Genomic DNA, 72,089 nt, shown 5'->3' with positions numbered 1-72,089 from the left:
GATGAAGCAGGGGCAACAAGGACAAGTGGGGGTCACTGATGGATCACTAGCCAACCTATACTAAGCAGTTTAGGATAAGCAGGTAGGTAACAATAGCAGATACAAAAGCAGGCTATGCATCAGAATAACAGCAAACAATAACAGTAGCAAAATCTAATGCAAGCATGAGAGTATAGAATGGGACATATCGGGATGATCAAGGGGGGGGGGGCTTGCCTGGTTGCTCAGACAAGAAGGAGGGTCGTCGTCGACGTAGTCGATCACCGTGGCATCAACAGCGGTCTCAGGGTCTACCGGAGAGAAGAGGGAGAAGAAACAGTAAATACACGCAAACATATGCACAACATGATTATAAGCGGGGCTAGAGGTGCTCTAACGCGGGGTTACACGATACCAGTAAAGGGGGACAACATCCGGGAAAGTTTTCCCGATTCCGGATGTATGTCAGACAGATGAACCAGAAGAGAAAGGTTGCATGTTCGCTATGCTAGGGACGTGTGGCGGACGAACGGACCGCGTGTTCGGACTCATCTCGTTGTTCTGAGCAACTTTCATGTAGAAAAATTTTCATCCGAGTTACGGATTATTTTCTATGATTTATCAAAGTTTGTTAACTTTTCTAATTTTCTGGAATTTATTTAATTCGAAAATAACAGTAAATCCTTTTGCCACCTAGGGCAGTGCCAACCAGAGTGCATGGCAAGTGGGGTCAGTGAGCAGAGTTGACCCAGTCAAAAATTGACTAGTCAATAGATGAACAGTGCAAGTGGTCCCATGTGTCATTGACTTGCACATTATTTTTAAATATCCTTTTTTTAAAACAAACAGTGGTCCACATGTCATCTGCTATTAGACTAACTTAGTACTCCCTCCGTCCGGAAATACTCGTCGGAGAGATAGATGTATCTAGACGTATTTTTGTTAGATGCATCCATTTTCATCCATTTCTATGACAGGTTTTTCATGACGGAGGGAGTACTAATTTTAATCCTAATAATCTAACAAGGGCCGGCCACACACGGCCGTGGCCAAACCGGACACACACACACACCAAACACAGCACGCAACACAATATGCTATGAGGTTAATTATGTTCTCTCTTAACAGAAGATAGCAATTTGTGATTTTCATATGATTTAATTCAAGCATCAAATGGATTTGTTCCAATGGGATAAAATGAAGTTTGTTATGTATACTTTCTACTCATATTATTTTTACTAATGTTAATAACCGTTTAGACGATATTTACGGGCTGTATAGAGGGTTAGTCATTGTAAAAAGAGAAAAGCTAGCTAGTAGCATCTTCAGTAGCTAGCAATACAGAGTACAGTTAGCGGCGGCAGTAGTAGATGCGGCAGCAGCGCCGTGGAAGCAAGCAGCAGCAGGCGAGCACGAGTGGGGTGGAGGCAAGGCGCGGCGAGGGTAGCAGCCGGCGCGGTCGGGCGCGGCCGGGCGCGCGCCCGCGGACGGAGTGGGTCGCGGTCGTCGCGTGGCTAGGTGGCAGCGGGGTCGCAGTGGTCGGCCAGGGTCCGGAAGGGCGTGCTCACGGGCTAGCAGGGATGGGGAGCAGGGCGTGTGCTCGCGGACGCGGAGCGTGAGCCGACGCGGACGGTTGCAGGCGCAGGGCTGCGGACGTGCGATGCAGCACAGTTGGCGGTCGCGGGGGAGGCAAGGAGCACGAGGCCGTGCTCGTGGACGAGCCTGGCCGGCTATGGGTGCGGTGCCGAGGGGAAGCAACGACGGCGAGCTCGGCTACAATGGTTACGGTGATCTAGGCGACGAACCGAAGGGGGAAACAGGGGAATCGAGGGAGAGCTCACAGCGGCGGCCGATGGGGAGCTCAGGTGAGGTCGAGGAGATGCTGGGGTAGTTGGACGCGGCGAGGCGGTGGCGGTGGTCGACGTGGTTGCCAGTGCGGGCGACGCCCGATCCAGCGGCAGGGAACTCCGAAGCCTGCGCTGGTGGTGTGGACGGTGACTACGGGGCGCGGCGAGGCCCCCGGCCAACCTCCCATGGCCCGGGAAGAAGCCAGAGCAGGCGAACGACGATGGCACGGCGGTGGTAGTGCTCGGGCGGCTCGGGACCGAGAGGGAGAGGGCTAGAGGAAAGGGGGTCTGGCGAGGGGCGAGGCGGAGGGACAGAGAGGAGTGGGGCGAGTGGGTAGCTAGGGTTCGGGAAGGGGTGCTCTTATCCAACCCCTCGTCGTCGACGAGGTGGTGCGGTGCCGACCACGGGCGGGAGCGCTCTCTGTAGCGGTCTGAGACCGAGGAACAGGAGAAGGGAGGACCTGTCGCGGGGAGAGATGGGCCGGCTGCTAGGCCGACCTGGTGGGTCTGGTGGCCAAGCGGCCCAGGGTGAGGGGTGAGGCCTTTTGTTTTCTCTTTTTCTTCTACCTTTTTTATAGTTTCTGTTTATTTGATTTCCATTTAAGTTTCCCATTATTTTAGTTTTATAAAAAGGTAAGAATAGCACCTAAATTAGATCTACTAGATATGCTACTGCCATAAAAAGTTTAGTGCAATAATAAAATAATTCACACATTTTCAATACTTAAAAGGCATTTAAATAATTACTTTAGCTGCTATTTTAATATTTTAGTGCATTAAAACCTTTTATAAAAATGTGGTTTCTTTACCAATATTACTTATAAATTATTTTCCACAACTTGTACTATTTAGTTTGGACATATAAAAACTTCTATATTTTAACTTTGTTTTAAATTTGAATTTGAACCGTTTTGAATCTAAACGAGATTAGCAACAGTAACAGTGGTGACGTGACCTAATTAGCAGAGAATTGTGTAGCTTAATTATCCAGGCGTCACACCCACGCATGCACACGAACTGCATGCACGCAACACTCACACAAACACATGCACCCACGCACGCACGCAACACTCACGTGTACACACGTAGCCACACACGCACGCAACACTCACACGCACACACGCACGCATGCATGCACACACCAGTACACCACACGACCAACACACACTCTCACGCTCAAGTGCTCAACCTACACGTGCATGCGCACACATCAGGCCCTGACAGACACATACACAACCAGGTGATTCCCGCGCACGGGTTGGAGTCTTGTCGCGCCTGCGTAAATTTGTGTTTATCTGACCTTTTCCCTCTGCAAACTGGCAGGTGGAACCCACAAGGAACATGGTCAATTTAACTAGTCAACATGGCGCCACGCAGACTATTTGGCCGGTCAACAGAGTGCAATCCGATGCTGAACCGTGAGTAAGTGATCGTATAATAAAACATATATAGTGACCGTAATCAACTTATTCTGAAGTTCGGTGACCGTATTACGCTTTTCTCTCTGTAGGCCCTCCAAAACTACATCTCTACACGTTCTCGCATGTTACATCTAACAACTATGCAATACAGCACTACTACTACACTCTAACACAATAAATCATATGTGTTTTTAGTTTTACTAGAAATCATATTGTTACTTAGACCTCTCCCAATGCATTGGTGCTAAAGTGGGGTGCTAAGTGCATTAAAATGCTTAGCAACTAATGTCCCCAATGCATCGGTGCTTAGGTTTTGTAGCTAAGCCTTCTCTATTTAATTGTTTAGTAATAAAACTCCTTCATGTATTGGTTGGTAGTCTTTTTGTCTAGGTTCACGTGCTTAGCATTGGTTCTTGTTGGGGTCACCATAATCCTCTCTCTCCTCTTTAATTGCTTTGCCACCTCATTTTTCTGCCTATGTGGCATCCTTAGAACATGTACACCGTGGAGCACTGGGAAAGGCCTTAATTATTCAGTTTGCATACATAAATTGCCTTTGAAATGTATGGCCAGTATCATCTACCGCGCGGGAAAAATCCCGCCCTTTCCTGTTTAATCGGGTTTGTATCGATGGATCGTGCGAAACAGCAAAACTATAGTACTATACAGTACAAGTGACAGTTCACTGGGCCGTCGTGTCGTGTACTCCTCTGTCGTAAGAGTGGAGCGCTCGCTTTCATAAATCTTCTAGTCTCTTTCGCCGACATGTGGGACATCAAGCTACCGGGTCCACATGCCATATCGGAATACAGTGCAGAGCAGCCGGGGTGAAGCACCCCAGTCATGGCACCGGCGTAGTAATGAGCAATGAGGCATCAAATCACAAAGCTGCACCTTTCCCGCAGTTAAGTTGGAGGGACGAAGTAATAATGCAAAAAAAAGAAGCTGGAGGGACGAAGCAACCATCATTTCACTCGTTGCTGAATCCGCTTCTTCCTCATCTTCTTCAACTTAACCACGTGTTGCTTCTGCCGTTGTTCTGCCTCATGTGGGACGCGGATCGGCTTGGTAAAGCACTGACACGTGGGACCGCATGTTAGCAAACCGCCAGGACAACATCCTCTGAAAATAAGAAACCTCCCCCGCCATCCGCGCGGCAAAATCACCTCCTTTTTACTAATCTTGATTCTATAATTTTTTAGATCAATATAATTGAGATTTGTATAGATAGCACACAAGAGCAAAACCAAGTGGTACGGTTAAGGGCATTTACAATGTGTAGCCAAATGTGAAAATAGCTTTTGTCATTGTGGGAACCATTGTGGACGGTGTTGCCAAAGCCAAAAGGATGGAACCAAAGCTCCCTGATTGATTGATTGAAGGAATAGAAAAATGCAACGTCTCTTCTCTTTCTCCCATGCTTGGACGCATGTAGTACAGTATAGAGCACAGAATCTACTCCCCTGTCCCTTCTATCACAAATCACAAAGCAGTGAGGCATCAAATCACAAAAGCACGGACGAAGCAACCATCATTTCACTCTTCGCTGACTCCGCTTCTCCATCGTCTTCTTCGAGAAACCATCTCACCGCACTAAGATGGACGGGCGACACTATTGTGTACTCCTAGTAGTACTAGTCCTTTGGTTCAACGGACTTCCTGGATGCAAATAAGGCGGTTGTCTCGGCTTGCAGGCGGCACTTGCGAACGACTTATCGTGGTCTCCCTCAATGGTGTTCTCCGTCGAACGCACTTCGCCAAACCACAAAAAAAAAGATATCGTCGACATCACCACAATGGGGAAGGAAGTCAAATATAGTTACTGCCTCCATTTTTTTGTACACAAGGCCAGTATATCAAAATTACAATTTGCAAAAGGCCACTAACACTAATCGAGGCAAAATTGATGGGGTTTGCCTCGTACTAGCAACCAAGGACATTAATATCCCCGTCGGTGGGAAACGACACCTATGGGATCAAAAAAAATCCCTACTACGGTTGCGGGGCGCGGGGTTGTGAGAAGAGCAGGATTAGTAGCCAGCACAAGGATCGTTTACCCAGGTTCAGGCCGCGAGGATGCGTAAAACTCTAGTCCTGCTTTGGGAGCGAGGCCCATCCCGTCCATCGCCACTCCTCCTCGCTTTGACACGCGCCCTGGACAGCGATGCGTGCGGTGCCATGTAGGCAGGCAAGCAGCTGAGGTGGCGCGGTGGTGGAGCCTCCACGAAGATCTGCATGCCGCCACGCAGTTGTGTGCTGAGTTGGCCTGGAAGCTGCATGTTGCCACACAGGTGCCTGCCTAGCTGGTTGGGCTGGCAGCTGCATGCGAACAGCGGTGGGGACTTGGTTGTTGTGGCCCTGGCAGCGGCCCTGCTGTCGCCTCTGGCAAGGGTCTTGCCATGGCGCGCTGTCGTCCCCGGCAAGGGTCTTGCCGGGGGTCTTGTGGGTTTTGATGTCTACTACACAACCTTCTTCTTGTAGACGTTGTTGGGCCTGCAAGTGCACAAGTTTATAGGACAGTAGCAAATTTCCCTCAAGTGGATGACCTAAGGTTTATCAATCCGTAGGAGGCGTAGGATGAAGATGGTCTCTCTGAAACAACCCTGCAACCAAATAACAAAGAGTCTCTTGTGTCCCCAACACACCCAATACAATGGTAAATTGTATAGGTGCACTAGTTCGGCGAAGAGATGAAGATACAAGTGCAAAATAGATAGTAGATATAGGTTTTTGTAATCTGAAATAATAAAAACAGCAAGGTAACAAGTGGTAAAAGTGAGCGTAAACGGTATTGCAATGGTAGGAAACAAGGCCTAGGGTTCATACTTTCACTAGTGCAAGTTCTCTCAACAATAATAACATAGATAGATCATATAACAAGCCCTCAACATGCAACAAAGAGTCACTCCAGAGCCACTAATAGCGGAGAACAAACATAGAGATTATGGTAGGGTATGAAACCACCTCAAAGTTATCCTTTCTGTTCTATCTATTCAAGAGTTCATAGTAAAATAACATAAAGCTATTCTTTCCGCTCAATCCATCATAAAGTTCATACTAGAATAACACCTTAAGACACAAATCAACCAAAACCCTAATGTCACCTAGATACTCCATTGTCACCTCAAGTATCCGTGGGCATGATTATACGATATGCGTCACACAATCTCAGATTCCTCCAACCAACATAAAAGTACTTCAAAGAGTGCCCCGAAGCTACTACCGGAGAGTCAAGAACGTGTGTCAACCCCTATGCATAGGTTCCCTGTGTCACGAAACCCGCAAGTTGATCACCAAAACATACATCAAGTGGCACATGATATCCCATTGTCACCACAGATAATCACGGCAATACATACATCAAGTGTTATCATAAAGACTCAATCCGATAAGATAACTTCAAAGGGGAAACTCAATTCATCACAAGAGAGTAGAGGGGGAGAAACATCATAAGATCCAACTATAATAGCAAAGCTCGGGATACATCAAGATCGTGCCATATAGGGAACACGAGAGAGAACATGAGAGAGAGAGAGAGAGAGATCAAACACATAGCTACTGGTACATACCCTCAGCCCCGAGGGTGAACTACTCCCTCCTCGTCATGGAAAGTGCCGGGATGATGAAGATGGCCTCCGGTGATGGGATCCCCCTCCGGCAGGGTGTCGGAACAGGGTCCCGATTGGGTTTTGGTGGCTACAGAGGCTTGCGGCGGCGGAACTCCAGATCTATCTTCTGTTCTGGAAGTTTTATGATACGTAGTTATATATGGGTGCAGGGGGTACGTCGGAGGAGCTACAAGGGCCCCACGAGGCAGGGGGCGCGCCCCCACCCTCGTGGGCAGCCCGTATCTCCCCTGACGTGCACTCCAAGTTCCCTGGGTTGCTTTCCTTCCAAAAATAACTTCTCCAGTTGATTTTGTTCCGTTTTGACTCCGTCTGATATTCCTTTTCCTCGAAACATTGAAATAGGCATAAAATAGCAAATCTGGGCTGGGCCTCCGGTTAATAGGTTAGTCCCAAAAATAATATAAAAGTGGATAATAAAGCCCAATATTGCCTAAAACAGTAGATAAAGTAGCATGGAGCAATCAAAAATTATAGATACCTTGGAGACGTATCAAGCATCCCCAAGCTTAATTCCTGCTCGTCCTCAAGTAGGTAAATGATAAAAAAGAATTTTTGATGCGGAGTGATACTTTGGCATAATTTCAATGTAAATCTTCTTAATTGTGGCATGAATATTTAGATCCGAAAGATTCAAGAAAAAAATTCATATTGACATAAAAATAATAATACTTCAAGCATACTAATCAAAGCAATCATGTCTTCTCAAAATAGCATGGCAAAAGAAAGTTCATCCCTACAAAATCATATAGTTAGGCTATGCTTCATTTTTGTCACACAAAGATGTTCTCGACTTCTATACCCCCGATGATAAGCCAAGCAATTGTTTCATACTTAAATAATCTCAAACTTTTTCAACCTTCACGCAATACATGAGCGTGAGCCATGGATATAGCTCTATGGGTGGAATAGAATATGATGATGCGGATTGTGTGGAGAAGACAAAAATGAGAAGATAGTCTCACATCAACTAGGCGTATCAACGGGCTATGGAGATGCCCATCAATAGATATCAATGTGAGTGAGTAGGGATTGCCATGCAACAGATGCACTAGAACTATAAGTATGTGAAAGCTCAACAAAAGAAACTAAGTGAGTGTGCATCCAACTTGCTTGCTCACGAAGACCTAGGACACTTTTGAGGAAGCCCATCATTGGAATATACAAGCCAAGTTCTATAATGAAGAATTCCCACTAGTATATGAAAGTGACAACATATGAGACTCTCTTATTATGAAGATCATGGTGCTACTTTGAAGCACAAGTGTGGTAAAAGGACAGTAGCATTGTCCCTTCTCTCTTTTTCTCTCATTTTTTTTATATTTTTTATTTTGGTGGGCTTCTTTGGCCTCATTTATTTTTCATAAATTCCAGAGTCTCATCCCGACTTATGGGGGAATCATAGTCTCCATCATCCTTTCCTCACTGGGACAATGCTCTAATAATGATGATCATCACACTTTAATTTTTCTTACAACTCAACAATTACAACTCGATACTAGAACAAAGTATGATTCTATATGAATGCCTCCGGCGGTGTACCGGGATATGCTATGAATCAAGAGCGACATGTATGAAAATTATGAAGGTGGCCTTGCCACAAATACAATGTCAACTACATGTTCATGCAAAAAGCAATATGACAATGATGGAGTGTGTCATAATAAACGGAACGGTGGAAAGTTGCATGGCAATATATCTCGGAATGGCTATGGAAATGCCATAATAGGTAGGTATGGTGGCTGTTTTGAGGAAGGTATATGGTGGGTGTATGATACCGGTGAAAAAGTGCGCGGTATTAGAAAGGCTAGCAAAGGCGGAAAGGTGAGAGTGCGTATAATCCATGGACTCAACATTAGTCAAAAGAACTCATATACTTATTGCAAAAGTTTAGAAGTCATCCAAACTCAAGTACTATGCGCATGCTCCTAGGGGGATAGATTGGTAGGAAAATACCATCGCTCGTCCCCGACCGCCACTCATAAGGATGCACAAGCCAGGTACATTTCATGTTTCAAATTTGTTACAATTTAACCATACGTGCATGCTACAGGACTTGCTAACTTCAACACAAGCATTCTTTAAATTCATAATCACCCAACTAGCATGACTTTAATATCACTACCTCCATATCTCACAATTATCTAGCATCAAACTTATCTTAGTATTCAACGCACTCAAAAGAAAGTTTCACATATCTTGAATACCAAGTATATTAACATTAAGCAAATTACCATGCTATTAACGACTCTCAAAATAATCTAAGTGAAGCATGAGAGTTCAATAGTTTCTTTAAAACAAATCCATCATCGTGCTCTAAAAGATATAAGTGAAGCACTAGAGCAAAAATTATCAAGCTCAAAAGATATAAGTGAAGCACATAGAGTATTCTAGCAAATTCCAATTTGTGTATGGCTCTCTCTCTCATTAAAGAATTTCAGATCTTGATACTTATTCAAACAGCAAGCAAATCTAAAGAAAACTACAATGCAAGGATAGCACAACTCATGTGAAGAAGCAAAAACTTAGGCTCAACCGAGACTAACCGATAGTTGTCTAAGAAGAAAGGTGGGATGCCTACCGGGGCATCCCCAAGCTTAGATGCTTGAGACTTCTTGAAATATTATCTTGGGGTTCCTTGGGCATCCCCAAGCTTGAACTTTTATGTCTCCTTAATTCCTCTCATATCATGGTTCCTCTTTTTATCAAAAGCTTCATTCACAACAAACTCAACAAGAACTCGTGAGATAGGTTAGTATAAACCAATGCAAAACCATATCATCCTCTACTGTAACAAAACACTAAAATTATTATTCAACATTGAATACTAAATTTTTCTGCATATTTAATACTTCTATCCTCAAATAGAATCATTAAACAAGCAAGCATATGCAAACAATGCAACCATAACAGCAATCTGCCAAAACAGTACAGTCTGTAAAGAATGCAAGAGTAACAATACTTACCTGACTGCAAAAATTATGAACTAAAATTCCCACTGTAATACATTTATCATATCTTAATATGCAAAAAGATTCAACATTATACCATTCTATTACTTTTCTAGGGAATTTTTTCAACAGCGGTAAACTTTCTGTTTTCAAACAGCAACATGCAAACTAGCAAAATAAGCATGGCAAAGGCTATCCTTGACTTTTTTATTGAAACTAAAGATGCAAAACATTATTCTAACTAACAGCAAGCAAAAAATAACAAAATAAAATGACGCTCCAAGCAAAACACATATCATGTGGTGAATAAAAATATAGCTCCAAGTAAAGTTACCGATGAACGAAGACGAAAGAGGGGATGCCATCGGGGGCATCCCCAAGCTTAGGCTCTTGGTTGTCCTTGGATATTACCTTGGGGTGCCTTGGGAATCCCCAAGCTTAGGCTATTGCCACTCCTTATTCCATAGTCCATCGAATCTTTTTTACCCAAAACTTGAAAACTTCAACCACACAAAACTCAAAAACAAAACTCGTAAGCTCTGTTAGTATAAGAAAATAAGACCACCACTTAGGTACTGTAATGAACTCATTCTAAATTCATATTGGTGTAAAACCTACTGTATTCTAACTTCTCTATGGTTCATACCACTTAATACTAGCCATAGATGCATCAAAATAAGCAAACAACACATAGAAAACAGAATCTGTCAAAACAGAACAGTCTGTAGTAATTTGTATCAAACGTATACTTCTGGAACCCCAAAAATTCTGAAATAAATTTCTGGACCTGAGTAATTTGTCTATTAACCATATACAAAAAGAATCAACCTAAAATCACTCTCCAGTAAAGAATGGCAGCTAATCTCGTGAGCGCTAAAGTTTTTGTTTTTCACAGCAAGATCACATAAACTTCATCCAAGTCTTCCCAAAGGTTCTACTTGGCACTTTATTGAAACAAAAGCTATAAAAAATGATTACTACAGTAGCATAATCATGTGGACACACAAAAACAGTAAGGATAAATATTGGGTTGTCTCCCAACAAGCGCTTTTCTTTAATGCCTTTCTAGCTAGGCATGATGATGGCAATGATGCTCACATAAAAGATAAAAATTGAAACATAACGGGAGCATCATGAAGAATATGACTAGCACATTTAAGTATAACCCACTTGGGATTTTGTGAGCAAACAACTTATTGGAACAATAATCAACTAGCATAGGAAGGTAACACAAGCATAGCTTCAAGAATTTCAACACATAGAGAGGAAACTTGATATTATTGCAATTCCTACAAGTATATGTTCCTCATAATAATTTTCAGTAGCATCATGAATGAATTAAACAATATAACCAGCACCTAAAGCATTCTTTTCATGATCTACTTGCATAGAAAATTTACTACTCTCAATATAAGCAAATTTCTTCTCATGAATAGTAGTGGGAGCAAACTCAACAAAATAACTATCATGTGATTGAAAATTAAGATCAAGATGACACGTTTCATGGTTATCATTATTCTTTAAAGCATACGTGTCATCACAATTAATAATCATCATAGATAGGAGGCATGCTTTCATCATAGTAAATTTGCTCATCAAAGCTTGGGGGACAAAAAATATCATCTTCATCAAACATAGCTTCCCCAAGCTTGTGGCTTTGCATATCATTAGCATCATGATATTCAAGGAATTCATACTAACAACATTGCAATCATACTCATCATTCAAATATTTAGTTCCAAACATTCTATAGATTTCTTCTTCTAGCACTTGAGCACAATTATCCTTTCCATCATACTCACGAAAGATATTAAAAAGGTGAAGCGTATGAGACAAACTCAACTCCATTTTTTTGTAATTTTCTTTTATAAACTAGACAAGTGCTAAAACAAGAAACAAAAAGATTCGATTGCAAGATCTAAAGATATACTTTCAAGTGCTAACCTCCCCGGCAACAACGCCAGAAAAGAGCTTGATGTCTAGTACACAACCTTCTTCTTGTAGACGTTGTTGGGCCTGCAAGTGCACAGGTTTGTAGGACAGTAGCAAATTTCCCTCAAGTGGATGACCTAAGGTTTATCAATCCGTAGGAGGCGTAGGATGAAGATGGTCTCTCTCAAACAACCCTGCAACCAAATAACAAAGAGTCTCTTGTGTCCCCAACACACCCAATACAATGGTAAATTCTATAGGTGCACTAGTTCGGCGAAGAGATGAAGATACAAGTGCAAAATAGATAGTAGATATAGGTTTTTGTAATCTGAAATAATAAAAACAGCAAGGTAACAAGTGGTAAAAGTGAGCGTAAACGGTATTGCAATGGTAGGAAACAAGGCCTAGGGTTCATACTTTCACTAGTGCAAGTTCTCTCAACAATAATAACATAGATAGATCATATAACAAGCCCTCAGCATGCAACAATGAGTCACTCCAAAGCCAATAATAGCGGAGAACAAACGTAGATATTATGGTAGGGTACGAAACCACCTCAAAGTTATCCTTTCTGTTCTATCTATTCAAGAGTTCGTAGTAAAATAACATAAAGCTATTCTTTCCGCTCAATCCATCATAGAGTTCATACTAGAATAACACCTTAAGACACAAATCAACCAAAACCCTAATGTCACCTAGATACTCCATTGTCATATCAAGTATCCGTGGGCATGATTATACGATATGCGTCACACAATCTCAGATTCATCCAACCAACATAAAAGTACTTCAAAGAGTGCCCCGAAGCTACTACCGGAGAGTCAAGAACGTGTGCCAACCCCTATGCATAGGTTCCCAATGTCACGAAACCCGCAAGTTGATCACCAAAACATACATCAAGTTGCACATGATATCCCATTGTCACCACAGATAATCACGGCAAGACATACATCAAGTGTTCTCATAAAGGCTCAATCCGATAAGATAACTTCAAAGGGGAAACTCAATTCATCACAAGAGAGTAGAGGGGGAGAAACATCATAAGATCCAACTACAATAGCAAAGCTCGGGATAAATCAGGAGCGTGCCATAGAGGGAACACGAGAGAGAATATAGAGAGAGAGAGATCAAACACATAGCTACTGGTACATACCCTCAGCCCCGAGGGTGAACTACTCCCTCCTCGTCATGGAAAGCGCCGGGATGATGAAGATGACCTCCGCTGATGGGATCCCCCTCCGACAGGGTGCCAGAACAGGGCCCCGATTGGTTTCTGGTGGCTACAGAGGCTTGCGGCGGCGGAACTCCCGATCTATCTTCTGTTCTGGAAGTTTTAGGGTACGTAGGTATATATGGGTGCAAGGGGCATGTCGGTGGACCTACGGGGTGCTCACGAGGTAGGGGCGCGCCCAGGGGGGTGTCCCCACCCTCGTGGGCAGCCCGGGACTCCCCTGACGTGCACTCCAAGTCCAGCAGGTTGCTTTCCTTCCAAAAATAACTTCTCCAGTTGATTTCGTTCCGTTTTGACTCCGTCTGATATCCTTTTCCTCGAAACACTGAAATAGGCATAAAACAACAAATCTGGGCTGGGCCTCCGGTTAATAGGTTAGTCCCAAAAATAATATAAAAGTGGATAATAAAGCCCAATATTGCCTAAAACAGTAGATAAAGTAGCATGGAGCAATCAAAAATTATATATACGTTGGAGACGTATCAGGTTTTCCTTGGTAAGAATCTTGACGAGGATTGTTGCCCTCCAATCCTTATCTGATCTTGAGTATTCTTTGTCTTCACAAAGATCTGCATGCCACCATGAAGGTGCCTCCCGAGCCCTGGCCCAACGTGGTCATTGACATTGGAGACCGTGGGCTCGAGGGTGGCATGCTCCGCTGGTGTGGGCGAGCTGTCCCGGCTAGGGGCTTGCTGGGGCTGCAGAGGCTGCCCCGGCAAGGGCCTTGCCAGGGAAACCTGCTTCGCCCGTCTGCACTTTGTGGCCTTGGTACTTGATGTTGCCTTGTTTGTCTCGTGCCTTCGGCCTTTCTCCAGCTTCCCTCGTTTTCCCTGCTATGTGTGGCCATGGTGCATGGCTCTGACTGCCCGTGCACAAGTAAAGGGGTCAAAAGGAGAGCCCTACTTTTGTACACCGACAGGAGCCCCCGGGCCTGGGTCATACATAAGCGTGACACGTTGTTGGGCCAGGCCCAGAATGGTGCGCGGGCAGGCGGGGCGGATTTTACCGCGGTAACCGTCCCACGCATGCCTCCCATGTGACACACGCTCCACCATGACACATGTTCAACGCAGGTCGTGGGAAGCGCAACTCTTGACCAAGGAGCTGGAGACCGAGATGCAGCGGCGGATGAACGAGACCGCCAACCTCAACGAGCACGTGGCGAGCGAGAAGCGTTGGCTTGAACGTCTGGCCACCATTGCGAACTCGGCTGCCACGCAGCTGGGCACCATGGGGATGCCGGACATGAGGTACGCCCCGGAGACGAGCCTGAGCCCCAGTGCCAACCTAACCCTGTACTTTGAAAGGGTCGTCGGCACCCTGGAGCAGCTTCACTCCAACCGGGCGGCCTCCCTGACCGAGGAGTCCCGGATTCTCTACCGGGGTGTCATGAACAAGGTGCTTGCCAAGATTGCGCACTGGCATCCTGACCTCGACTTCGAAGTTGCGCTAACGAGCTTGCCGGAGGATGCGGACATCGCGGTGCTCAATGAGCGTATCAAGCCCATCCTCAGCCGCATCGACAAAATCAAGAGGTTGGAGGGCCAGCGCCGGGACTAGGCACCCCGTTCCTTATTGCCGCTACAGGTTCATGACCAAGACAATTGCTATCTTTAGTTAGAACCGCGGCGGCAATTTATGTAATATAACTCTGCAATACTCTCGACATTATCCATGTTTTTTTCCTGTTTGATTTTACTTTGCATGTCCACCCTACGTTAACTGGGTAGGCTTGCCGGCGCGTAAACCCAGGGCGGCGTCTTGAGGATGGATCCCCATTAGCCTGCCGGGTGCGCTTGCTGCCGGGAAAACCACCTTACCGCCCTCAACGCGGCTGCTCGATCTATCGAGCTTGACTCAAGTCAGAGTCGAGAGCGTTGTTGACGGTGGAAGGCTACCCCGCCGCTCTCGACGCGGCCGCTTGAACTGTTGAGTGGACTCGAAACAGAACAAGGGCGTTGCCAATCGCGGGGGGGGGGGGGGCTCTGCGTTCATGTTTTCCATACATAGGCAGAATCTTCGAGGATGATAACTGAGGGAGTTCCGGAGTAGGGGGTGTCCGGATAGCCGAACTATCATCATCAGCCGGACTCCAAGACTATGAAGATACAAGATTGAAGACTTCGTCCCGTGTCCGTATGGGACTTTCCTTGGCGTGGAAGGCAAGCTTGGCGATACGGATATGTAGATCTCCTACCTTTGTGACCGACTCTGTGTAACCCTAGCCCTATCCGGTGTCTATATAAACCGGTTGGCTGTAGTCCATAGGACGAACAACAATCATACCATAGGCTAGCTTCTAGGGTTTAGCCTCCTTGATCTCGTGGTAGATCCACTCTTGTAACACACATCATCAATATTAATCAAGCAGGACGTAGGGTTTTACCTCCATCAAGAGGGCCCAAACCTGGGTAAAACATCGTGTCCCTTGTCTCCTGTTACCATCCGCCTAGACGCACAGTTCGGGACCCCCTAACCGAGATCCGCCGGTTTTGACACCGACATTGGTGCTTTCATTGAGAGTTCCTCTGTGTCGTCACCGATAGGCTCGATGGCTCCTTCAATCATCATCAACGACGCAGTCCAGGGTGAGATCTTCCTTCCCGGACAAATCTTCGTATTCGGCGGCTTTGCACTGCGGGCCAATTCGCTTGGCCAACTGGAGCAGATCGAAAGCTACGCCCCTGGCCGTCAGGTCATATTCGGAAGTTTGAACTTCACGGCTGACATCCGCGGGGACTTGATCCTCGATGGATTCGAGCCAAAGCCGAGCGTGCCGCACTGTCGCGGCGAGCATGATTTAGCTCTGCAGCCGGACAGTACCCTGGAGGCTCCACTCGAAACCGCTCCGATCTTCAATTCGGAGCCAGCTGCGCAGATCGAGGATGGATGCCTAGACACCGCCTCGGGGGCTGCAACCTCTACGACGATAGAGCCGAACACTGACTTTGTCCCTCATAAAGCTCGTGATTCCGAGGTGCCGGACTCCTCGCCGGACTCCGAACCTCCCGCCCCCCCCCCCGATCGAATCTGATTGGGCGCCGATCATGGAGTTCACCGCGGCGGACATCTTTCAACACTCACCTTTTGGCGACATCTTGAGTTTGCTAAGATATCTCTTGTTATCAGGAGAGCCCTGGCCGGACTGCGGTCAGGACGGTTGGGATGCGGACGACAAAGAAATTCAAAACCCACCCACCACCCACTTGGTAGCCGCTGTCGATGATTTAACCGACATGCTAGACCACGACTTCGAAGACATCGACGGTATGGATGATGACGCCGGAGACGACCAAGAACCAGCGCCTACCGGGCACGGGAAAGCCACCCCAACTCATGACGTATACATGGTGGATACACCAAAAGGAAGCGATAATGAGGAAAAACGGGACGTGGCGAAGGAAAACTCCCCCAACAAACAACCAAAGCGGCGACGCAAGCGCCGCCCGAAGACCGGCATCGACAAAAACGGCACCCATACGGACCCGGCCCTAGAGCAGGGCGAAGCAGTGGACGATGCACATGTCAACAAGCAGCCAGCCGGACATGAACTGGACAAGCAACCCATCCCCGGCGAAGATGACCTCACATCACCAGAGCATATGAATCTTCATAAAAGGCTCGTCGCCACTGCAAGAAGTTTGAAGAAGCAAAAGCGGAAGCTCAAAACAGCGGAGGACGCACTCAGAATGAGATGGAGCAAAGTACTCAACACCGCAGATAAATATGGCACTAGTCACCAGACAAAGAGCTACCCGAAGCGCAAGCTGTTGCCCGAATTTGATGAGGAGGCCTTAGAGCCCCTGCAGTCAAAAAAAAGAAGCCGCCTGGCCGGATAGACGACCAGATGACAGGCCAAAAGCAACAAGGGGCGCCGCACACAAGCCGGCACACGATCAGCATAAAGATCCTCGGAAAAAGGATAACCCGGCCAGGTCTATCTATGGGCCAAAAAAGAAGACTCCAGGAAGTAACACAACCAGCCGAGCATTTGAAGACAATGGCACACCCAAATACAGGGGCGCCGCACACCCACTATGTTTTACCGACGAGGTACTGGATCATGGATTTCCAACGGGATTCAAACTCGTAAACATAGAGGCATACGACGGAACAACAGACCCCGGAGTCTGGATTGAGGATTATATCCTACACATACATATGGCAAGAGGGGACGATCTCCATGCCATAAAATACCTACCCCTCAAGCTCAAAGGGCCGGCTCGGCATTGGCTTAAAAGCCTCCCAGAAAATACGATTGGAAGTTGGGAAGAGCTTGAGGATGCGTTTTTAGCAAATTTTCAGGGGACTTATGTCCGGCCTCCGGATGCAGACGATTTAAGTCACATAACTCAACAGCCCGGGGAGTCAGCACGCAAATTCTGGAACAGGTTCCTCACTAAAAAGAACCAAATAGTTGACTGTCCAGACGCTGAAGCCTTAGCAGCCTTTAAACACAACGTCTGAGACGAATGGCTCGCCAGACACCTCGGCCAGGAAAAACCAAGAACAATGGCCGCACTAACAAGCCTCATGACACGCTTTTGCGCAGGGAAGACAGCTGGCTGGCTAGATGCAGCACCAGCGACTCGAGTACATCCGAAATTAGGGATGGAAATGGGAAATCATGACGCAGAAAAGATCAGCACCGGAATAAGGAAAATGGCCCAAATAGTACGGCGGTCAACGCCGGATTCAAAAGCTCTGGGCCGAACAACAAAACACTGCCCCTCAAGGACAACAATGACGAGCTATCCAACCTAAACAAGATTCTGGACAGACTGTGCCAAATACATGGTACCTCCGGGAAGCCTGCAAACCATACCCACAGAGATTGTTGGGTCTTCAAGTAGTCCGGCCGACTTAACGCCGAACACAAGGGGCTCGACACACCAAGTGAAAGTGACGAAACCCAAAAGCAACGCTCCGGAAACCAAAAGACTTTCCCACTAGAAGTCAAAACAGTGAACTCACTTCATGTGATAACACACAGCGCGACACCTGCTATACCAGGACACCATCCGCAGACTGGGGATAGAACCCACCAAAATTCGCTATAGCAGCACTTCCTTCAAAGGAGTGACGCCAGGCCTTTTAAGCCAATTTTACAGGCTCTGTACCACTAGAGGTCGTGTTCGGTTCATCCGACAACCTCCGTCGCGAAAAGCTCACTCTCCATCGCCCCATTTAACAGTAGCCCTTGAGCGCTACTGGGGCGCGAAGCTTTCGCCTGCTTTAATGCAATACAACATTACGCGTCTCTTACGCTTAGAAATGCCTGGTCCACATGGCATAATCTCACAACTCTGAGTGTCCCTCGACCACAGAGAATGTGTGACTGCTTCGACAGCCACACATTAATCAGACCTTGCAGGTCAAAGTCCCTAAAAAACTGGTCATTTAGACCTCGGACATGGTTAGACAAGTCCGGCGTAAGCTAACAAGCCGAGGAGGAGGCTGGCGTTTTGGCATCGGCCGCGTCAGAAGTTCCCGCCTGTACCTGGACACTAGGGGCTTAGGGCTTTGTTCGGCCAATATCATAAAGACCGAACACCTTAGGGAGTGTTCGGCGTCTCGAGTTAGGCCTTATATGCATCAGCTCCGAATCATGTCTTTGGTCAAATGTTGGGTTTGCCCGGCTCCTGTGTTTTGCTGCCTTACGTTCCGTATCATTGGCTAACACGGCACCAGGAGAACTACTGCGATTGTGCCCCGGTTCGGCCGGGCGAGCACCTCAGTAGAGAAAGCCGAAAACTGATTGTCATGATATAGCGAGAGACTGGTCAACCACTCGATCGACCATTGGAATGTTTAGAATTCCTCCGCTTTGACGAAGGACCGCTTCTCGGTCAGGCACATACGCACCCCGAGTTCGAAGAAGCGCGGTGCCATCAGGGGCTATATAGTAGCCCCACATTCGAGCTCCTATGGCTAAGTGAAAGTGATAAAGCATTATAGTCCGGTTGCCTAGTTTGCTACGCTATCACCTCCTTAAAAGGACCAAGACGTTGGATTAAGTGTGAAAAAGCGATTTTCTTTTTGCAAACACCCCCGCACCATGTGCGTGGGGGCTGAAGCCAAAGACTGCCATCTTTCAGATTATACATACGGCCGCACATGAGATAGTTCAATACTTGAACACACAAGTATAAAAAGTCATTGCATTATAAACATGATCTTAGAAATCATACGTCATTCAAACATAACATCTTTCGAGCACTGCGACTCTATTATACGAGCGCCCTGCAGGACTTCCTCAAAGTAATGCTCGGTGGGGAATCGGCTTTTGTCCGAACCCCGGGATGCAACAGCGGTGGCATCCATCTCCGCCCAGTATGTTTTACCACGGGCGAGAGCCATCCGTGCACCTTCTATGCATGCCGACCGCTTCATCGCCTTAATATGCGGCACTGCCCCAAGGAATTGCTGCAACAAGCCAAAATAACTCTTCGGCTTGGGCCTTTTCGGCCATAGATGAGTGACCACATCCATCATGGCCAGTCCAGACAATCTATTCAGCTCAACCCACTCAACCAGCCGATCACTCGACGGAAGTGGATGCTCCGGACTATGGAATTGAGACCAGAAAAGCTCTTCCATTTCATGATCCTCCTGGCTTCGAAAGTGCTCGACTGCGTCAGCCGCACTCGCCGCCAAGTCCAGATAAGGACCCTCCGCACCGTACAATCGGCCCAGCTGAGCATACTTCGGATCCGTGAACTTCCTACGCAGCATAAAAGGCTTTCCAGCCACAATGTCTCCAACCTGACGCAGTTCCTCCTTCATAGCCCGCATCGCACTACGGGCATCCTTGGCTTCGGCATCGGCCTTCTTCAGGTCCTCTTGCTCCGTTCGGCGTTCTCCTTCAAGAACCTCCAGGCGGTCGGTAGCAACTTTTAATTTCATGGCCATTCCGGCCATCTCCTCCCTGCTTCGGCAGTGAGCAGCCTTCTTGGCTTCTAGCTCTTCCGCTGCCTTCAAAGCAGCCGCCTCGCTTTTTCTGGCTTGCTCCTTGGCCCGAGCAAGTTCTGCTCGAAGGTCTTCCATAGCAGTAGCACCATCTGCATCAAGCATACAACTTGTAAGGAATGGGCATCAGCTCCCTTACTAAGCGACCGCGGCGCAATCACATACCTTGTGACTCATCAAGTCATTTATTGACCAGCAAGATGTTCGCATCTGCTACGTCGAGTTGCTTCTTAAGCTCGGCGAATCCATCAGTCCGGCTGGCCACCGAACATTCCGCCACCTGCATAGGAAAGGCGACAGTTAATAACTGAGATTATGATCCTAGGCACGCTGCCGTTTTCGACAGCATACCAAGTCTCAGGGGCTACTATCTATACAGGGTGCACTTCATGTGCAAAATTTTCAACATGTATGTCATTTTTTGCGTACCTCAAATCCCGTCAGTAAACTTCCGTGGGCCTCATACAACCCGCTTTCAGCGGACGAGATCCTCTCAATCACATTACCCATTAATGTGCGGTGATCTTCTGAGATGGACGCCCTCTTAAGCAAATCCTGCAGCTCCACCTGCCGTACTCCAATGGGTGTCGAACTCTCCGGCCCCGCCAGACTCGGGGAGACCCTCTGCGACGACACCTCAGGGTCGTCCGTCCCACGCGATGGGGCGGCAGATGGAGGCGTTTCGCTCTCCATCATCTCCGAACGAAGGTCTCCCGAAGATGAGCAGTGCTGAGATGGGCTGAGATCCGAACTACAAGTAAAAACTTCGGTTACCTTTAGACATTAAGCAGGGGTGTCTAATAATTATAAAATCCCCATTTTTTACTTACGGCTCGTTAGAGGGCTGATTCCTCCGAGGAGACAGTACGGCCGGGGCTCTTCCCGCCGCAGGACCTTCCCGTACAGATTTCTTTCCCCGTTTTGAGGCCTTGGCCTTTGGGTCTTCGGAAGCGGTCCTCTTCTCCCCGTGGAAGGAGGGACTCTCGATTCCTCCCTTACTAAAAACCTCCTTGGCAGAGGTGACAGTTTCCCCGTGCCCCCTTCGCCCTCATTCAAAGGTGCAACCTCCAACATTTTGATTAACACGGGATCCTGCGTGGTCTCAGGGAGGGGGGTCGGACACCGTATTAGTTTTGCTTGCGCTATCCACTCCTGTCCAGGGATAGCTGGTGAAAAGGCAAGCTCACGATAAATAAATGGACGGTGTGTCCGGACACAGGGCTACTTACTTGAGTATCCGGGCGATTGCAGCTTAGGCCAGCGTTCTCGATCAATTCCGGATGCGTCTCTTGCGATCCGAAGAACAGTTTATACATCTCCATGGGTGTCAAACCCATGAAGTGTTGAAGAGCTCGTGGCCCCTCCGGATTAAATTCCCACAGGCGGAGGGGGCGACGTTTGCAGGGCAGTAGGCGCCGGATCAACATGACCTGTACCACTGCGACCAGATTGATCTCCCTTTCTTGGAGGCCTCGAATCCGGTCCTGCAACAGGGGGACGTCTTTGGGCGCCCCCCAGTCACACCCCTTGTTGACCCATGACGTCAGCTGCTGTGGAGGGCCCGAGCGAAAGACGTGCGGCGGCTTCTGCCTGCTACCCCAGGGAGCAGTGATATAAAACCACTCCTGTTGCCACAAGCCGAGCTCCTCCTGGAAAGAGCCCTTGGGCCATGGAGCTTTGGCCCTCTTGCTTATAACCGCCCCGCCGCACTCTGCCTGACGCCCCTCAATCATCTTCGGCTCCACGTTGAAGGTTTTGAGCCACAAGCCGAAGTGAGGGGTAGTGCGGAGGAAGGCTTCACAGACGACAATGAATGATGAGATATGGAGGATGGACTCCGGAGCCAGGTCGTGGAATTCCAGCCCATAGTAAAACATGAGCCCCCTCACAAAGGGATCCGTCGGGAAGCCTAAACCCCGACGGAGGTGAGACACGAACACGACGCTCTCGCCAGGCTCGGGAGTTGGGATAACTTGCCCTCGGGCAGGCAGCCTATGCGAAATCTCGTAGGTTAAGTACCTGGCATCTCTCAGCTTTAGCACGTCCTCCTCCGTGATGGAGGAGGGCATCCACCGGCCTCGTAGGTCAGGACCGGACATTGTCGAAGATCGAAGGTACCCGAATTTGGAGCCCTGGGTGTTGGAACTCGGGGAGAGGGGCGGATTCGATAGAGGATTGAATAAAAAGAACGGGCCTTGGTCTCATTATAAAGAGGAAGAATACCAAGAGCCGTCCTCGTGACCGTTTGGAACCCGCCTTCGATGGAGGGGGCGTGGAAACGGGCGCGGTTGGGTTACCCACGTCCGTATTGATGGGAATCCCGGAATAAGGGGAACACGATCTTTGCTTCGACAAGACGTGCCAAGGAAACCGCCTCGTTAAACGCGCTGAGGTGGAACAATAAAAACAATTCGAGTAAAGGCTTGGAAGTGGTGTGACGTCACGCCACAGAATACGTCAGCAGATTGATCTTGTGTAATATTATTCTCTCTACGGTGGTATGTGGAATTTATTTTTGCAGAGCCGGACACTATCCTGGTGTTCACAATCTTCTATAAATTATTCGGAGGAGGAACCCGCCTTGCAATGCCGAAGACAATATGCGCGCCGGACTCATCGTCATTGAAGCCTGGTTCAGGGGCTACTGAGGGAGTTCCAGACTAGGGGGTGTCCGGATAGCCGAACTATCATCATCGGCCGGACTCCAAGACTATGAAGATACAAGATTGAAGACTTCGTCCCGTGTCCGGATGGGACTTTCCTTGGCGTGGAAGGCAAGCTTGGCAATACGGATATGTAGATCTCCTACCTTTGTAACCGACTCTGTGTAACCCTAGCCCTCTCCGGTGTCTATATAAACCAGATGGCTGTAGTCCATAGGACGAACAACAATCATACCATAGGCTAGCTTCTAGGGTTTAGCCTCCTTGATCTCGTGGTAGATCCACTCTTGTAACACACATCATCAATATTAATCAAGTAGGACGTAGGGGTTTACCTCCATCAAGAGGGCCCAAACCTGGGTAAAACATCGTGTCCCTTGTCTCCTGTTACCATCCGCCTAGATGCACAGTTCGGGACCCCCTACCCGAGATCCGCCGGTTTTGACACCGACAATAACCTTATATTAAGGAGAAGAGTTTAAAGGTTGGCATGACTTAGCTTTTTCGGCGCCGTCCTGGCACCCTCCGTGCTCGCAGGTGGCGCCACTCTCTTGGCCGCCTTCTTCGCGGGAGCTGTGGCGATGAAGAACTGCTAGGCCAACTACTAGACCAGATCCTCACAATTGCGCCCCTACCTGGCGCGCCAAAGATGTTGGTGGGAAACGACACCTATGGGATCACAAGAATCCCTGCTATGGTTGCGGGGCGCGGGGTTGTGAGAAGAGAAGGATTAGTAGACATCACAAGGATCGTTTACACAGGTTCGGGCCGCGAGGATGCGTAAAACCCTAGTCCTGCTTTGGTGGATGTATTGAGTGTTCTTGAGCTCTCGAACTAGCTACGGGTGCTACGTGGTTCGAAAGAGCCGAATCCTTTTCTTGTATGCCTTGGGCCTCCTTTTATAGGCAAAAGGGGCTGCCACAATGGCACACAGGAGGTGGAAAGGCCTACAGTGCTGCGAGCTTATCGCTCGTATTACAGGACAAGACGCATTTAATGCGTAGCTTAGGTGTCCCTTCACTTTATCGGGGACGGGAGCGAGGCCCATCCTGTCCGTCGCCGCTCCTCCTTGCTTTGACACGTGCCCTGGCCAGCGATGCGTGCGGTGCCATGTAGGCAGGCAAGTAGCTGAGGTGGCACGGTGGTGGAGCCTCCACGAATATCTGCATGCCGCCACGTAGTTGTGTGCTGAGTTGGCCTGGAAGCTGCATGTTGCCACGCAGGTGCCTGCCCAGCTGGTTGGGCTGGCAGCTGCATGTTGCCACGCAGGTGCCTGCCCAGCTGGTTGGGCTGGCAGCTGCATGCGAACGACAGCGGGGACTTGGTTGTTGCGGGCCTGGCAGCGGCCCTGCTATAGCCTCTGGCTAGGGTCTTGCCGGGTGGCCCAGTAAGGATCTTGCCGTGGCACGCTGTCGTCCCCGGCAAGGGTCTTGCCGAGGGTCTTGTGGGTTTTCCTTGGTAAGAATCTTGACGAGGATTGTTGCCCTCCAATCCTTATATGATCTTGAGTATTCTTTGTCTTCACAAAGATCTGCATGCCACCATGGACGTGCGTCCCGAGCCCTGGCCCAACGTGGTCGTTGACATTGGAGACCGTGGCCTCGAGGGTGGCTCGCTCCGTTGGTGTGGGCGAGCTACCCCAGCAAGGGGCTTGCCGGGGCTGCAGAGGCTGCCCCGGCAAGGCTCCGCAGCCCCAGCAAGGGCCTTGCCGAGGAAGGCTGCTTCGCCCGTCTGCACTTTATGGCCTTGGTCCTTGATGTTTGTCTTGTGCCTTCGGCTTTTCTCCGGCTTCCCTCCTTTGCCCTGCTATGTGTGGCCACGGTGCGTGGCTCCGACTGCCTGTGGACAAGTAAAGGGGTCAAAAGGAGAGCCCCTACTTTTGTACACCCACAATCCCCTGCATGCTGTGGAAGTGAGAAGGTTGGTTTGCATGGCGCTGCGGTGGCTCTTTGGTCTTTGGAGAAAAAGATGCGCATTAATTGACATGTGAAACGAGGATTTGTATCGATTAAATCCCGCGAAGGAAAACCCCGCCTTTCTTTTTTAACACTAGTACTCCTACTACCTCCGTCTAGGTGAATAAGTCATTCGCGTAGTTCTAGGTCATCGATTTGAGGAATTAAATATGTGTTGTATGTCATGAAAAGTATATCACTAGATTTCTACACGGATGTAGTTTCTAAATATATATTTTTTGTCACATATAATACATGTTTAGATAGTTAAATCACCAACCTAGAACTACGTGAATGACTTATTCATCGAGACGGAGGTAGTAGTACGTACGTACTTATCCTGTTTGGGTCTAGGCCTTGCATTGCCAAACTTCGCCACACATTTTTGCCAAGCTTGCCTAAAGTTTTCAAAATGAGAAGGAGGTACACTTGTGCACGGCTGTTGTGGTTGCACTGCACCCTCACACGGTCGCTCCTGCACGCTGCGGTTGCACCGCACCCTCACACAGTCGTTCCTGCACGCCGCAAACCCAACCAAGGGAACGCACCCTCACTGACACGTGTTGTCGCATGTGAACAAACCAAACTCAGCCATCCTATCGCTGACACATAATTTTCGTTCATAGAGTATGTTTATCCAACCACATGTTGGGGAGTATCCGCACGGCCCGTGCGGTGGTCTGTTGGGGAAGAAGAAGAGGTGAGGAAGAAGGAAATAAGGGTTAGGAGACGTCGGATATTCATTCAACCGCCTGAAATGGTAGACTGACCTAAGTCAGGCGACTTGCATAACAAATATATGTTTTACACAACAAAAGATCCATAAAACAACAACATAAAGAAAAACTATCACTGCTCACGGAAAGAGACGGCCTCGTCGTCTTTGGCTGCCGGCGCGAACCAGCCGTAGCTGCCGACGTGTGTCTCCGCACCGTGGTTGTCCTTGGCCTCCAGCTACTCGTTCACGCGGAGCGTGCGGGCGCTCTGCACGGACGAGAGCACAGCCCGGTTCAAGTCGAGGACGTCCGGTTCCACCTGCAGGAGGGCCTCGATGGCAGCGGCATCCGCGCGCTACGCGTCGAGTCGAGCCTCCATCGCCCGGTTCAAGTCTAGGACGTCCGGTCCTGCCTGCAGGAGGGCGTCGATGAGAGTGGCATCCACACACTCTGCGTCGAGTCGAGTCTCTACCGCCCGGTTCAAGTCCAGGACGTCTGATTCCACATGTAGGAGGGCCTCGATGATAGCGCCATCCACGCGCTCTGCCTCAAGTTGAGCCTCCGCCGCCCGGTTCACATCCACGACATCCGGTTCCGCCTGCAGGAGAGCCTCGATGGCAGCGGCATGCGCGCGCTCCGCGTCGACTTGAGCCTTTGCCTCCCGGTCCTCCTTTAGTATCGCCATGTTGAACCGCTGGTCCGCCTGCACCATGGGGGACTCGGACGCCGGCACGAAGTCGACGTCCATCGTCTCATACCCATCGGGGGCCTTCTACGCGGCAACCTCCGCCATGAACATGGGATCGGCTTCCTCCTCCTCGTAGCTTGGCTCCAGAGAACTCGGGGATTGGCCCGCCGCAAAACGAGATTGGGAACAGAGGTCTATGGCGCCGACCACCGCCACGATTTTTGCGAGGTGCTCCGGCGTCAGCATCTTGTAGTAAGTGATCTTGCGGCGCACCATGGCTTTCTGGGGAACTAGGGGACGCTTGATGCGGGCTAGGGGATCGAAAGGTGGGAGAATGGGATGGAGATTAGGTGTGGTTTTAGGGCAGTGGCTGGCGTAGTCCGAGCAGCGAAGGTTCTGGTGTGAATAGTGGTTCCGGTGATGACCGGTCAATCTATTTTGACTGTACATTGCTCTTGTCGCATTCGCGTTGCAGCCCGGCACGCTGGACCCTCCATGTTGCTCACCGAATGGAACGCGCTTCGTCTTGCCTTTTCGCTTGCTGGTGGGACCACAGTTGAGAGCAAACCGACGTCCCTCCCCCTCCCCCGCCCGCGTCATTTATTATACTACCACTCCCTCCGTTTTATGCGGAGCAAATAAAAATAGAGATAGTATACTACGGATGAGGATCCCCTAATGTGGCCGAACCCATTGAGTAACTGACATGCGGGGCCTAGCAAGCATGGGGTCCACCAGTAAGTGACCGAAAGGGAGGGTAAGACAGGGATACCTACGTAAGAGGATCCACTTCCACTACTACTCCCTCCTTCCATTTACTACACATGGCCTAATGCATTTTTCGAGGCTAACTTTGACCAAATGTTAGAGTAATAATATATGACATGCAACTTACACAAAGCATACGGTCAATTTCGTATGTGAAAGGAGTTTCCAATGATATAATTTTTACATTATACATCTCATGTACTATTAATCTTGTCAATAGTCAAATGCGGTTTTAAAAACGCATTAGAGCATGGTTAATAATATAGCCAGTCGATGGCTATGAGGGACTGCCATGTCATCTATAGCTATCATCTATTATATGCACTCATACGGTAGTGTGGGCTATAAGGTTGGCTATTTCCCGCAAAAATATATAAGATTGGCTATTGTATTAGTACTTTTTTCCATCTCCTCTCTATCTCTTTCTTCATATTTATTGTACTATTTAACTAGGAATGCGTATATAGCTAAGGCTCTTGCATAAGAGCTCACTCCCCTTACCTTTTCACATCTCTCTCCTCCACATAGGCCCTATATAAATGGAAGGAGGGAGTATAGATGCTGTCAGTACTCCACGTGTACTATTGGATAGGGAGCTTAAAAAAGTTACTATTGGACTAGCTATACGTGGCGAAATCCTAGTAGGAAGAGCATGCGCGAGAACAAGCACATTCACGTGGTTGAAAACAAATTGGAAACCATGTCGAGTATACATACGAATCTAACAATATTGATTGGGCGTTGTTGAATGTTGATACCTTTTTGATCAAAGTAGAGATACTTTGACTACACATAAAACTTATATGTAAACTAGAAAGGATAGGAGGGAGTATATTGTATGTTCAAAAACGAAATGAACATTGAATACCCTTTATATATGATTTGCGGATGCTATGATCACCGGTTCAAAATTTTGAATCCGCCTTCGGTATCACATGCCCCCACTCGTTCTCTCTCGATTTCATCTCGGGGTTCGGAGATCGATTGAAAGAGGACTAGGGTGGGTACATGCGAATGATACTCGGCGGAATGTTCAAATGAGGCATGCGGGAGGATGGACTCGACCGGAGGGCGACATGATCGATGGAGAAGAGGGTTGGAGAGGAATGAGAAATAAGCAAACGCCACATGATTATACTTGAACGGCTCAAATAAACAATAAGTTGTCTCGCTTGGCCTACATAGTGAAAGGCCTAATGCGCAACGCGGAGCACTGACGCCCGAATATGGCCAGGAAAACAGGGAAACTGACATGTGGGGCACACCCATCGGGATGACGTAGCGCAGACTAGTCCAATGGAGGAGCTGGCACACGACCTCCTCGCCACCGACAACCGTTCATGTGGGTCGTTGGGGCCAACAACATGGCGCAGCTCCAGCACCGCCTCTGGACACGGTGACCGCGGTGAGCGACACGCTCATGTTGTTGCTAGACACGGTCGGTTTCAGTGTGCCGAGGGTGGCGTTAGTGCTGTGGCATGACCAATAGTATGTTTGGTTTGTGCCCAAGGTTGCCCCATCAAAGCATTGGGTAGCCAAAATTTTGGTTGAGGTATTGGTTGCCCATGATTTGGCCGACATTGGCAAGAAAAATGAACTAGAGTTGGCTAGAGTTCATTGGCATGCCAAAAAAACGACAACCATCCAAACAAAGACCAATCTTTGGGTCATGACCAAAATGTTGGTAAGGTGCACTTTGGCCACAATCGAAACACACCCCAACACCCGGCTCGTAGAGGATGCACGGGGCGCCGCGCCGCGTCCGCGGAGTGGTGTAGCACGGCCATTTGCATCCTCAGGACCCGAGACCATGCCGGGTCGTCTTGCTTTTTCAATGACATGCGGGGATCGCATGTGAGCAAAGGGCATCTCCAACGTTGCCACGACCGCAGCTGACTACCCTAGCACACCAAAACCCTCGTCCCTCGCGCCGTCACGCGGTGCGTCCCCAGCCGGCGCCAGCTGCCCGCATTCATGCCGTCCATTCGTATGTCGTCGTTAAGAGGCTCGGTGCCCAAGGAACCAACTCCAGTGACTTAATGATGCACCCGGACGCTTGGCCTCACCGGAATGCGGTACTTAAAGTGGCAACACCCAGCTAACCTCCACACCATAGCGCATCGTCCTCCTACCTGGCACCACATCCGCCATGACCGCAAGTGCGAATGCTCTGCGGGAGAGCTTATCTTCGGGGATGAAGCTCGAGGTCACCGCCCTCACTCAAGTCGCCTCTCGCGGCGCAATAGCGGCGTAGCCAGACGCGGACACGACCGCACAAGGGGTGGCCACGCTGGCGGCCAACGACGGGAGCACCGTCAGCCACGTGTCCTACTTGCCGCCTGTAAGTGCATCTAGTGCCACCCCTAGTTGGTTTTGGAGTATTGACGACAAAGTTGGTTGAGAGACTAATGCATTTGTGAGAATTGCAGGATAACGCAGGTAGTGTCCCTCATTGATTCGGTTTACCTACCGGAGATGACCCTTAAAAATGTATGAAGACATTGAAGACAATGGTGGTATGTGAAGATATTCACATTGAAGACTATGATATGAGAAGACATTGAGCGAAGACTATGGAGCATGAAGACTGTGTTGTTTCGTTGTTTCCTTTTCTTCTTAATTTGTTGAGTCATAGGAACCACCGAACTGTTAAGTGGGGTCCAAGTGAACAAAGTCAGAGTGACTGAAGTGATGCTCAACCCAAATCCTATGTCTTCGAGCGAAGATAATGAGAGCAAATCTTATCCAGAGCTGGATGAGTCAGCTTTGCTTGTAGCCCAAGTAAAGTTGCCGTGTGTGTTTGAAATCTGACCATTGGAACATGTGTCAGCTCCTTAGTGACCCAGGGTCATTTCGGACATATCAGGTCGGGTTGCCTTGTGGCTATAAATAGCCCACCCCTACACCATAAATTGGTGGCTGCTCAGAGTTAGTTTACAACTTTTGTCGTTTTAAGAGCAACCCACCTCGAAGCCTTTGAGAGAGAAATCCTTGCAAGGACAAAGCCCAAACACCCAGAGCCAAAGAGTGTTAGGCATCATTGAAGTCTTTCTGTCTGTGTGACCTGAAGACTTATTACACTTGAGGACTGTGTATCCTCCAGCCGGTTAGGCGTCGCGTTCTGAGCATCCAAGAGACATTGTGGATTGCCGGTGAACGAAGTCTGTGAAGGTTCAGAAGTCTACCTTGAAGACTTACCAGAGTGATTGGGCGAGGACTGTGTGTCCTTAGCTCAAGGGGAATAAGGTGAAGACGCGGTCTTCTGAGTTGAATCTCAGCCTCCCTAACCAGACGTACAGTTGTCACAGCAACTGGAACTGGTCCAACAAATCCTGTGTCTTCAACAAGTGACTGGTTCTATCCCTTCCCTCCTTTACTTTGAGTTTGTCTTCGTGAAGTCATTGCTTATTTGTCTTATCTGTTTGACTTCATTGCTTGACTACTATCGTTGATTGGCTTCATACTATCTTCCATCCTGATCCTTACTACCTAGCTGCTATTAGTCTTTGTACGTTCACATTATTGCATACTTGACTATGGCTTGCTTGTTGTAGTTTATCTTCTGCTGCATATCAATTAGGTCATTTCTATTGTTTTTCTTCGAAACTTCCAAGTTTTGAAGACTTTGATAAAAATTGCCTATTCACCCCCCTCTAGTTGATAACTAGCACTTTCAATTGGTATCAGAGCAAGGTACTCCCTTGTTCTGTGTGATTCGGTTTAACCACCTGGAGTTTAGCTATGTCGACTGCAGGGATAATCAAAGTCTCCGCTGCTTGTCCCGTGTTCGATGGAACTGAATATCCCTACTGGAAGAATAAGATGCGCATGCATCTTGAAGCCATTGATGTCGACCTCTGGTATGTCGTCAAGAATGGCGTTCCCAAAACTGGTGAAGGTGTCACCCCTACTGATGTCAAGAAGTTCATTCAACTGGACTCCACTGCAAAGAACATCATCTGTGGTCATCTGATCAAAGGACAGTATGGTCGTGTGAGTGCTCTGGAAATGTCAAAGCTAGTCTGGGACTGGCTATCCAAGGTTAATGAAGGCGTCTCTACACAGAGAGACTAGAGGATCAGTGTTCTTCGCAATCTCTTCAACCGCTTCAAGAGAAACAACAATGAAAATGTCCAGCTCACGTTTGATCACCTCACCGACATCACAAATGAGCTTCAGGCTCTTGGCGCCACTGAGGTTACCAAGCATGAAATCGTCAAGAGACTACTAAGATCACTTGACAGCTCCTTTGACACCCTTGCCCTCATGATACAAGAACGTCCTGACTTCAAGACACTCGATCCGTCTGATATACTTGAGAGTCTCAACACACATGAGTTCCAGCTTTCTGAGAAAAGAGATATCTATGGTCCCAATTATGGCCGAACTCGTGCCTTGAAGGCAAAAGTGGTTTCATCATCTGAAGAAGAATCTGACTGCGGTTCTAATGATCCTGAAGACATTGGAAAGGAACTTGCCACGCTTGTGAAGAAGTTCCATAGGTTCACCAAGAAGAAGGGCTTCAGAAAGTCTTCATGATCTAGCTCAAGAAATGATGAAGCTTCCACTCATGACAACAAGAAGAGAACATGTCACAAGTGCAAGAAACCTGGACACTATATCTCTGAGTGTCCTCAGTGGGACAATGAGAAGAAGAAGAAGAAGAGCAAGGAATATGATTCTGATGACAAGAAGAAGAAGAAATCTTCAAAGTCTTCTTCTAAGTCCTCATCAAGGTCTTCATCACATAAGAAGAGCTCATCTGGCAAGGCTCGTGCTTTTGTTGGCAAGGAAATGGATTCAGAGGAGGAGTCTGCTTCTGAGGAGGTAGAGGTGGAGTCTGAAGAAGAGTCCGACCCTGGCGTTGCAAGTCTAGCTCTAGCCACAGCCTATGTTGCCAAGTCCATCTTCAACACTGAAGACAATGACTTCCACACCAACGCTGAAGCTGATGACATGGACGATCTTGCTCCCACCTACGGCTTCATGGCACGTGGTGCCAAGGTAAAATCGCGTGATGCTTACTTTCAAACATCAAGTGAAGATGATTCTGATTGTGAATCCAAACCCAGCTACAAAACACTTGCTAAAATTGCTACTGAACAACAAAGGGCTATGGAACATACTCAAAAACTGTTAGACAAAAGCGATGACCTGTTGGACGCGGAAATGACACGTTCACAGTCCTTAGTAGAAGACATAAAAAATCTTGATGCGAAGTACCAAGAACTTGAAAGTCTTCATGAGACGCTCTCAACTACATATGAAGGGCTCTCCTATGATTATCTTCAAAGGAAGCAAGAGCTTGAGAAATTGAAAGCGACTCATGAAGATATTCAAAAAGAGAATGAGTCATTTCGCGCTCAACAGGTCAGTTCTGCTCAGGATGGATTTGAACCACCATGCTTAAAATGCATTGAGCGTGATAATGCTACCTCTGTTGCTGAATGTTCCAATGCCGCTGCTGTTGCATTGTCTTCAACTACCAATGTGGAAACTAACCCCTCTACGGAGGATACCACTGCTATTGCTGATGAAAATGCTAGGTTGAAGACATTGCTTGAAACAGGGATGTATAAAAGTCTGAAAGGACATCAGACACTTTGTGATGTCCTCAAAATGCAGATTCTGAACCGAAACCCTAGGAAAGAGGGTGTTGGGTTCGAGAGGAAAATGAATGCTGATGGTTCCTACTGGAAGCCTGAGCAGTATCCCAAAACCACATGGGTTGCTGCAAAGGAACCTTCAGTGGATCCATCCACTTTATCAGGCTTTACCTATGCTAATCCTATTATCATTGATGAATCCTTTGATGCAAACTATAAACTGTTCAAAAATCCAAATGGTGAAGTGTTTGCGAGGTATATTGGTACTAACTGCAGGAATGGACCACCTATGAAGAAGATCTGGGTTCCCAAAAGCTATCTTGAGAATCTTCCAGTGAATGTCATCATGACACCACCAGGGAAGAAGACAAACCCCAGACCAAAGGCATCATATGGTCCAACGGCTTCATACGAATACAGGACTCACTTGAGTCACCCTAACGCCAATGTTTTGCAGGGAAATCGTGCTCAAATGTATGAATATGAATGTGTGTCCTCAGACCGCCATGTTCATAGGACTAAGAACTTTTCCGCTTATTCATATGAGTATCATTCATCTCCTACAAGTCTATTTGCTAGGGCTTCAAAGCCGAAATTCTCAGATGCTGCACTTAGACTCATTGCTTCTAAGCCACCCCTGAAGATGTGGGTGGTGAATAAGAATTAACTCTCTTTTGCAGAATATGGTCTCCAGCCAGCAATCAAAGGCGTCCGATACTATTGCTGGGGACCTAAAACACATTAAGGGACGCTCGATAAAATGACTTACTATGTATTCCACATACTAATCATTTACCTGTCATACTGTGTGTTCTAACCTTGATCTAAGCTGTGATATCCTAGTGTGCGTCAAATGCTTATGCTTCACAACATACCTTGTGAAGCCTATCCTCCTAACTGCACTGTAGGGTATGACACCTCGTGCTTCAGAATGGATTATCGACAGCGGATGCACTAATCATATGACTGGTGATCGAAGTCTTCTCATGGACTCAACCTTACGTCCATCCGACAAGAGTCAAATCACATTTGCTGACACCGGTAAAAGCAAGGTACTGGGTCTAGTTAGAGTTGCAATCTCGAAGGATCAACACATGGATAAAGTGATGCTTGTTGAATCCCTTGGGTTCAACTTAATGTCTGTCTCAATGCTTTGTGACTTGAACATGATTGTGCTATTTGGAAAATATCGTTGCCTTGTACTAATGGAATCTGACAAGTCTCTAGTCTTTGAAGGGTATAGGAAAGATGATCTATACATGGTAGATTTCTCAGCAGGTCCACAGCTTGCCGTATGTCTTCTTGCAAAAGCTTCAGAATGCTTGCTCTGGCATCGGAGGCTGGGGCATGCTGGCATGAGGAACTTACACACACTCGTCAAGAAGAAGCATGTCATAGGCATCAAAGGTGTCAAGTTCAAGAAAGATCATTTGTGTGGTCCCTGTGAAGCTGGAAAGATGACTAGGGCGAAGCACCCCTCGAAGACAATCATGACGACATCTCAACCCTTCGAGCTGCTACACATGGACTTATTTGGCCCTACTCACTACTCTACCCTCGCAACAACAGCTTGTCTCTATGGCTTCGTTATTGTTGATGACTACTCAAGATACACATGGGTGCACATAATTCTCTACAAGACTGAAGTACAAGATGTCTTCAGACGATTCGCCAATCGAGTCATGAACAATTATGGCGTCAAGATCAAGCATATCAGAAGTGATAACGACACTGAATTCAAGAATACCGAGCTTGATCTTTATCTGGATACAATGGGAATCACTCATGAGTTTTCTGCTCCATATACACCTCAGCAAAATGGCATTGTAGAGTGCAAGAACAGAACCCTCATTGAGATGGCTCGAACAATGCTCGATGAGTACAAGACACCAAGAAAGTTCTGGCCTGAAGCTATTGATACAGCATGTCACATCATCAACCGTGTCTACATCCACAAGCTTCTGAGCAAAACATCCTATGATCTCCTCACTGGCAAGAAACCAAATGTCAGCTACTTCAGAGTCTTTGGTGCTAGGTGCTGGATCAAGGATCCCCATCACAAGTCAAAATTTGCACCTAAAGCTCACGAAGGCTTCATGCTCAGTTATGGAAAGGACTCGCACTCTTACAGAGTCTTCAACCTCTTTCACTACAAAATCGTTGAAACTGTGGACGTGCGATTTGATGAAACTAATGGTTCACAACGAGAGCTCCTGCCAAGCACATTAGATGAAGCTCCTCCCAGCGAATCTATCAAGCTGATGGGAACTGGTGAAATCATACCTTCTAAAGCACAACCTGAAGAGGAACTTATCATTTCTACACCAAACCAACCTGAAGACAATGCTTAGACCGAAGACAATCCTCCCAATGATGACAATGACCAGCATGAGCAAGGTCCTCGTCCAGTTCATCCTCGTCTTGCAAATGAAGTACATATTGAGAAGATAATTGATAGCATCAATGCACCTGGTCCACTTACTCGCTCAAGAGCAACACAGTTAGCAAATTTCTGTGGGCATTTTTCATTTGTATCAATATCAGAACCCAAGAAAGTTGTTGAAGCCTTTATGGAACCTGAATGGATTCAAGCCATGCAAGAAGAACTTCAATAGTTCAAGCTGAATAATGTTTGGGAACTTGTCAAGCGCCCTGACCCTCACAAGCATAACATTATTGGCACTAAATGGATATATCGAAACAAGCAAGATGAGCATGGTCAAGTCGTCAGAAACAAAGCACTGTATGGACTCAAACAAGCTCCTCGCGCTTGGTATGATACGATCAAAGACTTCCTGAAGAGCAAAGGCTTCAAACCTGGATCCCTCGATCCCACACTCTTCACGAAGACATATGATGGTGAATTGTTTGTGTGCCAAATATATGTGGATGACATTATCTTCGGCTGCACCAACCAGAAGTATAGTGATGAGTTTGGATACATGATGCAAGAGCAATATCAGATGTCCATGATGGGTGAGCTGAAGTTCTTCCTTGGTCTTCAAATTTGTCAGCAAAGGAATGGCGTCTTCATATCTCAAGAAAAATATCTCAAAGACTGTCTGAAGAAGTTTGGAATGCAAGATTGCAAAGGGTACACGACGCCAATACCAGCCAAACACCATCTTGGTCCCGACGACAATGGTAAAGAGTTCGATCAAAAGGTATACTGCTCCATGATTGGTTCTTTACTTTAGCTATGTGCATCTAGGCCAGATATTATGCTTAGTGTTTGCATGTGTGCTCGATTCCAAGCGGCACCAAAGGAATCGCATCACTTAGCTGTGAAGCGAATTCTTAGATATTTGGCTTACACCCCAACACTCAGATTATGGTATCCAAAGGGCTCAAGATTTGATATGGTTGGATTCTCGGATGCTCATTATGCTGGTGACAAGGTCAATCGCAAGTCTACATCAGGCACATGTCACTTTCTGGGACGATCGCTTGTCTGTTGGTCTTCAAAGAAGCAAAACTGTGTATCACTCTCAACTGCTGAATATGAATACATTGCTGCTGGATCTTGCTGCGCTCAGCTTCTGTGGATGAAGCAAACTCTCAAGGACTATGGCATCAATCTGAAGCAAGTCCCTCTCTTCTGCGACAACGAAAGCGCCATCAAGATTGCCAACAATCTAGTCCAGCACTCAAAGACAAAGCACATTGAAATTCGTCATCATTTTCTCAGAGATCATGTCATGAAGAAAGATATTGACATCATTCATGTCAACACTGAAGAGCAACTGGCAGATATCTTCACAAAGCCCTTGGATGAGAAAAGGTTTTGCAAGTTACAGTGTGAGCTAAATATCTTGGAATCCTCAAATGTCCTGTGATCAGGCACACATCCTAACACTTATGCATGTTGATGACTTAGATGTGCAACACACGAAGTAAAGTATATCTTCAATCAGTGAAGACTTACATTCGCAGTGTGAATACATTAACATGGAATTTGACTTCGGAGCGCCACGATAATTGTGTGTCGTGTCTGGGTCTAATACTTCCTATACGGTGGGTAACGCCACCACCAAATTTCTTGGTTTGAAGTGTTTCACTCATGGCGTTATTGTTGAAATTCTTCGCATTTAATTTGTCTTCAACTTTCAACTTATCCTCATGATTTACTTCACTATGTTGAGTTGATTGCTTACACACACACACACACACACACACACACACACACACACACACACACACACACATATATATATATATATATATATACAGACGGTCTATTCTGCTAATATTAGCAGAATAACTATTCTGCACACCACTTCCGCACTGCACGCTGAACGCAAGTGCACTGCATCTTCTTGACGACGAGCACTGCAATATAGACTAGTGAACTTCGCGTCGGAAAAAACTGCACGTAGTGTTTTTTCGGTACTGTTTTCGCTCTAATTTTTTGATTTTTTATCGGAACAAGGCGTATAATATATCATTGAAAATCTATGGATTAGGCGCAACTTCGCTATGTTGAACACTTTTCGAGATTCCTCGCGGTTTAAGAGCAGTTTCAAAAACGGCACGACGGATGACGAGTGGCAGCAAGCGTTTTTTGGCGATTTCTTCTAAACCGCTCGTCGGAATGAAGCAAATAATACGCCGTTGGATAGATATCGTCGAGGCGCATCTTTTCCATATATAAATATTTCTCTAATTCGTTACAGTTTAAGAGCAGTTTCAAATTTACTAAATCGCGGAATTCTGTTTTCCAAAAATTTTCAAATTTTCGGTACTGTTTTCGCTCTAGTTTTTGAACCGTTTGTCGAAACGAGGCGTATGATACGTCATTGGAAAGCTATGGACAAGACGCAACTTTCATATGTAGGAATGGGTTTGAGATTCCTTACGTTTTTAAGTTAATTTTGAAAATCGTGCGGCGGAGGACGAGTGGCAGCGGTCGTTTTTTTTTGAAATTTTTACAAACCGGTTGTCAAAATGATTCAAATGATATGCCGTTGGAAAGATATCGACGAGATGCAACTTTTTCATGTAGAACACACTCTCTAATTCCTTACGGTTTAAGAGCAGTTTTAAAATTACTAAAATGCGGATACTCTGTTTTTCATACACCAAAACTGACGTGTGTACTGCATCAGGCAGAATAACACACTGCTTCGAACAGAAAACCACACTACATCAGACAGTCAAGCGAACTTCATGATTTGTCTTATCGGGCGTAAATTTTCTCAGATGAGCTTTTTTGTGAGTTGTTGTTGTCATTTTTTTATGAACGACAAAAGAACGCACTGCTTCGGACGGAAAGCCACACTGCATCAGACACTCAAGCGAACTTCATGATTTGTCTTGTCGGGCGTAAATTTTCTCAGGTGAGCTTTTTGTGAGTTTTTGTTATCATTTTTTATGAAATACAGAAGAACGCACTGATTCGGATGGGAAACCGCACTGCATCAGAGAGTCAAATGAACTTCATGGTTTCTTTCATCATTTTATAAAAAAATTAGTTTTCTTTTGACTTTTTTTTCTAACAAGTGGACCGCAGAGACCGAGCGAGTGAACTACATCTGATAAGAAGCGAACCTCTTCGAGATGTTTCGGTTTTCGTTGAATTTTTTTAGTATCATCTAGACTACATGGTCAATGTTTAGTGAGCTGCATGAAAGGGGCAAATGGGCTGCATTAAAAATCACATTGCATCAAAAGAATGTTACCTCTCACCAACATTTTTTTTGATTTTTTTTAAAGAACAAGTGAACCGCACAAAAACACAAAGTACTGCACGATCGAGCCAAACAAACTGCACGCACACATTCTGTTTTTGCGCCACTGTCTATGGTCGCTGGTGATGTTCATGGGGCACAATACATCCATCAATTGTTTTACACAACCACACACACATACATACACACAAAATCAGCACTAGCACCTGCGAGAGCTGCAAGAGAGGATCAGCAGAACTGTATTTGGGGACCAACCGAGCTGCACAAAATCAGAAACCTGCAAATGTAGCTAAAGATGACACTGGCACACCAGCACCGAAATCTGTAAAATCAACACAAAAACTAGTAATGGTCGCCCAACCGCACCGCACCGTGAGCACAAGCAAACTGCAGTGCTGTGCACTAGAAAAATCTGAAGAATTTTCTTTCTGAGCTGCAATAGAACCAGCACGCCGGCGCATGCAAATGAATTTGGAACATGCAAGAGCTGGGCTCGTGCAAGTGTACTGCATAGCTGGCCGGAGTCAATGATCCCCACGGCAACGCTGCTGGAGCTACTCATCAGGGGGAAAGACCCCTTTTGTGTGACTCCTCATCCGCAAGCCACCGGAGCAGCAGCTCCCAACCGCCGGCACACCAGCGACCGAATCTAGGGGCGCGGGGGGGGGGGGAGGAGGAGGTCTGTGGTGGCGTCACATTGCAGATCGAGGGGGAATGGGAGGAGCGCACCAGGACGGCATGGTGGATGGCCATGGCCTCGCGGCCCACCCCAGATTCGGCGGTCGTGCACGGCGGTGAGCGTTGGCTGGTGTCGGGGCAGTTGGAGAGGCCGCTGTCGAGCTCATCGCTGGGTAGGGGGGACAACACCTCTCCCTGGCCGGAATCGAGGGGAGGCGACTCCGACAACAAGAGGATCGCCGCCGGGGACGCAGGGGGAGCTCGGGTGTAGGGGGCGCAGGAGATTAGCGCGTCGGCGTTGTACGAGGAGGGAGGCAGAGCGGGTTCCTCCGGGCACACGCGCGGCCGCCGCCCCCTCCCAGCGTGGGATCCTCCGGCCGGCGCAGCCGAAGGCGGGGTGCTCCGCCCAGCAAGGTGGCTGTGAGCGGGGAGGCGGCGAGGGCGGGGCGGGGCCGCCGGAGAAGGTGGGCCAGTTGGGCGGAGCACTAGGGGAGCGTGGTGGTAGTTGGCCGGCCTGGGGCGTGGCGCAGGGAGCAGTGGGTTGGTGGATCGGGAGGGGTGGGATGTAGGAGGAAGGTGGAAGGGATCGAGGGAGGAGTGGGGGAGATGGGCCGGTGGGGGGTTTGTTTTTTTTGTGCGTGCGGTTCGCCTCGGGTCGGTACAGTGGGTTAGGTGGGGGTGTGCAGAATAAGATTAGGTGTGCAGAATAAGGTCTTAAGGGGTGTTATCATAATAGACCCACCCTATATGAGTATTCTGTCCTCTAAAACATTCACTTATTGCTATGTCTTCATTTGTGAATCTTTTGAACTAAGTGAATGTGATCGGACCCTAATCTCTCTATGCTTTCTATCTCAAACTCTATCTGTCCAAATCATATGCATTCTATTGAAACTGTCAAATGTCTTCTCTGCATCCTTGTCAGCAGAAGACACAGAGACAAACATCAAGTCCTTTTGAATGATTCATCTTTATTGTTGAAATCTGGAGAAGCCGGAACAACCATCCGACAAACTTGGCGGGCGTGGGAACATGGGACAACTCTGAGTATGTTGCATGCTTGCCACGTGTCCCACGGATGTGAACATGCAGGGGCACCTGCGTAATTGCGCTATGCTGCACACCTACTTATAAATATGTGTCCCCTGCGGTCAAGAAAACCTTCTTCCACCTCTCCACCTCGTCAAAACCCTAGCGCCACCGCTAGCTCTCGACGACGCCGGCGACGAAGCGCTTAGCTGCCGCGACTTCTCCGACGTCATCCTCACGCCGGCCGCGGGCATCGTCCTCTCCGCCGCCGCCGTAGGTGTCCTCCGTTGCCAAGTTAGGGCACGGTGGATTGAACTGCTCGGTCTCCTATTCATCCCATCTAGCAGTTCTTCGTGTGGTAAATATAACTCTATTTTTACCATCTTTTTGATCCTCAATGATTCATCCTATTTACCAAAATTGGTTTCTGTCTACACAATGTTAGATCTATTCTGTCTGCATCTCATACTGCCTAGTATATTCACTTAAGCTTCATATATAGTTAGATTCCTCACTTGTACTTATTCACGGATTCGTACAAATCTGGAACCAACTCTCAACATATAAGTGAATGTCTTCGCAACATGAGGTCAATGTCTTCAAACTGATTTATCTTCAAAATCTTCTGAGAATGCATATGACCTCTTCCCCTTCCCTCGCATCTCTAATGCTATCATAGGTACATGTCCGTGGGAGAATCCCTTGGTTCTCATAGTCTGCATTCGTTTGCAGAATTCTTATGGCAACATATTAACTCTCCTGAAGCTAGTTCCTGTTTGACCAGCAAGCGAAAGCCCTTGAAGCCTTTGAACATATTGAAGCCATTCAGTTTGAAGTTCATGGCTGCAGAGAAATCAGTAAGGAAGGGTGGCAGACAGCGTCGAGGGGGAACATCAAAAGATTTGCCTGATGACCTCGCAGAAATCTACAAGACAGATCCTGAAGAGGATTATAATCAGCGCAAGACCCGAATCCAATGGATTCGACGCTATTGGGCTGAACAATGGTTCAAGTACAAGTTCGTGACCCAGGAGTACGCTGAGAAAAATGCTATCAAAAGTCCTTGGGGTGATATTCTCTATCGAGGCCTTCCCCCCAAGAACAAAGCTGAAGCTATTGCACAAGAATTCTATCCTTGTATGGTCCGTGGACCACAGCCTGAAAATGCCGATCCATCATCATTGCTCTGGTGTCGTGACGATAATCTCTTCAAGCGCAACTTCCAGTATGCAAAGGCATCGGCAAAGGAAAACAAGAAGTCATGGGGATTAGACTTCAATCCTGGTCCCTCTGCTCCCCGTGATGACGGCACACGTGAAGCTGAAGAAAATGAAATCGGCCCCTTCACGAACCTTGATGGCCTCATCTCATACATCTTGGTACAAGGTGCCAAAGTGGATCATTCTGATAATGATGCTGATACTGATGAAGCCCCAGCTCCTCCTCCAAGGCCGCAGAAGCCAAGAAAATTAAGGCTTCACATCAGCTGCACCTCCAAAAGCTTCTCGTGTGAAGCCACTGGCCACTGCACCTCCTGAAGACAGTGTGCAGTCTGAAGATCTTTCACGCATCTCCAAGAAGACGGAGAAGAAAAAGAAAATCATCAAGAGTACTGATCAGACATTGACTCCTGCTGCCATTCTGCGTGAAGAGCACATTGATCTGTCCAGCGATGACGATCTTGCAGATGATGCTCTTGAGCAACTGATCAAGAGCAAGGAAGAAGCAGAGATCTTCAATAATTTGCCTCTCTTTGACGTGGCAATCATCCATAACTTCATTGATGAGTGGTTTGACACACCAAATCTCAGCTTTGATGACTTGCAACTTCCCATTGGCCTCAGCGTCTCCTTCAATGGCGCTATTGCTTCTGAGCTAGCTATTGCTTAGCGCATCGTCGAACTGAAGCACAAGATTGACTATGAAAAGGCTCAGTTCAAGAAGCATGTGGCCACGCTCAACGTGCAAGATGTCAAAAACTTCAAGATCATGCTGCACGAGCTCAAAGAAGCCTTTCACAAGAAGCGTGAAGAAGCTCGAGGCTCTAGAGAGCGCATGAAGAATCTGGCTGACAAGTGTGTGCTTGCCTACAATGAGGCTGAGAAACGCAAGGCTCTTGGTTGTCCTGGCATCGACCCCAGGATGGCTGCAAAGAAGAAGAAGCTATCAACTGTCCAACCTGCACCTTCAAGGCAGGATGAACCACGCATAGTCTTCCCAAGCAGCATGACTGGCTCGAAGCCAAAGGCCATGTCAACCGCTTCAGAACAGAAGAAGACGAGGGCTGCAGAGGCTGAAGCCAGGAAATGGAAACCCTCAGAAGCCTCTGATGCTGCTCCCTACAAGAAGAAGCGCAAGACCAAGAAGAATCGGGCTGCTCCCACAGAGCCCCTTGTTGTTGAACCTATCTCAGTGGTTCGCCCTGCATCTGCAAATCAAGAACTACGAATGATTGATCATGAGCCTGCTTCCACAGAGGCTCATGAAGCTGAAGACATTCCAGCAGTTGATCCCATCGCTGCTGAAGACATTGGTCACCATGACAATGTTGAAGATGATGAAGTTCTTCCTCAGATTGAACACAACGTGGTATCATCGCCTGTTCTCACGAACAGCGAAATCATCAGCATTGGTCGTCCTCTGACGCCAATTGCTCAGGATGCATCATGGGCTGATCGCCCGCAACAACAAGACTCCCCCAGTACTCCCCAACAACAACAAGTCACATCATCTGTGCAAGTTGAAGAGGATGAGGGCCTGCCTACTCCATCTCCAAAGGCGTCGCCTGTATTACAAAGGCTTCACAAAGGACCAAGGCCTCAAGTCCCTCTTCCGAGCGTTCCAGAAGGAGAAGTGCACCACCAACCTATTGCACGTCAAGTGTTTTCAGAAGCCACTCCAACTGTGAATGTCTCCGTGTCTGAAGCCCAAGCTGCTGAAGACAATCCGGCTGCATCAGCCGATGACGAACATCAAGAAGATCGTGTCCCTACTCCCCCCATTCCTGAAGAAGCTGTTCCTGAAGTGAATGTGTCCGTACCAGACCCTCCAGCTCAACAAGTGGAGGTCGAAAACGTTGAGGCTGCCACCACCAACACAAATGAAGCCAATGACGTAGTCATGGCTGAAGCTAATGTGGAGCCTGCACCAAGCAACATGCCAGAAGTCAATGCTGCAACTGCTCCTGAAGCTTCTGTTGTGCAGCCTGAAGCAACTGTTGCTGCCACTGCTCCTGTTCCGCCACCAAGGCCCTATACAATTGAGCAAGCATACAACCATGGCGAGCTAATCACAGTAAGATGGCCCATTCTGGTCCCTCCGCCTAATGTCTCTGGTCCTCAGTTTGATTATCACATTGAGCATAGGCCTCAGGTCCAGAAACCAAAGCCAAGACTGCCAAGGTTTCCAAGTACTGCCACATCTGTCGGGTCCTTCAATGCAAATGGCTTCAAAAGCCACAACACCTTCTTTGACAGCTCAAAGAACCCCTACTCAAGGCCAAGAATATCATCTGATCGTTTCTGGAGTCATCAGCAGCGAAGCTATTACTCCTGCGTTCTGTATGATCAAGGGCGCATTTTCCCTCATATGCGCCTCGACACTGAAGCCATTGCTGGACTGCCATGCTTAGAAGAAGCACTTGACTGCTTTCGTGATGCTGGTCTGCTCAGCTTTGTGACAGACAAAGAACATTGGAATGAAGAACTTTTGCTTCAATTCTATGCTACCCTCCACATTCGCGGCTACAACAGGGATACAAAAACATGGATTCTCGAGTGGATGACCGGAAATGTTCATCATGAAGCCAAAGCTCTTGACATCATTGAGCTCACAGGCCTATCCACTCCCGGAGAGCTATACGAACCTGGTTGTCAAAACCACCGCAATGCACTGGAGAGCATCTTCCATAAGCCTGAACCCAACATGAGCCAGATGTTGAGCATGATGAAGCCATTGCCACATGACGCTGAATACCCAAAGGAGTTCTTTGTTGATGACCTTGAGTATCTGCCGCGCACCATATATCACATCATCAGGCGGACTCTATGGCCTATCAAAGGACATTCATCAGCTGCAAAACTTGAAGGAGCCATGAAGACATTGGTCTTTTACATCCTCAATGGCATCAGCTTCAATGCACAAGATTTCTTCCTCAGGCAACTGGCTCCATCTGGATCTGACCTTTTTGGCCTGAAATTCTATGCTCCATGGGTCATGCGCCTCATCAAGCAACACTCTGCTGTCAACTATCAGCCCTCTGCTCGCAATCATGTGATCTTTCTACCAGAGGTTGATATGTCAGTTGAAGCCATATACCCTGAGCCTGCGAAGAAGCCTCTTTGTCTTCAAAATGCTGAACATCAAAGCTTCACTCAGCCTATGGAAGGAGTCCAAGCTGTCACGCGTGTCTATCCGATGGCTGGAAACACTCATCTGCCTCATCGTGCGCCAACTGAAGCTACTGAGAGCACAATTGCTCAAAGGCCAAAGAAGCGCTCTCGGGTCCTAAATGACCGAGAACTTCTTGTGGCTCTGCATCAGAAACAAGATAAGCATCATTTTTGGCTCAAGCGTCAGATGCAAAGTCTCTTGGTGGATGTAAATCGCATTCGCAATCTTGCCACCAAGAATGCATTTGTCACTCACGAAACCTGTCGGCGATCATGGAAGAGTTTGACCCTGCTCAGTGCTGAAGCAGATCTTCAAGACGATGGCTTCACTAAACGATTCAAGTTTGACTCCACTCCTCCATGGAATGCTGTCCTACGACGAACTCCATCCCTTGAAGACTCTGACTATTCTTCCTCCGCGGCAACCGTGAATGCAAATGTGATCGATGATGAAGACGATGCTACTTCACCACCCCCTACTTCTGCACGCATCGACACTGCACCAAGTTCGTCTGCACCGCCAAACGACAACGACAACCCTGCTGCTTCAACTACTCCTCATGAGGACGAGTAGATGCTCTATGTCTTCAAACCTTTTTGGTCATTACTGACAAAAGGGGGAGAAGCGTATGAGTTTGATAGTCTTCAATCGGGTTCATATGGGCGGTTGCTTTATATTTTGACTAGTGGTTACAACTCTTGCTTTTGATACATTTCGTTTGTTGAGTTGTAACACTTAAACTCGATTGTCGTTTGCTACTTATTTGCTCTTTCATGTGCGATGATAACTTCTGCGCTCAGATCATTCCGCACTTAGATCATTCTACAGACGTCCATTTTCCATTATGCATGTCATTCTTTAAGTTATATCATTTCATGCATGATGAATTATCTTCATAAGTTGAAGAGGATCTCCACAAGTACAACCTGCCATGTGCATTTGCATTCCAAAAGCAAATTACTTATATGCACATCTTCAGGGGGAGCCCTTGCCTCTTATGAAGACAATACCCTATTCTTTACAATTTCACATACTTTATTCCCATTGAAAACTTCAACCAGTTTGTCATCAATCACCAAAAAGGGGGAGATTGTAAGTGCATCTAGTGCCACCCCTAGTTGGTTTTGGAGTATTGACGACAAAGTTGGTTGAGGGACTAATGCGTTTGTGAGAATTGCAGGATAACGCAGGTAGTGTCCCTCATTGATTCGGTTTACCTACCGGAGATGACCCCTAAAAATGTATGAAGACATTGAAGACAATGGTGGTATGTGAAGATATTCACATTGAAGACTATGACATGAGAAGACATTGAGCGAAGACTATGGAGCGCGAAGACTGTGTTGTTTCGTTGTTTCCTTTTCTTCTTTGTTGAGTCATAGGAACCACCGTACTGTTAAGTGGGGTCCAAGTGAACAAAGTCAGAGTGACTGAAGTGATGCTCAACCCAAATCCTATGTCTTCGAGCGAAGACAATGAGAGCAAATCTTATCCAGAGCTGGATGAGTCAGCTTTGCTTGTAGCCCAAGTAAAGTTGCCGTGTGTGTTTGAAATCTGACCGTTGGAACACGTGTCAGTTCCTTAGTGACCCAGGGTCATTTCGGACATATCAGGTCGGGTTGCCTTGTGGCTATAAATAGCCCACCCCCTACACCATAAATTGGTGGCTGCTCAGAGTTAGTTTACGGCTTTTGTCGTTTTGAGAGCAACCCACCTCGAAGCCTTTGAGAGAGAAATCCTTGCGAGGACAAAGCCCAAACACCCAGAGCCAAAGAGTGTTAGGCATCACTGAAGTCTTTCTGTCTGTGTGACTTGAAGACTTATTACACTTGAGGACTGTGTATCCTCCAGCCGGTTAGGCGTCGCGTTCTGAGCATCCAAGAGTCATTGTGGATTGCCGGTGAACGAAGTCTGTGAAGGTTCGGAAGTCTACCTTGAAGACTTACCAGAGTGATTGGGCGAGGACTGTGTGTCCTTAGCTCAAGGGGAATAAGGTGAAGACGCGGTCTTCTGAGTTGAATCTCAGCCTCCCTAACCAGACGTACAGTTGTCACAACAACTGGAACTGGTCCAACAAATCCTGTGTCTTCAACAAGTGACTGGTTCTATCCCTTCCCTCCTTTACTTTGAGTTTGTCTTCGTGAAGTCATTGCTTATTTGTCTTATCTGTTTGACTTCATTGCTTGACTACTATCGTTGATTGGCTTCATACTATCTTCCATCCTGATCCTTACTACCTAGCTGCTATTAGTCTTTGTACGTTCACATTATTGCATACTTGACTATGGCTTGCTTGTTGTAGTTTATCTTCCGCTGCATATCAATTAGGTCATTTCTATTGTTTGTCTTTGAAACTTCCAAGTTTTGAAGACTTTGATAAAAATCGCCTATTCACCCCCCCTCTAGTCGATAACTAGCACTTTCACCGCCGTCCGACATCCGGCACCACCGAGGTCGGGGACTCCTCCGAGGATGAGTAGGGCATGGGAGGCGGCAGGGCATGGTGTGCCAATTGGCCGGTCCATATCCCATGTTCTACTCTTCCTCGCCGGAGACCGCACCTTCACTTCACGGGTCTTGAACCCCGCCCCCGTACATAGAGATCGCAGATGGAGGATGTCGGCCGCCGCCGTCGAATAGGTTTAGGGTCGGGTTTCTTTTATTTTTCTATCCTATAAAAGTTCGAAATGTAATGAAAATCTACCGTGTTTGCATTAATCTCGGCCGGTGTATATGAACTTTCACAATAATATAGTATATTGTAGGAGTACTAGCAAGATGCCCGTGCGTTGCACGGAAGATCAAGATCTTTGTGGGAGAAAAGGATGAACGAGGGAAAGCCTTATCTGCAAATGTGGAGAGGAGTGCCGGTAAATTGTCATAGTTTTCTTCCTATCCACTAGATATAGATCAGACGGCCTATATTGCGAAGTAAAATAAACACATAGGGTCTATACATACACAATTTATCTTAGGCACTCCAATAGTACGTCCACTACACATTCACGCATTTCACATCTTTCCACATCTACGGGAACCTACGAAAGGGTTAACATAAATTGCCTCTCTCTCTCCTCCCTGATTTTCATGGTGGCAGGCCCCTCCATCCCCCCCAATCTACAATCAACAGTTCACACATTTCACATTATGTTAATTACGTAACTGGGATTACGTAGGTGTAGCATTACTCGTCCTAAAAAACCCAACTAAGCCAACCTCCCAGCATATCGCGCGGGAAAAGACCCGGCCGTGCCGTTTTAGTCGGGATTACCAGATTAGTAGTAGTAGTATCGATGGATCGCGCGAAGCAACAATTTTTTTTGAGGGGGCGAAGCACCTAGTTTAAAAGGAAAAAATGCGATACACTCACAACACTCCTGTTGCGGTCGCATTACACCCCACACACGTTCGGTCCTGCACACGGCTCACACAAACGGAACGCGCTTCGGCTTGCCTCTTCACTGACACGTGGGACTGCACTTGGAGAAATCGACCATGCGTCAAACTCCCCCTGCCCACCGCGTGAACCCCCCCACCCACCAAAAAATCCCCCCAAATCTGATTCAATCGCCCTTCGGCCAACTAGCCAATAATATTCCCCACCCCCCGCCCCCCTCCACTCCATTCGCTCCGCCAAATCCTCCCTCCCCACCGCGCTGATACATCGGCGCCGCGGTTCATCGAGGGGACGCACGTCGATCCTCTCGCTCCCACAGTATGCTCTTGTAGACTGTCGTCCTCTAGCCGCGCCACCACCGCTGGCTACGTTCTTGTGGAGGCGCATGGCGGTCAGCGCCACCACCACTGGTGACGTTCTTGTGGATACGCGCGGCGGTCAGCTTCTCCCACGGTACGCGCATTCTAGACTGAGGCCCCATTCATGTCGGTGTAGCGCTGAATGTTAGCTGATAGACGCTGTTAATCTCACTGTTTGCCAAAGTAGTTTACAGTCAATATGCTCTGTTTAAGAAGCTTCCTTGCCCTGTTCTACACTCAGTCTGCTTAGCTGAGATGGCATACCAAGGCCGATTAGTTGATAAAATATCCTGCCATATATTTATTGTGACATAGATTGCGATGGTCTAGTAGCCAATCTGTTAGGTGAAATAGCTCTACACCATTTTATACTCGATCTTTGTTGCTGCAATGGCCTTTGATAGTTTGATGGTTGTGTACTCGGCCTCATTGACTGCTGAAACAGCCTGCCATAATTTAGCACTCAAATCTGTTTGCTGAATTAGCTTTACATATATTTCGTTACTTAGATCTGCTCGTCCAAATATCTTGCCATAGCTTTAGACATCGACCTAGGTATTTTTTTCTGGACTTCATTAAAAAGCATATATGTTTTTCCTGTAATATCTAGTAGAAGAACTAATTTGCATGTCTAACAGATGGACATGACTTGGATAACTTCTGCTCAGAGATTCTCCGCTGCATGTGTCGAGGGGGTTGAAAACTTCATGAACTTTATCAGAGCTGAGTACGGTGATCCAAAATCAGATGTGCTCTGCCCATGTAGTAGTTGTATGAATTCAGTTACAAGACCCTAGTCAACTATGCAAAATCATCTACACTTGTATGGGATGTCGGTCACATATACTAGGTGGGTTCATCATGGTGAAACTGTGAACGTCAATGTTATTGACTACGTGGAAGCAGCAGATCACCATCTTGATCTGCCTGATGCTCAGGTGGAAGAGGAGGAGGAGGTGGTGGTGGCAGAGCCAGTGAGTTTGACCAACATTGAAACAATGCTATGAAATGCTCATGCATTCCGTGAACTTTCACCTGCAGAAGAAAAACAGTGGGCCCGCATGGTGGAACAATGCAATGTGGCTGTTACCCTAGGAAATAAGTTGTTAGTATTCTCAGCTATGGTCACCTTTCTTCAGGTGAAGACATCTGAGCGGATGACCAACAAATCATTCGATGCGATGTTGGCTGCTTTCCGCAAATCTTTCCCAGATGCGTCTGAGCTGCCACACACCTACAGTAAAACAAAGAATTTCCTTCGTGCAGTTGGAATTGAAGATCCATATTTGTAAGAATAATTGTGTTCTGTTCCGGAAGGATTATGCCAACTTAAGTGAATGCCCGAAATGCAAATCATCAAGATGGAAAGATGGCGATGCTGTGAAGAGGATTCCTCATAATGTTCTGAGACATTTTCCAATTACACCAAGATTGCAGAGGTTGTTTCATGATGCTGAAACAAGAGAGGATGTACTGTGGCATTCTAGGAACCAGGAGTCCAGAGATCAGAATGTAATGAACCATCCATCTCATGGTAGTGAGTGGAAAAGCTTCAATGATGAACACAAAAAGTTTGTTGTTGACCCGATAAACATTAGACTTGGCTTAGCTTCAGATGGATTTAACCCATTTGGCCGCCAGAGCGCCACATATAGCATGTGGCTAGTGCTTGTTATCCCTTACAACATGCCTCCAAATATCTGCACCAAAGAATCAAACTACATGATGGCCTTGCTCATCCCAGGTCCAAAAAGTCCTGGAAAGGATTTTGATTTGTTCATGGAGCCTCTTGTGGAGGAACTTCAACAACTATGGAGGGGTGTTCTCACTCGAGACCTATATAGCAGCCCACCAGCCGATTTCTTTCTGCGTGCTATTATAATTTGGTGCATCCATGATTATCCGGCTTTGGGCACTATGTCAGGGCGAACGACACATGGTTACAATGCATGTGTTCGCTGTGACAGGAATCCGCTGTCATACGCAATACTTAGCAAGATCTGTTACATTGGACACTATTGTTTCCTTGCCAAGGACAAGCCGCATCCTAGAAAATACCGAAGACATTTGTTCAATGCAAAGCATGAAAACCGTGATGCGCCAAAGAGGCTCACCGCCGATGAGTTGCAAGTGGAATTAGAGAAGGTCCGACATATTACACCAGGAAACCATCCTGGTAATGGTAGCAGGAAAAGGAAGCGTGGCAGGGCAGAAGAGAGATTATTGTTTACCCGTAGGTCCACTCTGTGGGACTTGGAGTATTGGAAAGATTTGGATCTGCGGCATAATCTTGATGTGATGCACATCAAGAAAAATATATGTGACAACATTATCGGCACACTTCTTAATATTGAAGGCAAGACGAAAGATACCTTAAAATCTATGATTGATTTGACACACCTGGGTATCAGAAAGGATTTGCAGGTGCAAGATGAAGGTAAACCACGGGATATGGCACCAGCTGTGTACGTCCTGGACAAGGTAAAAACAAAAGAATTCTGTGAGGTCCTGTCACGTGTGAGATTCCCACATGGATTTGCTTCCAACCTTGAAAGGAGAGTCAATGCAGATGGAAACAAGGTACAAGGGTTGAAAACTCATGACTGCCACGTCCTACTTCAAAGGGTTTTACCTGTTATCCTTAGAGGATTGGTCTGCCCTGACTTATACAGAGCAGTTGCAGAGTTGGGACAATTCTTCAGGGAACTCTGCAGTAGAAATATCACGATAGATGCTTTGGAGCGTCTTAGAGACAAGATACCAACTATCCTATGCGACCTTGAGAAGATATATCCTCCAGCCTTCTTTGATGTGATGGTGCATTTGGCTGTTCATCTACCTGATGAGGCACTACTTAGAGGTCCAGTACAGTATAGCTGGATGTACCCTATTGAAAGGCGGCTAGGCACTTTCAAGGGCTATGTTAGGAATAGAGCTAGACCCGAGGGTTCCACTGTAGAGGCCTACATTGCTACAGAAGCGTTAACATTCTGCTCAAAATACATTGAAACAGCTGATCAGCTTAGCAAAGAGGTTGGTGAAGACAATCCCGGGCTCAATGTTTTTGATTATTCTGTTCGAGTTACAGGGAAGAGTCGACAAGAGGACAAACCTAAAGATTTGGACAAAATGGTTTGGTATGTGTTGAATAACTGTCCTGAGATATTACCTTATATCAAGTAAGTGCAGTACTGCAGCTTATACATTGTAATCTACTAAACTTGCAGCACATTCTTATATATTTAGATGTTTGACGTGATCACTATGTTGTGCAGCATCTACAAAAAGGAGTTACTGCCGCAAAATCCAAGAAACATTGACAAACTGGTTATGGCAGGATTTGCGAAATGGTTTAAGAGCCATGTAAGCTTTTGAATTGCATAGTCAGTTTTTTTAATATATTGAGTACATAAGATGATCAGCTTGTCTATTTTCTAACCATAGAATAAGAAGATGCGGGAGGATGGGCAGGCAGTTGATGATTCCCTTTACTCACTAGCAATGGGTCCTGATACTCGGGTAAGACATTATGAATCTTGCATTGTTGGAGATGTGCGCTACAACACCCTTGCACGAGACAAAGGCAGGAAGACACAAAATAGTGCCATCATGAGCACGGATACGTATGACAAAGAGACAACTGAAATGTATGCTAACATAACAGATATTGTTCAGTTGCAGTATATCTCCAGTTTCGAGGATCATCGGTGTGTGGTTCTGTTGTGCGCTACAACACCCTTGCACGAGACGAAGGCAGGAAGACACAAAACAGTGCCAGCATGAGCACGGATACGTATGACAAAGAGACAACTGAAATGTATGCTAACATAACAGACATTGTTCAGTTGCAGTATATCTCCAGTTTCGAGGATCATCGGTGTGTGGTTCTGTTGTGGTGTTGTTGGTATAACCTGTTTTCCAAGATCGCAAAACCCAGAGCTGATGATTATTTCAAATCCATCAATGTCAAGGCGGCATACCAGACCAACGAGCCTTTTATTTTGGCAAATCAAGCAACACATATATTTTTCTTGGAAGACACATTTGCACGTAGCGATGACTAGAGAGTATTGCAAAGGTTTGAGCAGAGGAATTCATTTAATGAAGTTGCACAACAAGATGATGCTTACACTGCTCCTGATGTACAAGATAACACAGATGTTCCTAATATCTTTGAGAACCATCACGTCAATGACGCTGGCAAAAAGATTGTCTGTCGTGCTGTGGACATACAAGAGTTGATCAAGAAGAAGCCAACGTTCGAGGATGTTGAGGACGAAGAAGAGGATGACACCGTGGGGAATTACGATTCAGACTGTTACACATGGCGAAGATGTTGACACTGCTGCTGCGGATGATGATTACATTGCTTTTGTCGTATTTGCCTGTCAGAAGACATTTTTTATCTACTATATGAAATTGTGTTTGCTATGACAACTGAAACCTGATGAACATGTTGTTTAGTATTTTGTTGTGAGAACATCACTTGTTATGTATGCTGATTTGTGTTTGGTGATTGTATGACAACTAAAACATGATGACATTGTTGTTTAGTTGTACTCATATTTGGCTGTGAAACTTGAATTTGATAACATAGTTTGCTGTTGGACTGCAATTTGCTCGACGCCTTCGAATGAGAACAAAGCTGACCCGACAGGGCCTCTGCTATTTATTTATTTATGAGCAAAAGGGGATACCCCCTCCGTTAATAGAAATCATTAGATGTTCACAACACTACGCCCAGCCTGCTACACAGGTTTCATTCATTACTAGTTTCAGCAAAGTGCTCATGTCATAGCCACTGAATACATCATGAGTGCTACATACACTGCAAATAAAGAGACAATCATCCTACAGAGCACATCAATTTTGCCCATTATCTTCACAAGATCTTTCATCTCCTCATTGTTGTCAAGGCCGTTCAGCAGCTGTTGCTTGGCCATGATCAGAGGAATTGCATCTTTAACCTTCTACTCTGCATCTTCCTCTTCTGTCGTTCCTTCAGTTACTTGTCCAACACCCCAACCTGCCGGTATTGGGATTCCTCGGCTAACCAAATAATCAGCGTAGTTGAATTCCCCCACATCGGCAACTTCCCAGAAATACAAATCACACGAATCTTCCCTTCTCTACACGAATCAAATTGGAAGATCATCAACCAAACTATTAAAAAAAATTAGCAACTGAAAGCAGCAGAACAACACTTAAACATATTATTACCCCATGATCCCGGCATTTGTAGAAGACTCGGCCAGGGTTGAGGATTGTGGTTGAGACACGACGGATGACTCTGCGTGATTTGTAGCAGTGGCACCACACCAACGGCAACGGGTTGCGATGAGCAATCTGTTGTGGTGCGCATGCCAGCGGTGGTGTGATGAGACCCACAGGCGATGGTACGGGCGGCGACTTGGCGCATATCTGGTTGTTGCCTACTGAAGAGCAGGTGGACGAGTAGCCAGCGGACATGGTTGCTGCGGCCAGAGCTTCTGATGCTAGGCAGAGTAAGTAGAGAAGAGGAGAAGCGAACGTTGGATATGTCAGTTTCATTACTTGCAAAGTAGCATAGCACCATATATAGTCATAGTCTAGGTTTGGATTCAAACCAGCTACAGGAGCATGTCTCTCTTTTTTCTAAAACTCGGCAACATCTCTTTACTGGTACACTAGCTTGTTTTGTACGCCTTCCCAAGTCTTTGATTTTCTTTCCCTTTTTTGCGAGGAAGGAAGGAGGGCAAAATTGAGAGTTCCTCGGACTCGAACCCAAGACCTCTCGGTTGAAAACCAAGGGTGCTAGTATATAAAAAAGTATGCTACTGGGTGTCCGCTTAGTCAACAAACGATTGTGCCAACCTTGACCGTTGGACTGACATTCAACGTCTGTCGTGTTTCTTCAGTCTCTTCTTCCGCGAGCCGCCAAAGCCAAACCAGCGCCGGCGGGACCGCCTGCTCCCGCCTCCCATGGCTGGCTGTGCTGCCGCGCATGCATCGTGGCCACATCGCACCCTAACTCTGCGCATCTTCCCCGGCTCCTGTTCGTTCCTGTCCAAGGCCTCACCATCGTCCTCCGCGTTGGTTCGCTCGCCGCGGTGCCACCCTCCAGTGTTGTCAACATGGTCAACAACCGAGAGGAATAAGGAGATGACTGTACATGGTGAGGATGTCAGTAGGGACCCAGCAGCACGCGCAGTAATTTTGTTTTTTCGGGAAGGAGAAGGGTATCAACTGGGTTGTGCGGGACCCGTGGCCCGTCTAGCCCAGGCTTTTATTTCATATGTTTAGCACATGACCAGCCCAGTTTGTTTTTTTCCTTTCTAAAAATGGCTAGCCAGCTATTTTGTTTTTTGCAGAATAACCAACGTAGGCCTACTTGCTTTTCTACGCCCTGCTGGGCCGGAAATCTTTCAAGACGATGAGGGATGCATTTTTCCCAGAAAATGGGCTATAAGTAATAAGAACTGGGCTATAAGTAATAATAAATGGGTTGTAAAATGAAAAAATACAGCAAACAGGCAATTAGTTCCAAAATACTATTTTCTTTCGGATTTTGATATTTTAAATTTCATTGTTTTTGTGCAGGTAAAATTTCATTGAATTTAAATTAAGGTATATTTAGATTTAAAATTAATTTGAATCTGGCTAGAAATTTCGGGCTGTATGCTGTTTGGGACAGATTTGGAGGCTGACTTGTGGGTCTACTAGGTTGATGTGTACTTTGGCTTTGTCAACTTAGTCCACAAACGATTCTAGCAGCAGTAAACATCCAACGGCCGTGCTGCTTCTTCAATATCTGATATTCTTGCTCCAGCCGCCCAAACCAGCTGCGGTGGGACTGCCTACTCCCGCCTCCCGTGACCGGCTGTGCTGCCGCACAGGCCGCACCGCCCCACCCTACTTCATTGCTGGCCAGGCCATTCCTCTACTCACCCACACCTCCTGTTATTTTTCAGCGACGGCAGCCGGACGAGTAAACCCTCGTACTTCCCACCGCGTGGGCAACCATTGCTGAGTCTTCCCCGCCACCGTGTCGTTCCCTTCCTAGGCTTCACCGTCGTCCATCGCCATGGTGCTCTCGGCGCTGCCTGGTCAACGTGGTTAACGAACGACATCCATCGGACGTGGACTATACGTGGAGAGGCTGTTAGCTGGGTCGACGACCGCACACAAGGAAATGCCTCCTTATTACGCGCAAAATAATGATTCCTCCACCTGACAGCTGGGACCCACCGGAAGGGCCTCTGTATTTCGCGAAAAAAACGTTCCCCCCGCTGACATGTCGGACCCATCAGCTATATCTTCGCACACAAGGAAGTACCTCCTTATTACGCACAAAAAATGAATATGCCCTGCTAGCTAGGACCCACCATAGTGGGAGGATGACTTGTGGGCCAACTAAGTTGACGGGGACGGAGGGCTTTATCAACTTAGTCAATATGAACGATTCTACCTCCAGTAACCGTACGATGTCCATCCAACGGTCGTAGTGCTACTTCAACCTCTGGTCTTCTTGCTCCAGCCGCACAAACCAGCGCCGGTTGTGCCGCGTGCTCCTGCCTCCCGTGGCCGGCTGTGCTGCCGCAGAGGCCTCATCACCCCTACTATTCCCACCGCTGGTCAGGCCCTACGGTGACGGCAGCCTCACACCGCGACCGAACCAGTGAACCCTTGTACTCCTTTTCGTGCGGTCTTCCACTGCCGTGTCTTCCCCGGCTCCGCGTCGTCCCCTTCCTAGGCCTCGTCATCATCCACCACCGTGGTGTTCTCGGCGCGGCGTGGTCAACATGGTCAAGGAACGGCTTCCATCGGACGTGGACTCTACGTGGAGAGGCTGACAGCTGGGTCCACGGCCGCAGCAAGGAAGTGCCTCCTTATTACACGGAAAATAATGATACCTCCACCTGATAGCAGGGACCCACCAGACAAGCCACCATATTTCACGAAAAAAACATTTCCCCCTGACTGCTGGGACCCAACAGCTACATCTTCGCACGCAAGGAAGTGCGTCTGGGCAAAAAAACGATTCACCCCCTGACTGCTGGGACCCACCAGCTACATCTTCGCACGCAAGGAAGTGCGTCCGAAAAAAAACGATTCAGCCCCCAGACTGCTGAGACCCACCAGCTACATCTTCACACACAAGGAAGTGCTTGACAGTCAGGACCCACCTGGTCGAAGCGTACGTAGCGTTGTCATTCTGGTCACGAACGTGTACGTACATACTAGTGGATGTAGAGGCGCGCACGTGTCGTAGTAGAGGCGCGTGTCATAGTAGAGGCGCGCACGTAGCATGTACACGTACATACATCGGCCAGTGTGCAAGAAAGAAAATACGGCCACGTATGTGTACATACGGGCGAGGTCTCGAACACCTACTCACGCATACGTACGGCCAGGGCTCGTGTACATGGCTGGGTCGGAACGGAGAAACAACATCGTCGTCGTGTTCATGGGGAGCCAACCGGCTGGGTCAGAATGGAATGCGTCGTCGTGTTCATCAGGAGGGCTTGGACGGAACAGGCGATGGAAACGAGGCCTGGCGTACCGTAGAACCGAGGAAACGACCTTGTGTTCGATCGGCCACATTCAAAATGGGATCCTGTTCATCGGGAGGGGTCTGGCGTACCGCAAAACGGAGGAAACGGACCTCCTACGGTCGAAACGGGGGTCCTGTTGATCGGGATGGGTGTGGCATACCGCAAAACGGACGAAACGAACTTGTGTTGGAGCGCTACGGTCGAAACGGGGTCTTGTTGATCGGGAGGGGTGTGGCGTACCGCAACACGGACAAAACGGACTTGTGTTGGAGCGCTACGGTCTAAACGGGGGTCCTGTTCATCGGGAGGGGTGTGGCTACCGCAAAACGGGACTCCACGGGATACTGTTCATCTCCACCGTCGACCTCCTCCAGCCTCCACGGGCTACCGTCGACCTCCTCCAACCTCCACGGGCTCCTGTTCATCCAGCCTCCACCGTGTGCTACTCCACCGGCTATTGTTCAACCACCCCTCCACGGGCACCCCTCCACCGTCTACTGTTCATCCAGCCCTCCACGGGGTCGTCCTATTCATCCAGCCCTCCACGGGATCCTGTTCATCCAGCCCCAACCGGCTCAATCGATCAGGGTCCTGTTCATCGAGAGGCAACGCCACCGCTCACTGTTCATAGACCCCCCGCAACACTCACTGTTCATCTAGAGAGGCAGCATCGATCGGCTTCAGTTAGCAGCAGTAGCGAAGGAATCGCTCGATTTGGTTCAGGTAACAGCCATCGATCGATCGCTCGGGTTCAGTAACGCGTAGCCTGCAGTGCAATCGCTCGGGTTCAGTTAGAGCCCAACGCCTCGCTCAGGTTCAGTTAGATCCAACACCTCGCCCACACGCGCGTACGTGTATGAGATAAACATGCATTGCTCGGCCCCCGACCACCCACCGTAACCGGGAACTCCCCAAAATTTTCCTTACCCTCGCTTCTACCATAGTTTTTTCCGTCATGGACGGCCCAAAGAATGTCATGCAGCTGCGTCTCCGGCCCGCCTAGGATGAAAAGCCCATTTTCTGTCATGATTTTTTGTCATAAAAGTAGGAGCCCACCACATATATGATGATACCGGGTTTTGTGACAATTATCGTCATAGAAGTGTCATATGTATGACAGAAAAAATTTCCGTTCGGCCCTAAATGTCACGGATGTGTCTTTTTTGTAGTGACCAGGGTATGAAAAAGACTCCCTGGTTGGTCAAAAAAAATGGTACAAAAAAGGAAGAGTGTATAAAGTTTTTGAAAAACTTATAGAAAACATCAGTGGCATGACAACTTTCTTTGACCCTTCTGGCAAGTTATCCATGATGTGTATGATTCCAGTCTCAATAACAATTTTTGAAAGCCACTGCTTTGGCTTCATTGAATCAACTAACTCCTTCAAAGAAATGAAGAAATTACCATACCTGATTATCTCAGGGCTGCATAAGAAAGACAAAGTTAGCTTGAAGGATCACATAAAGAAAGGAAAAATGTGCAATTAAAAAAAAAGAGTCTGCAAGTTAAAGCACTGTTCCGTGCAACATGCTCTGCTTGATGTGCAACTAAGTGGATGGTACTGTGCAACTGAAAAAAGATATGTATATATGCTGTGCGGAGTTGGCTTGCCTGGTGTTCTCATCATCTAGTAGACTAAAAAAGACAGCCACCCCCCAACTAAGCAGACTAATAGACAAACCAACCTAGTACAAACAGGAAGCCAAACTAGACATGACACCTAGTGCTTAGTACCACCCAGGCAAAAAAACTATAAAACATGAGGACAACCAACTACTATAGTGATGCAACCAACTGGACAGTCAGCCTTGTGCAACTGCACAGCTTATAAGTCAACTAGTTTCACTAAGGCAAGAAATAACTAGGTCGAAAAAAAGTTTACTAAAGCCAGCCAGTTGAGTATGATAATTTGTGCAACTGGGACAAACAAAAGGACTAGGGCAAAAAGAAATGCAAAACAGGAAGCAGAGCAACTTTCTGCAACTCAACAACATATAGACAACCAACCTACTACAAAACTGGAACAAACCTAAAGCATGACAACTAGTGCAAAAAAGTAAAAATGTGGACAACCAACTAGTACATGGATGCAGCCAACTACCCAGGCAACTTGTGCAAACTGAACGACACGTAGACAACCAACATAGCACAAAACATCAAGCAAACTAAGCAGAGCAACTAGTGTCTAGTGTAGAACACATGGACAACCAACTAGTATAGTGATGCAGACAACTCAGTAGGCAAAACTTGTGCGCCTGAACAACGTGTATACAACCGACTAGTACAAAACAGTAAGACAACTAGTGCAATAGCAAAGCATATGGTCAACCAACTAATATATGGTTGCAGACAACTGGGAAGAACAACATAGAACTTGAAGTCGACATAGAACTTGAAGAAGAACTAGGGGAAATCATGAACAGATCTCAAAACCCCTGCCCAACCCAACTACACCACTTTGCTTTGTAATTTAAAAAACAAAGAGTGTGAAATTTAAAGCACTATTCTATGCAACATGCTCTGCTTGCTGTGCAACTAAGTGGGTTGTATTGTGCAACTGAAAAAAGATATGTACATGGGCTGTGGGGAGTTGGCTTGCCTGGTATTCTCATCATCTGCTCCTGGGATATGCATGACCCAATACACAATGGCAGCATAAAGCTTGTTGACTACCTCGTTGGAGTTGAAGGTCTTCTTTGTATTGTAACCAATGAATGGATACCTTTGAGATGCTCCGGGCCTTATTACCCTCCTCTGTCTTCATGCAATAGGTGGTCCTGAAGAACTGCTTGTACCAACTGCTAGTTCTTCGCATATCGGGGTGTGGCAGATGTCTGGTGATCCAACATCTGGCTGGTGAGCTAGTCCCTTGCCAACATCAGCAGCAACACATCCTTCATTCGCTATTGCTAGGTCCAACTCATCCTCGTCTATGACAACCACGTTTGCTTCCCCTATTTGTGCTGCTGGAGCAAGTGCTGCAGCATGCCCAACATCATCATCTAGGCCCAGGTCAAAAGTTGGTGCATTACAGTACCCGTCACCATGATAGATGCAAGAATTTGATCTGCGTATGGGTTGAAGGCCAGGGGCATCTTCTTGCGGCACATTCACAGGTGCCTCGCTCGCTGACCTAGTTTGCAGTAATGTTGTAGTTGGCAGCCTGGGAGGCTTGCACCTTCTTACAATGTTGAACACCTCCTTTTGTGTTAATCTGTTCTGAAAATCAGCTCTTGGTGATGCAGACTTGCTTGGATGCTTTGTGGTAGCTCTTGGAGACGGCAGTTTGACAGATTGACAACCTCCTTCCGTGTTTGGCATTGAAGAATCTATATGAATTGTCACCTTGGGGCTTGCGGTTGCAGTTGAGTCTTCCTGAACAACTCTGCTGGTTTTGACTGTGACCACTTCAGTTGGTACACTGGTATCTGCAGTTGGCACCTTTGCAGTCTGAGTTGGCACCAAACTAGCAGAACTTGGCAGTCCTGCAGCATTGGTTGTGGCACGTTGTTTTGTGTCGTGTCTGGACCCCACACCTTTCCTGCCCTGTTCCTCCTGTGTGCCCTTGGCAAACTAGACAATCTTTTTCTGCTTAGCTGGTTTAGGTGGGGCAGTTGACAGAGGAATCTTCTGTTGGGGAACGTTGCAGAAAATTAAAAATTTTCCTACGGTTTCACCAAGATCCATCTATGAGTTCATCTAAGAAACGAGTCAAGGAGATGCATCTACATACCACTTTGTAGATCGCGAGCGGAAGCGTTCAAAAGAATGGGGTTGAACTAGTCGTTCTCGTCGTGATCCTATCACCGGAGATCCTAGCGCCGAACGGACGGCACCTCCGCGTTCAACACACGTACGGAGCGGATGATGTCTCCTCCTTCTTGATCCAGCAAGGGGGAAGGAGAGGTTGATGATGATGGCTCCAGCAGCACCACAACGGCGTGGTGGTGGTGGAACAGCAGCACTCTGGCAGGGCTTCGCCAAGCACGTGACGGAGGAGGAAGAGGTGTAGCAGGGGGAGGGGGCGCCAGGACTTCAGGTTGTGGCTGCCCCCCTCCCCCTCCCTTTATATAGGCCCCCAGGGGGGGCGCCGGCCCTGGGAGATCCAATCTCCCAAGGGGGCGGCGGCCAAGGGGGTTGGAGTGCCCCCCAAGGCAAGTGGGGCGCCCCCCACCCTAGGGTTTCAACCCTAGGCGCAGGGGGTGGGCCAAGGGGGGCGCACCAGCCCACTATGGGCTGGTTCCCCTCCCCACTTCAGCCCTTGGGGCCCTCCGGGATGGGTGGCCCCACCCGGTGGACCCCTGGGACCCTTTCGGTGGTCCCGGTACAATACCGGGTGACCCCGAAACTTTCCCGATGGCCGAAATACCACTTCCTATATATAATTCTTTACCTCCGGACCATTTCGAAACTCCTCGTGACGTCCGGGATCTCATCCGGGACTCCGAACAACATTCGGTATGCTGCATACTCATATTCATACAACCTTAGCGTCACCGAACCTTAAGTGTGTAGACCCTACGGGTTCGGGAGACACGTAGACATGACCGAGACGGCTCTCGGGCAATAACCAACAGCGGGATCTAGATACCCATGTTGGCTCCCACATGCTCCTCGATGATCTCATCGGATGAACCACGATGTCGAGGATTCGAACAACCCCGTAAACTATTCCCTTTGTCATTCGGTACGTTACAAGCCCGAGACTCGATCGTCGGTATCCCAATACCTCGTTCAGTCTCGTTACCGGCAAGTCACTTTACTCGTACCGTAATGCATGATCCCATGACCAAACACTTGGTCACTTTGAGCTCATTATGATGACGCATTACCGAGTGGGCCCAGAGATACCTCTCCGTCATACGGAGTGACAAATCCCAGTCTCGATCCGTGTCAACCCAACAGACACTTTCGGAGATACCTGTAGTGCACCTTTATAGTCACCCAGTTACGTTGTGACGTTTGGTACACCCAAAGCACTCTTACGGTATCCGGGAGTTACACGATCTCATGGTCTAAGGAAGAGATACTTGACATTGAAAAAGCTCTAGCAAAACGAACTACACGATCTTGTGCTATGCTTAGGATTGGGTCTTGTCCATCACATCATTCTCCTAATGATGTGATCCCGTTGTCAATGACATCTAATGTCCATTGTCAGGAAACCATGACTATCTGTTGACCAACGAGCTAGTCAACTAGAGGCTCACTAGGGACATGTTATGGTCTATGTATTCACACGTGTATTACGATTTCCGGATAATACAGTTATAGCATGAATAAAAGACAATTATCATGAACAAGGAAATATAATAATAATGCTTTTATTATTGCCTCTAGGGCATATTTCCAATAGTCTCCCACTTGCACTAGAGTCAATAATCTAGTTACATTGTGATGAATCGAACACCCATAGAGTTCTGGTGTTGATCATGTTTTGCTCGCGAGAGAGGTTTAGTCAACGGATCTGCGACATTCAGATCCGTATGTACTTTATAAATATCTATGTCTCCATCTTGAACATTTTCACGGATGGAGTTGAAACGACGCTTGATGTGCCTAGTCTTCTTGTGAAACCTGGGCTCCTTGGCAAGGGCAATAGCTCCAGTGTTGTCACAGAAGAGTTTGATCGGCCCCGACGCATTGGGTATGACTCCTAGGTCGGTGATGAACTCCTTCACCCAAATTGCTTCATGCGCTGCCTCCGAGGCTGCCATGTACTCCGCTTCACATGTAGATCCCGCCACGACGCTCTGCTTGCAGCTGCACCAGCTTACTGCTCCACCATTCAACATATACACGTATCCAGTTTGTGACTTAGAGTCATCCAGATCTATGTCAAAGCTAGCGTCGACGTAACCCTTTACGACGAGCTCTTCGTCACCTCCATAAACGAGAAACATGTCCTTCGTCCTTTTCAGGTACTTTAGGATATTCTTGACCGCTGTCCAGTGTTCCTTGCCGGGATTACTTTGGTACCTTCCTACCAAACTTACGGCAAGGTTTACATCAGGTCTGGTACACAGCACGGCATACATAATAGATCCTATGGCTGAGGCATAGGGGATGACGCTCATCTCTTCTTTATCTTTTGCCGTGGTCGGGCATTGAGCCGAGCTCAATCTCACACCTTGCAATACAGGCAAGAACCCCTTCTTGGACTGATCCATTTTGAACTTCTTCAAAATCTTATCAAGGTATGTGCTTTGTGAAAGACCTATGAGGCGTCTCGATCTATCTCTATAGATCTTGATGCCTAATATATAAGCAGCTTCTCCAAGGTCCTTCATTGAAAAACACTTATTCAAGCAGGCCTTAATGCTGTCCAAGAATTCTATATCATTTCCCATCAAAAGTATGTCATCTACATATAATATGAGAAATGCTATAGAGCTCCCACTCACTTTCTTGTAAACGCAGGCTTCTCCATAAGTCTGCATAAACCCAAATGCCTTGATCATCTCATCAAAGCGAATGTTCCAACTCCGAGATGCTTGCACCAGCCCATAAATGGATCGCTGGAGCTTGCATACTTTGTTAGCATTCTAAGGATCGACAAAACCCTCCGGCTGCATCATATACAGTTCTTCCTTAAGATGGCCGTTAAGGAATGCCGTTTTGACGTCCATCTGCCATATCTCATAATCATAGTATGCGGCAATTGCTAACATGATTCGAACGGACTTAAGCTTCGCTACAGGAGAGAAAGTCTCATCATAGTCAATCCCTTGAACTTGCCGATAACCCTTAGCGACAAGTCGAGCTTTATAGATGGTGACATTACCATCCGCTTCCGTCTTCTTTTTAAAGATCCATTTGTTTTCTATCGCTCGCCGATTATCGGGCAAGTCAGTCAAAGTCCATACTTTATTTTCATACATGGATTCTATCTCGCATTTCATGGCTTCTAGCCATTTGTTGGAATCTGGGCCCGCCATCGCTTCTTCATAGTTCGAAGGTTCACCGTTGTCTAACAACATGATTTCTAGGACAGGGTTGCCGTACCACTCTGGTGCGGAACGTGTCCTCGTAGACCTACGAAGTTCAGTAGCAACTTGATCCGAAGTACCTTGATCATCATCATTATTTTCCTCTTCAGTTGGTTTAGGCATCACAGGAACATTTTCCTGAGCTGCACTACTTTCCCGTTCAAGAGGTAGTACTTCATCGAGTTCTACTTTCCTCCCACTTACTTCTTTCGAGAGAAACTCTTTTTCCAGAAAGGATCCGTTCTTGGCAACAAAGATCTTGCCCTCGGATCTTAAGTAGAAGGTATACCCAATGGTTTCTTTAGGGTATCCTATGAAGACGCATTTTTCTGACTTGGTTTCGAGCTTTTTAGGTTGAAGTTTCTTGACATAAGCATCGCATCCCCAAACTTTTAGAAACAACATCTTAGGTTTCTTCCCAAACCATAATTCATACGGTGTTGTCTCAACGGATTTAGACGGTGCCCTATTTAAAGTGAATGTAGCTGTCTCTAGAGCGTATCCCCAAAATGATAGCGGTAAATCGGTAAGAGACATCATAGATCGCACCATATCTAATAGAGTGCGATTACGATGCTCGGACACACTGTTTCGCTGAGGTGTTCCAAGCGGCGTGAGTTGTGAAACGATTCCACATTTTCTTAAGTGTGTACCAAATTCGTGACTTAAATATTCTCCTCCATGATCCGATCGCAAGAATTTTATCTTTCGGTCACGTTGATTCTCTACTTCATTCTGGAATTCCTTGAACTTTTCAAAGGTCTCAGATTTTTGTTTCATCAAGTAGACATACCCATATCTACTCAAGTCATCAGTGAGAGTGAGAACATAACGATAACCTCCGCGAGCCTCAACGCTCATTGGACCGCACACATCGGTATGTATGATTTCCAACAAGTTGGTTGCTCACTCCATTGTTCCGGAGAACGGAGTCTTGGTCATCTTGCCCATGAGGCATGGTTCGCATGTGTCAAATGATTCATAATTGAGAGACTCTAAAAGTCCATCAGCATGGAGCTTCTTCATGCGCTTGACACCAATGTGACCAAGGCGGCAGTGCCACAAATATGTGGGACTATCGTTATCAACTTTACATCTTTTGGTATTCACACTATGAATATGTGTAGTATTACGCTCGAGATTCATTAAGAATAAACCATTGACCATCGGGGCATGACCATAAAACATATCTCTCATATAAATAGAACAACCATTATTCTCGGATTTAAATGAGTAGCCATCTCGCATCAAACGAGATCCAGATACAATGTTCATGCTCAAACTTGGCACTAAATAACAATTATTAAGGTTTAAAACTAATCCCGTAGGTAAAGGTAGAGGTAGCGTGCCGACGGCGATCACATCGACTCTGGAACCATTCCCGACGCGCATTGTCACCTCGTCCTTCGCCAGTCTCCGCTTATTCCACAGCTCCTGTTGTGAGTTACAAATATGAGCAACGGCACCGGTATCAAATACCCAGGAATTACTATGAGTACTGGTAAGGTACACATCAATTACATGTATATCAAATATACCTTTGGTGTTGCCGGCCTTCTTATCCGCTAAGTATTGGGGCAGTTCCGCTTCGAGTGACCCTTCCCCTTGCAATAAAAGCACTCAGTCTTAGGCTTGGGTCCATTCTTTGACTTCTTCCCGGCAATTGGCTTACCGGGTGCAGTAACATCTTTGCCGTCCTTCTTGAAGTTCTTCTTAACCTTGCCCTTCTTGAACTTAGTGGTCTTATTGACCATCAACACTTGATGTTCTTTCTTGATTTCAACCTCTGCTGACTTCAGCATTGAAAATACTTCAGGAATGGTCTTCATCATCCCCTGCATATTGTAGTTCAGCACAAAGCTCTTGTAGCTTGGTGGGAGCGACTGAAGGATTCTGTCAATGACCGCCTCATCCGGGAGGTTAAAGTCCAGCTAGGACAGGCGGTTGTGCAACCCAGACATTTTGAGTATGTGCTCACTGACAGAACTATTTTCCTCCATCTTACAACTATAGAACTTGTCGGAGACTTCATATCTCTCGACCCGGGCATGAGCTTGGAAAACTAGTTTTAGCTCCTCGAACATCTCATATGCTCCGTGTTGCTCAAAACGCTTTTGGAGCCCCGGTTCTAAGCTGTAAAGTATGCCGCACTAAACGTGGGAGTAATCATCAACACGAGACTGCCAAGCATTCATAATGTCTTGGTTCTCTAGGACGGGAGCGTCACCTAGCGGTCCTTCTAGGACATATTGTTTCCTGGCAGCTATGAGGATGATCCTCAGGTTCCAGACCCAGTCCATATAGTTGCTGCCATCATCTTTCAGCTTGGTTTTCTCTAGGAACGCGTTGAAGTTCATGTTGACATGAGCGTTGGCCATTTGATCTACAAGACATATTTTGCAAAGGTTTAAGACTAAGTTCATGATAATTAAGTTCATCTAATCAAATTAATATAATGAACTCCCACTCAGATTAGACATCCCTCTAGTCATCTAAGTGTTACACGATCCGAGTCGACTAGGCCGTGTCCGATCATCACGTGAGACGGACTAGTCATCGTCGGTGAACATTCTCATGTTGATCATATCTTCCATACGACTCGTGTTCGACCTTTTGGTCTCCGTGTTTCGAGGCCATGTCTGTACATGCTAGGCTCGTCAAGTTGACCCTAAGTGTTTTGCATGTGTAAAACTGTCTTACACCCGTTGTATGTGAACGTAAGGATCTATCACACCCGATCATCACGTGGTGCTTCGAAACGACGAACTTTAGCAACGGTGCACAGTTAGGGGAGAACACTTCTTAAAATTTTGTAAGGGATCATCTTATTTACTACCGTCGTTCTAAGTAAACAAGATGCATAAACATAATAAACATCACATGCAATTATATAATAGTGACATGATATGGCCAATATCATATAGCTCCTTCGATCACCATCTTCGGGGCTCCATGATCATCTTCGTCACCGGCATGACACCATGATCTCCATCATCATGATCTCCATCATCGTGTCTTCATGAAGTTGTCACGCCAACGACTACTTCTACTTCTATGGCTAACGCGTTTAGCAATAAAGTAAAGTAATTTACATGGCGTTCTTCAATGACACGCAGGTCATACAAAAAAATAAAGACAACTCCTATGGCTCCTGCCGGTTGTCATACTCATCGACATGCAAGTCGTGATTCCTATTACAGGAACATGATCTCATACATCACAATATATCATTCATCATTCATCACAACTTCTGGCCATATCACATCACATGACAATTGCTACAAAAACAAGTTAGACGTCCTCTAATTGTTGTTGCATCTTTTACGTGGCTGCAATTGGGTTCTAGCAAGAATGTTTTCTTACCTACGAATAACCACAACGTGATCTTGTCAACTTCTATTTACCCTTCATAAGGACCCTTTTCATCGAATCCGCTTCAACTAAAGTGGGAGAGACAGACACCCGCCAGCCACCTTATGCAACTAGTGCATGTTAGTCGGTGGAACCGGTCTCACGTAAGCGTACGTGTAAGGTTGGTCCGGGCCGCTTCATCCTACAATACCGCTGAAGCAAGATTAGACTAGTAGCAGCAAGCAAGTTGACAAGACCTACGCCCACAACAAAATTGTGTTCTACTCGTGCATTAGAGAACTACGCATAGACCTAGCTCTGATACCACTGTTGGGGAACGTTGCAGAAAATTAAAATTTTTCCTACGGTTTCACCAAGATCCATCTATGAGTTCATCTAAGCAACGAGTCAAGGAGATGCATCTACATACCACTTTGTAGATCGCGAGCGGAAGCATTCAAAAGAACGGGGTTGAAGTAGTCGTTCTCGTCGTGATCCTATCACCGGAGATCCTAGCGCCGAACGGACGGCACCTCCGCGTTCAACACACGTATGGAGCGGATGACGTCTCCTCCTTCTTGATCCAGCAAGGGGGAAGGAGAGGTTGATGATGATGGCTCCAGCAGCAGCACAACGGCGTGGTGGTGGTGGAACAACAACACTCCGGCAGGGCTTCGCCAAGCACGTGACGGAGGAGGAAGAGGTGTAGCAGGGGGAGGGGGCGCCAAGACTTCAGGGTGCGGCTGCCCCCCTCCCCCCTCCCTTTATATAGGCCCCCAGGGTGGGGCGCCGGTCCTGGGAGATCCAATCTCCCAAGGGGGCGGCGGCCAAGGGGGTTGGAGTGCCCCCCAAGGCAAGTGGGGCGCCCCCCCCACCCTAGGGTTTCAACCCTAGGCGCAGGGGGTGGGCCAAGGGGGGTGCACCAGCCCACTATGGTCTGGTTCCCCTCCCCACTTCAGCCCTTGGGGCCCTCCGGGATGGGTGGCCCCACCCGGTGGACCCCCGGGACCCTTTCGGTGGTCCCGGTACAATACCGGGTGACCCCGAAACTTTCCCGATGGCCGAAATACCACTTCCTATATATAATTCTGTACCTCCGGACCATTCCGGAACTCCTCGTGACGTCCGGGATCTCATACGGGACTCTGAAAAACATCCGGTATGCTGCATACTCATATTCATACAACCCTAGCATCACCGAACCTTAAGTGTGTAGACCCTACGGGTTCGGGAGACACGTAGACATGACCGAGACGGCTCTCGGGCAATAACCAACAGCGGGATCTGGATACCCATGTTGGCTCCCACATGCTCCTCAATGATCTCATTGGATGAACCACGATGTCGAGGATTCGACCAACCCCGTAAACTATTCCCTTTGTCATTCGGTACGTTACAAGCCTGAGACTCGATCATCGGTATCCTAATACCTCGTTCAGTCTCGTTACCGGCAAGTCACTTTACTCGTACCGTAATGCATGATCCCGTGACCAAACACTTGGTCACTTTGAGCTCATTATTATGATGCATTACCGAGTGGGCCCAGAGATACCTCTGCGTCATACGGAGTGACAAATCCCAGTCTCGATCCGTGTCAACCCAACAGACACTTTCGGAGATACCTGTAGTGCACCTTTATAGTCACCCAGTTACGTTGTGACGTTTGGTACACCCAAAGCACTCTTACGGTATCCGGGAGTTACACGATCTCATGGTCTAAGGAAGAGATACTTGACATTGAAAAAGCTCTAGCAAAACGAACTACATGATCTTGTGCTATGCTTAGGATTGGGTATTGTCCATCACATCATTCTCCTAATGATGTGATCCCGTTGTCAATGACATCTAATGTCCATAGTCAGGAAACCATGACTATCTGTTGACCAACGAGCTAGTCAACTAGAGGCTCACTAGGGACATGTTATGGTCTATGTATTCACACGTGTATTACGATTTCCGGATAATACAGTTATAGCATGAATAAAAGACAATTATCATGAACAAGAAAATATAATAATAATGCTTTTATTATTGCCTCTAGGGCATATTTCCAACATCTTCCCCTTGATCTGTTGAACTCCTGTGATGGTTGTAGGCTCAACAGGTATTGCTGACACATCTTCAGTGGTGGTTGGCTCTCTGATCACTACAGTTGGCACAACAGTTTGCGTCACAGGTTCCTTGTCCACATTTATTTCTGCATCTGCCCTCAGCATCTGTTGCTTGGTTTGATGCAGCTTCAGATTCTTCTTCATTGTAACTCCTTTGCTCTTCTGGACCACATGAGGGTTTGCCACAGATGCTGCCTTGTTCTTTATGGAGCTGATATCAGGAAGTTGCTTCAAATATTCCTTGTATTTCTCCTTTGAATGAACCCAATCAAGACCCTTCCCTACTTCCTCCATGTCAACTAGATTCTTTTCAGCCTCACTCAAGAAGAACATATTCTGGTCAATAGCAAAATCTATCTTGTCACACAAGTCTCGCTCATGGACGTCTGGCACAGGGAAAGTGGTTAGCAAAGCTGGCTTCATACTGCACAGCTTGAACATGTCAATGCTGCCCTGAGACTCCGCTTCATCATTTCTATTTGACTTTGGCAAATTCTTGTCTTTCCAGCAAGTTTTGTCAATCAACATCTGTAGTGTGCTCCTACTGCTCATTGAGTTGCTGCTGCTAGCAGGGTTGGCAGATCTGGTTGTGTTGCCCTTGTACCACCAGAACCAGGGGCATTGTCATCATCATCATCTAAACTGTCACTGCCTCCATTGGGTCCCTGTTGATCATCAGGATCGGCATCCTCGTCTTCTTCCACATCATCTTCTTCCCCCTCACTGCCATTGATTGTTGCAGCTTTGTTTCCATCTCCTTCTTTACCAACATTTTCTTGTTCCTCCTCCTCTGCCTCACTATCTTCTTCCTTGCCCTCCTCCTCTCCTTTGTCCTCTTTTCCTTTGTCCTCCTCGTCCTCTTCCTCCTCCTCCTCCTCCTCTTCCTCCTCCTCCTCCTCCTCATCATCATCCTCTTCTTCTTTGTCATCCTCCTCTTTGTCCTCCTCCTCTAAATCATCCTCATCTGTCTCCCCGTCGTCTTCAACATCTTGTGGTACTTCCATTTCATAATTTTCGTCTGACTCCTCGTCATCGAACTCTTCTTCTTCTGGTATAGGTGAAACCCGTCTCTTCCTTTTTGGAGCACAGCATGACAGAGCGGTTCCCGTTGATGTCTGCTATACATATGGACCAACATCTGGTTCCTCATCATCGATCTTGGCAACTTCTTCAATGAAGGTGCCAACCTGTTCAGTTACTGCCTTGCACAAGTCATTGACCACTTTGGCAATCTTTGCCTTTTTCTGCATCAAAAAATTGAGTACTCATTCAATTATAAACAGTTTTTTTAAAGAAATGTTGGTAAATGATCGAAACTGATTTATGCAAAAGACTTGCCTGGGGATTGTACATTAGTGGTAATTTGGATGCAACGAATGCTTGAGCTTGCAAAAGACCACCAAACATCGGTGTCTGCTCCGTGCCCCTATACTCCTCTTTAAGCTGATGTGAAAAAGGAGAAAAAGAAAATGACAAGGTTATCAAAGTAGATATTGTGTTGAAAGAAAAATAGAATTTTATAACTTGTGCAACTACAACAAAATGCTGGGCAGACAGGATTCTACATGAATGCAACTGCACAAAACAAAAAAAGTGCACCCAAAAAGGTCACCTGAAGAAAATGTTTCTGCCAACTGTTGTCACACATTTGTGCAACAAGATAAGTAAAACTGTGCAACTTGAAACATATGATGTCTCATACAAAAATGAACATGTGACCACATGCCAAAAAGTAGAGCTACAAGATGTACAACTACATGCATTCTTGTGCCAACTAATTATAGTTTTTGCGCAACTGCCGAAAAGTGTCTACCTAAAATTCTACCAACTTGTGCAACTGAACAACATATGCAAAACAACTACAAAACATAAGGACAACCAACCCACAACTAAGCAGACTAATAGAAAACCAACGTAGTACAAATGGGAAGACAACTAATGCAAAGTGCAGAACATGTGAACAACCAACTAAAAAAAGGGATGCAACCAACTGGGTAGAATTTTGTGCAACTAAACCAAAAACTAGTTCAATCAGCAATTGATTTTTCTGGCAACTGTTGTCACACGTCTGTGCAACAAGATAAGTAAAACTGTGCAACTTGAAACATGTGACCACATGCCAAACTAGGGCTACAAGCTGTGCAACTACAGGCATTATTGTGCCAACTGATTACAGTTTTTACGCAACTACCAAGAAGTGTCGAAAAGCTGGTCTCAAAATCGTATACGCACCTACCAAGGAATTAAAACTGGGCAGAAATGAATAGAACATAAAAAAGGCACTGTTAAAAAAAAACGGAACTCACTTGTAATTTGCCGAACACACTAGGAGAGATTGTGTCCTTCTTGATCACCTTGGCAATTAGGTTACTGTCCCATGCATTTGATCGTATAACACAGTTGCTTACTGGGATGTCATGAACGAGCGCGTCAAGGTACATGATCTGCCGCGGAACCAAGAAAGAAAAACCAAATTTCAGTTATTATGAGGGGTATTTTTCAGAAACTATGACTGCACAAAAAGAAGAAAAACACATTGAAGTACTAGTTTTCACTCATCATCAAGTGATACAAGCAGCAGCAAACAGTTTGCTTCGCCTGGTCCATGTTCCGGAAAGCTTCATTGATGTGTTCTACTACAAAAAGGCAGATGTTCATGTTCTTGAGGTTTTCATGATCTAGCATGAGTCCGTAGAACTTTGGGCTCAGCCTCAGGGTCGTGGTTGGTGCTAAGAAAGTGGTGAATGCAACCGCAAGCCAAGCCATAAAAATGTGTCATTCGTTCTTCCCCTCATATCCTTAATCATCTTGGTCCATGTACTGATCTGGGGATGAGAAGTTCCAGTTATGTTGAAAGTCTCTCTGAATCTCCTAGTTGTATCCTTGTCAACTTTATAACTGACTTTTAGACCCCTGTTAGGAAGATCAAATACCCTTTGAACACTGTCAGCATTGACATAGATACTTCCCCTGCCTGGGAACACCATTTCAGAGGTCTCTAGCTGGTAGGACTGCACCAGGAATTTACTGAAGTCCCCTGGAAGTGTATCTGATAAGTTCAAGAGGCCCCCAAACAACCTTGAAACTAGCTCTGACTTTTGTGGCAGGGATAGAGAGCTTTTGAACTTCGGAAACCACCCTGGTGATGCCCTTAACCTGCTAGCTTGTGATGGTCGCTCCACATCTTCCCGGGCGGCCACCTCAACTCCT

This window comes from Triticum aestivum, chromosome 4B (genome assembly GCF_018294505.1).
Source record: "Triticum aestivum cultivar Chinese Spring chromosome 4B, IWGSC CS RefSeq v2.1, whole genome shotgun sequence".
Classification (NCBI taxonomy): domain Eukaryota; kingdom Viridiplantae; phylum Streptophyta; class Magnoliopsida; order Poales; family Poaceae; genus Triticum; species Triticum aestivum.
Note: the sequence above shows the minus strand (reverse complement) of the source record.